Raw genomic sequence first — 60948 nt, forward strand, 5'->3', positions numbered from 1 at the left:
GTGGGTAAAAGCCACTCTGTGTTTCTGTCCCTAACTGTACGTTCACACTGAGAGCGGCGAGAACGTCTAGAGTCGCCCAAACCTCCCTGCCAACGACGCTGTTGAACACTGTGGACGCTCTGCCGTTGATGAAATAGGCGGGTACAAGTTCCTTCGGAAAGCTTGGTTATGCAAATGTTTTTAAAGGGGCTAGAAAGCAAACAAACAGGTCGAGCGGTATCTTTGTGCTGACTGACCACCAGTAGGCTATAAGTTAACCTTATGAGATATTTTAAATGTGAAGGTGCGAAATCGACCGATGACAGAAATAAATAAACAATGCTATTTACATATTTCGTAACAAAATTAACTAATGAAAAACACTACTTAAAAGCTTTTTGTTGTTGTGTGTCTTTTGTGTTAATGATAGGCTAGGTCAAATTCCAGCATGGAGTTTATAGGACACGTTTACTAGCCTTGGTCTTTAATTAACACTAACGTTTGTGCATAACCTACATTACAGTACAACATGGGGAAACCCACCACCGATATAATCAGTTTCTCCTCCATTTTGCTTAGGACCAAAAGTTTTGTGGGAACAATAGTTTATACTGTCGTGTTCTCTACAATTCTCTAGAGCGGAGCACTTCCAAGTTTCTATTGGGTGCCGCCAAACCGCGTCATATCTCATTACCATAAAGTTAACCGAACTTCAACTGTATTTTGACGCCCAAACCACCCTCCCCGCGACGCCCTTTGCCGCGACGCTCTTCGCCGCTTAAAGACGCTGGCTCTCATTGAAAATGAATGACTTCCGGTCACTTTGACGCTCTCGCCGCGCTCAGTGTGAACGTACAGTAACATGAAAGATTTGTTATTTACATCATAATCAGAGATCCTTTTCAGCAACGGCCAGACTTGGTAATCATTTACCTGTTACACGTCTTCCTACATCCCTGGCTCGCTGAGCATGTACCAATTACGTCTGGCTAGTAATCACTATCTTGCATACTCACTGACTTCAGTGTCACCCTAAGATCACCTATACATTAATATATATATAAACAACCAGAAGGCATCTCTAAAATACCCATCCCCTATTTTACTTTTCTAGGTAATTATAAGGATTTAACAAGCATTAGTAAAAATAATTAGAATGATTAACAATGAATAACTATGATTAGTCAATTAACATGTTTAACAATGATTACAGGGACCCGGCTCAAATGTCAATTAAACAGTTAACAAACAGATGTCATATGTGATGTTTTCAGTCCTCTTCAACCCAGATACTTTGCGTATCGTAGAGGGTCATCACTGTGGAGAGGTTACTAGCACTTACAATGCACAGTGATATGGATCTTCTCCCTCGATGACTCATTTCCCTCATTGTTATTGTTTTCTGAATGGGATAGGGGAACCTCATTCTGTCTGGGGCTTGACCGAATGAGATCACTTCAGCCAAGATATGGCACGACAATTACTTCATGCCTTCTGCTTTGATGGCTGTGGGTGTTGCCAATACCGCCTTACATGGTCCTCCGCATCTGGGTTCATTCCACTTTCTTTTGAACACCTTTATGTACACCCATTCACTAGGCTGAATTCTCTGCAGATCTTCTGGAATCTCTCTCCACCTTCCTTCTGTGGCACCTTTTACCTTTTGAAACATAACTTTGTGTATGGCAGTTAAATATCTTGCGTAGTTGGTCAATTCTCTTTCCAGTTGCTCAAGCGGCGGACCTTGATAGGGCCCTCTGAAGCACAAGCATGGGTTGTTAGATGCTTTGGTTAGTTTGCATTCTCATTGCTCATTAATGCCAAAGGTAGTGCTTCTACCCAATTAATTTTACCATCTGCACATATTTTAGCTATTTTTGTTTTCAAACTGCCATTTGCTTTTTCCACCATGCCCTGCGATTGCGGGTGGTAAACGCACCCAAATTTTTGCCATATGCCCCAAAGCCTTAGTAACCTTTGCCATCATTTCAGCCACAAAATGCGGCCCATTATCTGAACTAATCTTATCTGGAATCCCAAACCTTGGAAACACCTCTTTACACAAAAGTTTTGCCACTGAACTGGCGTCTGGACCTTTAGTGGGTGTTGCTTCGATCCATCTACTAAACCTATCTATCACCACTAACACATACCTTTTGCCCTGGATCCTCTCTATCATGTCTACATAATCAATCATGAGATGTCTAAATAGGCCATCTGGTGGCAGAATATGCCCTATTGGGGCTGAAAATGCTTTTCTGTTATTATACTGTGCACACACATCGCAATCATGTAAAACACAATCTACCATTTCTGTTAAATAAGGCGACCAACAAACCTTTTGAATGCGTCTAATAACTTCCCCCCTTGCGCAATGGTCCTGACCATGCCCATCATGAATTAATGTGTAGACAAGTGATGCAGGTGCCACAAAATGTCCTGCCGGACCACGCCATAGTCCTTGATTTGGGTCATCTTGTTTCCTTATTGCCCCACATCTCAACCACACACTTTTTCCATATACACTAGCTTGCTCTTGTGCCTGAATGAGGGATGCCACGTCCCCTGCTGGACCAACCTCTTCTGCTACTATTACCCCCTCTGCTTCCAAATATTACCGTAAATATGGCACACCCCATATGCGTATGCTGAATCAGTGTAAATGTTGACACGTTTACCTGCTGCGAATTCGCATGCAAATGTTAGCGCCTTAATTTCAGCCAACTGGGCAGAACACGGGTGATCAAGCTTCTGTACCTGTATCTGAGACAAAGAGCCATCAGCTTTTAGTTCAGCAATGCCATAACCAGCGTGATTTCTTTCGGAATTTCTAAAGCATGACCCATCAACAAATAAAGTAAAGTCAGCGTCTATGGGCTGATTAAACAAGTCTTCTCGGGCCTTAAGAAAGGCCTCCGTGATCTGTACACAATCATGTGGTGACCCTTCATCTGGTGACACCATTCTGGATGCTGGATTAATAGTAGTACAGCGCTGTATATTCAATTCAGGTGCTGACAAAATTACTTCATAGCCAGTTTTCCTTGCATGATTCAATACAAAATGTGGACTGGTTAATAAAGCATGCATTTGATGGGATGTATACAACGTTACAGGATGTCCCATCGTTATAATGGAGGCTTTCTGGTACGCAAACGCTGCAGCTGCCAATCCCTGATAATAGGGTGGCAAACCTTGCTCTACAGCATCTAACTTAATGCTATAGTAGGCTATTGGCTGTTTACCTGTGGGTGTGGTCTGCATTAATACAGCACTGGCATATCCCCCTTTCTCAGCCACATACAAATGAAATGGTTTGCTATAATTGGGTGAACCTAGGGCTGGAGCTGTTTGCAGCTCCCCCTTTAGGAATTGAAAGGCAGCTTCGGCCTCAGCTGTCCACTGTAATGGGGCAGCGCTATTTACTTGGCCAGCTGCTTTAATCAAGGCCCGTAATGGAGCCACTTTAAGGGCATAATTGCAAATCCACTGCCTGCTGTATCCAACCATGCCCAGAAAGGAGAGCATTTGCCCCACCGTCTGCAGTAGGGGTGCTTTGATGATGGGCTCTATTTGTGAGGGAGCAATACACCTCTTATCCCCACACAATTTTCTCCCCAAATATTTCACTTCTTGTTGACATAGTTGCAGCTTATCCTTACTTGCCTTATGACCCCCCTTAGCTAATGCCTGCAACACTGTTACTGTCTTTTTCACATTGCTCTTTTGTAAAGCTACAAATTAACAAGTCATCCACATATTGAATTAAAGTACTGTGAATACTTACATGCTGCAAATCTTCAGAAAGCACTCTGTTAAAAACAGTTGGACTATCACAAAAAACCTGTGGCATCCTAGTATATGTATGCTGCTGACCCTGATAAGTAAATGCAAAAAGATATTGTGACTCTGGATGCAGTGGTACGCTAAAAATGCTGAACACAAATCAATCACTGTGTACCACTGAGTACCTGGTGGAATATTTGACAACAATGTGTGAGGGTCTGGTACAATGGGGGTCTCTGCGTCCACAATGGCATTTATTGCCCTTAGATCATGTACTAATCTATAATCATTAGAGTGCGGTTTCTTAATGGGAAAAATTGGTGTGTTACATATACTGTTAGTTTTGACCAGGACTCCTGCCTGTACCAGGCCCTCAATGATAGGCCTAATGCCTTCTATAGCCTGTGATGTAAGTGGATATTGCCTTTTATATGGTAAATTTATCTCTGGTTTTAGCTTTATTTTTACTGGCTTTGCAGACTTAACCAGGCCTACGTCAGTTTTGTGCTTTGTCCATAGGCCATCTGGTACCTGCTGTAACAATGTCTCCTGTTCTACTGTGAGTGACATCTGTGTTATTACTCTCTTTTCTAGCAATACCCTTTCAGCTATACTCTGATCATGTGTCTTACTTGATATTCTAATGTACTGCCTGTCTGGTGAGATGTGAATTAGTGGATTATCAGTCAGAAGCCACTCCTGCACTTGTAATGCTTTTTTAATCATTGGTCCCATTTCATGTGATTCGTGTCCTTCGGCAATCATCAGTGTTACGTGGGGCACTGAATCCTGAACTTGGAACCATTGCTGGAACTGTGCTGGCAGTGTCACGGCTGCTGCTGCTCCTTGAGGTCCTACATAAATGTCTTCGCCTGTAATGTAAGGTCGTAGTCCACTGACATCCTCATTCCAGCACTATTCATATTCTCTATCTGTTTGTTCCCCATCAAACTTCATTGTACAATGAAGCGGTACTCTTGGATCATTTGCCTTTTCTAATTGGGCTTGCACCCAACGTCTCCACAGCCTCCATTGTTGATGTAATGCTGAATCTTGAGGTATTACTCGTAACCAATATGCTACTGGGTGATCCATCCGTTGTTCTTCTGTACTGGACATAGACATCATGGAGCTTACGATTTCCTCTGGAAAATCTACATGGACTCCATCTTGCGTGCATAATATTTTAGCCTTCAATGAGCACAAGATGTCCCTTCCCAGAAGGTTGGCGGGTGTGCTGGCTGAATAAAGCAATGGTGCAATTATTACTTTTCCATTAATCATCGTTGGAACAGGCTCAGTTAATAGTATGACTTGTGGTTTCCCAGAGAAGCCGACTGTTTTTACAGATGTCTTAGAGAGGGGGAGATATGAGCCTCCTTTTCCAATACATGAATGTGTTGCACCTGTATCCACCATAAATGTGTGCTCCTGTTGACCAATAGTTACAGATATGGTGGGTTGTTCCGTAGGATGCTTTGAGATGGCAGGTAGCATCGGCTCCCCCACAGGCTTCTCTGGGCCCCCCTAATATGACCACTCAGCAGCTGGGCCTGTCCATGGGTTGGTTGGACATTCCCTACGTCTGTGTCCTACTTGATTACACCCCCAGCAGACTTCGCTGGTTTGTTGGCCTGTGCCTGTTGGTTGCCATTGAGCTACTTGTGGTGGCCCTTGTTATGTCTGCCAGGTCTGAGCTTGCTGTTGCCCTTGTTGTGGATTTTGCTGATAATATCCATTATTTTGTGAGGCAACACCGCCTGGCGCCTGTGAGGGTCTGCCTCCTGCCGCTGCCGTCCTCTGTGGAGGTATTCGTCGTCTTCCCCGACCTGCATTAGGCCTTTGTCCATATCCTGACACAAATACCTGCACTGGAGCAGCAGGTATGGTTGTCAATGAGGCCGTCGTTTGATGGGTTTGTAGCAGTGGCGGCTGTTGTATTTGTGGTGGTGGTTGTATTTGTGGTGGTGGCACTGGCGGTTGCTGAGCGGGTGCCATCTGTGTCACCACTGGAGCTTGAATCTTTTCCTCTTTCTTTTTATTTTTTACATTCTTTACAAGCTCTCCTACCTGCAGCTGTGTCAGTCTGTTGGTCAGCTGCCTGGCTTCTTCTTGTTTCCTTTGCTCCTTCCTGTATTGTTCCACATGATGAATTATGTGTTCTGAAAAGACTGGCCATCTCATTTTCATCAACCCTACCACATCCTCCAGTTTCTGCTGGAGTTGAGGTGGCATACTTTTTTGGACCATCATTTTGAACAAACTCTCAGTAGTAGCATTTGCATTCCATGGGCTTCCTGTCTCTTCTTTCCATTTCCGCTGGAAGTTGTGTAAAAATCTTAATGGGTTCTCATCATCCTTTAACCTCTCTTCCTCCAGCTTCGAGGGGTCCATTTTTTTCAGTATATTGTTTTCTCATAGCTGCCCAAATAGCTGTTCTGTAGAAATTAAAGCTCAGGTGGTCTGAGCTATTACTTCTGGTGACCAATGGCACCTCTGCTTCTGCAAATATATCATTAGTTATCTGTTTTCCAGCTGTATACATCAACAGGGCTTTGATGTCACCTAAGGCCAACTTTGATCCTCCCGTGTTCTCTTCTAGGGCTGTTATCCATTTGCTTGCGCCTTCGGTTAGTGGGGGCAGTTTATTGGCCAGTGTCTGCATATCCATGAATGACCAGGGTACATACTGTTCTCCATCTCTTTTGACAATCAGTGGATACATGTCACCTGATCTTTGCTCTTCCACTCGCTCGTCACATCTTGGCCTCATGTCTCTTCCACTGACTACCCGTCCACTTCTTAATAATATTCTTTCCCCTAGACTCAGGCTACGGGTGTCCTGATCACGTGGATTGATCCGCTCCTCTGTCTGTTCAGTCATTCTATGCAGCTCCTCCTGCAGCGGTGGCTGTCTCCTGTTTCTTGCTTCCTCCGTCTTGTAGGCCTCTTCCAAGTTTTCTACATGCACTTTTCCAGTGATAATTCTCTCAGTAAATTTTGGCCTTCTTCCATGCGTTGATGTATTTCCCATCCTGTAATCGCCTCCATGCATGTGCCTTTTTGCTATTTCTTCTGCAATCTCTGCCTCAGGTACAGGAGTGAACTCAATATTCTCATTATCCAATATTGGTGACCTCACTTCAGGCCGAAGCTCCTCTGTGTCTGTCCTTTCTGGCGGCTCCTCCCCATATCCACCAGTGAGAGGCGGTGTATCTTCCCATTGACTGGCTTCCTCCTCTTCTCCACTGCTCCACTGGATGAGTTGATCTATGCCTGCAGGGGCCTGTGTGTATTTTGGTCTGCCCTGTGGACATATCTGAGGCTGTGTGTGTGTACCTGTGTGCGTGTGTGTGTGTGGGGTGTGTGTGTGTGTGTGTGTGTGTGTGTGCGTGCGTACCTTCCCAGGTGTGAGTATGTCAGCTGAATGCCCCTTAAATCTAACTGTTCCGGTTATGGGGCCTATCTCTATCTCTCCCTCAAGCTTTCCCTCTTCCTACATCTGCATGGGCAATATTGGATACATTCCCAAGTGAAAGGGTTTTTTCCCATCAGGATAAGGTGGGGGTGTTATGGGCCATATTGGTGCTGTGGGCCCTGACTGAATCTCTGCTGCTCTTTCTTTCTCCTCACTCACCTTTTTTTCCATATTTGGAGCCTCTTTGACTGTGCCAAGTGTCCCTTTAACCCCTTTACTACTTTCAGCACGCATCTTCATTCCTTCCCCCATAAACCACGCCAGCACCTCCCTCTCTTTGTGTCTTTTGCCAACCCTCTTATCACTAGTGTCTTGAGCCTTGTGATACTTTATGTTTACCTCTACTTCTAAACATTTTGACACATAAAATGTACCCTCAATCGGCCACTGCAGTTTACCACTCGTTCTTTTATTCCACTTTTTCATACAATTTAAAATCTGGTTTTTGTGATATGGATGTTTCTTAATTATAATTTCTCTTGGCAAAATTACTTCTTTTGCACCCAACATTTTTTTTTTCCCTCACAATACTCAGATACCCTTAATACCCACTCTACGAAACTCTATGTATTTCCAATCTTGATCTACGCAACAATCTTTCTCACAATTTTATGTTTTGTTTATGGATTAGCGCCAAAAGCAATGCTCTACCTCTTGGAGCTGCCTGGACCAGCTGCAGATCTAGTTATATTTGTCCTTTTAGTTGTTTCCCACCCGACTCTACGTGGATCACTTGCTATCTACAATCTAAGATCAATCAATTAAAACATTTTCTGGTACCCCCAAAAAATTAATTTGGTAGTAGGGCTACAATGCTTTCTGGGTTTTTTTAACAAAGCCTCTAGCATCAGCTACAAAGCGCTTGCCTCCTTCAGCCTCCACTACATCACAGCTCATTAAATGTCTGGGAACTCTGCCTGCTCCTGTCATAAATCTACCCACTTAGTAAGTTGCTGTAACTTCAAACTGATAAGCTGCTCATCCTGCCTGTGCACAACACCAGCTGAATCTTATATTACACACTCCAACCAAAAAAAATTCGTATCCCCAGCGTCTTTATATCATTTTCCTTTTATATTCAATTATCCAAATAAGTGCGGCAACCCACAGCAGCATGAAGGCAATCACAAACAAAGACAGAAATACTTTAGTGCCTTTATACGTTTGTTGCTTTATTTTTATTAATTCTTCATTATATACATTATACATATGTGGCAAGGGAAACAACAATGCTTAGAATTTTTCTTTATCCACTCATCCGTTTACTGTTTAATGCATGCACATGAGCACGTGTCAGCTCGAAAACGATTTCTAGAACATTTTTTACATTTTTGTGCCCTGGGATGCCAAAAACTCACTGCATGCTTTTTACGACAGATCATACATCTTACGCTCTTATCTGCCCTATGGATATTGTTATCTGGCACCTGACAAAATGGATCTAACACAAACCCCCTTGGATAATAATTATATAAGGCTGTCAATTCCCTTTCGGCTGCCGTTCCCAATGTACTCCAAATAAACAAATCTCCTACATATACTTTAACTATTTCTATCCACTCATTTCTCCATCTTAATCCTAAACCCACATGCTGTGATGCTGGTACAAAGCCTCTAACCGCTGCTTTCGTTAAAGTAAACGTTAGTTTTCCTACCCTGTAACTCTGCTCTTCAGCCACCAATACGCGCAAGTCTGAATCTACAATCAGCTCCAACCTGCCTCTCCCAACCTCCTCAGTCACCCTCTGTCTCCACTTTCTCATCACAAATGACTGACTTTCCTCCCACTTCGTCATGTAATCCAACAACTTTACCAATTACTCTCTACTATTCTCCCAGCAAATACACCATGCATATGTGTGATAATGTATATCCCTGCAACGTGGACACGCCGTCTCTTTAACCGGCCCCTTGTATTTAGACAGATAATAATGTGCGTGCTCTTTCCGACAGTTCAGACACCTAGCAATACTTAACCAAGCCTCACCCTCTCCCGGTTCCTGCACAGCTGTACCCTCTCTATCAGAAGACCGTATTTGTGGGTAATGTGCCTCTAACAATTAGACAGAGTGACAGAGTGTGACAGAGTTCATCCGTGGAGCCATATAGAAATCTTCCTGCAAATATTGCTGGTCTGACACTGGTCTCAGTGGTGGTTCTAATGCAGCAGTCAACTCTTTGTCCCCAACCTCCCCTTCCTAGAAGCTGCTTTCGATAAAAGTGCCTGCTAAATTTATAGATGTAAATCCAAATAATTATGAAGTACAGAAATACATTTGAACCATTGATTGGCCAAATGACGCATTTCCAGTTTCTTTTAAACAGTCCGTTCTTTCTAATACATGGTCTGCATTTCCTGAGAAATCAGATTTAAAGCAAACAGCCTTGCGAGTCACGTCAGAAATATCCGAATCTGTTCTGGTGCCAAAACTGCACAAAGCAACTGACAGCCAGACTTGCAACTTTGTGAGACAACACCCAGTCAAAGTGACTGGCTACTGGTAGCTATCTGAACAAACCATCACTGACATTGTAGAGATCTTTGGAAACATCCTCTCAACCTATCACCACCCCCATCTGTCTCTCTCTCTCTCTCTCTCTCTCTCTCTCTCTCTCTCTCTTTCTCTCTATCTCTCTCTCTCCCCCCATCTGTCTTTGTTCCGTTGTCTCTCTCAGTCTGTCTTCACTTCTGTAAACACAGCAGAGGAGCACAAGAAGGTGCTGCAAGTTTTCAGCTTGTCACCATCTAAACAGGAAAGTGGAATTTAACAGCAACAACTTTTCAGACACAATGATCATGAGTAAGTATTTAGATTGAATGTGTTGAGTGTGTTTTACGTGTGCTCTAAATTCACATGTTTGTAATCATCAGCATTACAACTTTCTGTAATCATCAGCATTACAAATTTTCTGTCTTTCTCTATATGAAGAAATGACAATTTATCAAAAGCTACCAGAGGAGCAGCTAAGCATTTAAAAAGGATGGCAAGACATTTTTTTTTAGCTAGTTTGGAAAAGAGTAGAAACTACTGTAATAAGTGGACTATGCTCTCTTCTCTTTATTATTTGTCTGAATATTCAATTTATTATTCAAAAATGTGCAAATGTGTTCCTATATTTGTCTGAATATGCAATTTATTATTCAAAAATGTGCAAATGTGTTCCTATATGACCACAACTGTCATACTTGTATAATATACATGTATAATATACCCGTGGAAGTGTGTGTGTTTAAGTGTGTATACACGTTTTTACACACAAACACACATGCACTGTAAGGGAAAATTTGAAATGTCCTTTGTGAAATTTGCTAAGTTTCTAAAAGTACATACTTCAGGCATGATCAATCTCTCCGATCTTAATCATTGCGCTTGGGTGAACAACTTACAGAGTACAGTAGAGTCACACACAGAGAAGAGTGACTCCCCTTTTTATATCTTAAGAAAGCAATTCTTGCCAGTCAGTTGCATCTCTGAGGGCAGGTTGCCCTGCCATATTTATCTAATGGCCTTGAGCAGCACGACTCTCTCTTCCTGGCCCGTACAGGGTAATCAAGGTAAACCTGTTTTGGGGGAGGGGCGTGTTAATCATTCTGATTGGCCACCAGGTTAATATTTCATAAGAGGAGGGTCCAGTAGTCTTAGATGGATGGCCTCTCATAAACATTATTGCAAGGGATAAAACTTCCACCCATGATAACAGAGTTTTTGTTACCAGTTTGAGGAGCTTTGTTTTCAAAGTCTGGTTTGTGCCCCCACTAGCCGAGTGGTAAGCACAATGTGTTCTTAAGTCAGTCATAAGGCTTTCTGACAGACTTTGGATTATGTTATTTACAAAGTGAGAAGCACTGTTGCTCATTAGCTTAGATGGGAGTCCCCATCTTGATATCGCTTCCCTTAGTAATGGTTTTACCACTGAGAGGGCAGAGTTATTTCTGCAGGGGAAACACTCAGTCCGTTTTGAGAACACCAATCAATAAATGACCAAACAATATTTGTAACTTTTGCATGCAGTAAGTTCAATAAAGTCCATCATTCAATGTTCAAAGGGACCTTCAGGCTTTAGGTGCACAGACAAGGGCATATCAGTGCCTCTGCCTACATTGTTAGTAGCACTTATTACACTTTTTTTTTTTTTTTTTTTTTACAAAAATCTTCAGCAAACGTTGAAAATGCTGACGCATATCACAGTTTATTTACAATGCTTAGCAACCCCCCTTTTGACACATGGTACTTTCAGGGCCATGGGTCAGTTTTGCCAGAAGTACGAACATGGAGTGTGGGACTATGGAGAGCCCATCTGGGCTCACCCATACACCAGAAGAGTTGAGAATGCAGTCCTTCTTGGCCCAGGAAGCGAGCTCTGCCTTGTCAGCACCTGACTGTACCAGTGAGCCATCATTAGACGAGAACACATTTTGCTGAGCAGATAGGTGCATTTGCAGGGCTGGGGAGGCAGGAGAGAGAGCAGCAGACTTGACTGCTGCATCAGCCATAGCATTACCTTTAGAAACAGAATCAGTGGACCCAGTGTGGGCTGCACATTTACACACAGCAACAGAGAGTGGTAATAAGAGAGTAGTAAGTTTTCAACGAGTGACTTGTGGATGTAACGACCTCCTCTCCTCCCCCACTGACTTCAGTCACTCAGAGGTCTGCGTTGCCGGTTTACAAATCACCAGTCTGCTCATTCCCCATCTCCCTCACTTGTTTGCACTCTCCTTCACTTACTCGCCTTTCTGTTTAAACTCCTCTGTATCATCACTTCTTTGTGAAGTCTAAACTTGCCACACGTGTATTCTTAGCAATATTTTGTAACATTACTTCATCCAAGTTTGTTCCAATCCAGTGCTTTATCCATTTGTGATGTGTCTGTTTGTTTCCTGATTCTTTTCGTTTGTTTTCTGCCTACTCCTGATTTGTGTGTTGTCCTGTCTATTTGCTTTGTCTCTGCACCTGCCAGCCCTGTCGGTGTGTTTATCATTAGTGTGCAATAAAGAACCCTGAATCTCCACACTTGTATCCAGCCAGTCGGTGACTTTGTGACAATGGATCATAGGTTTTCCTGTGGAAGTAAGAAACCCACGATTTTTCCACAGAGAATGGAAGTGACAAACATTAAGTGCATATTCAGAATCAGTGTACACAATGATGTTATGATCTTTTCCTAGAATAAATGCACGGGTTAGAGCAAACTTGCACAGTGACATGACCAGGAATTTTGGAGCACTCACCAATACCACGTGGGCTGCATACAGCATACACAGTACATGGCAAACCATCAGCATCATGTCTCAAGGCAGAACCATCGACTGAGAAAACAGATCCAGGGTTAGATAAGGCGCTTTCGCACCGGAGGAACTTTTCCATAGTTCTTAGAACTGTTGGAGAAAGTACCCCCTTTTTCTCGTGTTCGCACCGCAGGAACTTAGAATGATTATAGTTCTTAGAACGCTGTTTTGAGGGGCCTTTTTAGCTCCTACTTCAGGGTAGGTACTTTTGCAGCGCAAAAGGAACCTTGTGACGTAGGTGTACAGCCATTGGTCCAGAAGCAGGCATAGATGATTGCAACCGCCATTTTTAAAGATCCGTGCAAAATATAAAGTCTTAGAACGTATTACATTTAGTTTTTGATATTCACGTCTAAAATGTCTTAAACTGTCTGGAATTGTAGGAGGGGAAACATGGTTTTATGTTTTATTTTACCGGCATTTTATATCCCCCAACAATGACCATTTTTGCAACGTCCAATGTATATTTGTACATTGAAGAGGTAGCGTACACTCCGCTTCGGTAGGTGCTTGTGTGTCTGCTTGTGTGGCTGTGATCCGCATTTTAACCTAAAATGAGAATGTGTTTATCCAGCTTACGATTTGAGGGCTACGGCCGGGAAAAAGAAAAAAAAACATGATGCTGCGAGCAAGCGTCAGGCACAAGCGTTATGCTAGCATCCGAAAAATATTGCCCATCGAGTCACTCACTGCTACTGCGGTGGTAATGCATAAATGCAGGGGGACATTTTTTCCCCATTGGACTGGGTCTATCGCCATACAGTTTTATTTTCGTCAATGAGAAGGCAATTATATGTTATCTAATGTGCACTCAATATTTCTGTCATTCAAATTCCATAAAACTCATTAATTGTGTATACTGTAGTCTAGTTTGTCGATTTCTTTTGCCGCAGTAATGGTATTTTTTCCCTTTGGAGGTATTTAAAAGGTCTTAGAAGTCATTACATTTGTCCTTAAAAATGTGCATCTATCCTGGTTAGTCGTAAACAACATCTCTTAGCTGCTGTACCGTTGGCCACCTTACATCACTTCAGCGTTCCTAATGGCGGTGCGAATGCAAACAGAAAAAAGCCCTAGAACGTATGTAGTTCTAGGGGAAGTTCCCCAGGGGGTAGTTCCTATCAAATTAGACCCTAGAACTGTTCGGTCCGAAAGCGCCTATAGATGGGAGTCAAACAAATCTTCTTTGGGTTTTGTGTTATTGTTCACGATGACCTCACAGGAATGCAGCTCTCCATCCTCAGCTGTGGGCAAGACAGTGGAGGGGCAGTGCAACGTTTCAGAGTGACCTGAGACATGGTTAACAGAACATACTGCCAATGCAACATCTTTGCAGGAATCAGGTGTGCTGTCTTCACCTATAAAATAAGAAGGTTAACAGTATGGCTTACATGCACAGTTACAATATTCATTACAACAAGGACAGCAGTTGCTAACACAACTTCACGCAAACATGGTACCATAGCTCTTTTGGTCGTTGATAAGTATTTGGAATAATAGCCAATTGGGTGTTACTGATCACCATGGGTCTGGGTTAAAACTACAGACATGAAAGCGTCACATTCAGAGATGAACAAATTGAATGGTTTGTTATGATCACGTAGGCCTAAACAAGGAGAGCTAGATGAGGAAGTCTTTTGGGTTACAAAAGCCTTTTTCAGCATCAGGAGGCCAGAGCAATGAATCGGTCATGGCCAAATATTTGCCATTGTGTGAGCCAATACAGTGGCTGGGAGATCTTCACATGTCTAAGTCAACAATTTGGTAGCGCAGAGCCTGAAAAAAAGTACAATTACTGAAATGTTGTATCACATTTGTAATAGCCTATGTAAGGCCTTTACGGAGTGTAGGACATATACAATAGAAACCTAAACACAATACCTTGGATAGAGTACAGGAGTAGAGGAGCATGGCATTAAGGTGCAGGTGTGGTTTGGGTCGTGTGTGGGGATATATATATATATATATATATATATATATATATATATATATATATTCATGGTAATCTGTTCATCTGACCTGTTTCTAAACAGCTGTGTTTAGTTCATGCAGTTTTCTGCAGTTTTCAGATCCTCCACTGTTACTGATTCTTTCAAGTTTACTTTAACAGACCTTCTGTCTATTCTGGCTGCCCTTTGATCCTTCTTACAGTCTTCCTTTGAGTCTTTTCTTTTTTGCACTAGGCAACTTCTACCTTCAGAATCCAAAAGTAATTGAGTAACTTGTCTGTGGACCTTTCCTCACATTTCTGCATGATGGAATTCACTGTTACAGATTTTGTGACCTCTGGATTGTCTGCACAAATCTGATTTTTGTCCGCAGGTTCATTTGGCCATTCCTCCATCGATGCCCAGTGGAACTCTGGGGCCTCATGGACAAAACCTTGCGTAGAATTCATACTAAAACATAGCGTATGCTTGAAGCTACAAAGTTGAGTATGCACAAAAACATTTAGATGTATAAAACCATGCATACGCAAGATTCCATGCAGCTTTTCTTTGTACATCTCAATTAACGTGAAATTGAATGCACCAATTGTAATATGCTAATAAGCATGAGTAGGCCTAGGCTCCCCTCTCTTCAAATTCAGGAAGAATGGCGAAAGCAAGTGGCAAGTCAGCAAAAAAAAGAAATTTCAGTGAATACGAGGTGGAGGTGCTATTCTCAGAGGTAGAGACCAGAAAAAGCATTTTACTTGGCACTCTGTCCTCTGGAGTTTATAACAAAAGAAACAAATGGAGTGGGACAGTGTGGTGGAGGCTAGTAATGCAGTCGGGTCGGAGAACCGTGCGGTAAATGAAATTAAAAAGAAGTAGTCCGACATTAAGGTGGACATTAAGCGGAGGACTACTGCCCACCGTCAAAGCATGGGCAGAACGGGTGGAAGTGCAGGAGTCGAGGAACTCACACCGTTTGAGCAGAAGGTTTCCTCTGTTGTGGGCAACACTGCTCTTATGGTGGTAGTGCCAGCATGTGAGGGAGACTCTGAATGCGTACAAGATTGCAATGAAGGAAAAGAAAATTCCATGTATTTGGGTACCTTTCCTATAGACTACTAGATTTACCTTATGCAATAGCCTTCTCAGAGCCTACCAGACAAAAGTTTACATTTCAAGATTCAATGATGCTAAATATGCATCCCTATTTACAATTAATAGGCTGCAGCTTATGGTCTTTGGCTTTAGTGTGATCTCTTTATTTTCAGTCAGATGGTGCACTGGCAGGAGATTCCAGTGGCACGCACTCTGAGTCTGTCCCTCCTGAACAACCCAGCCTCTCAAGCGTCTCCAGCATTGCCGGTGCGCCCCATCCCTCGGGTGCTGAGGCATGCCTGACTGGCCATGTCCTGACGAACACCATACCAGAATCCCAAAGAGAGATCGTGAGGGCATTCAGGGACATGAGCAATCAACTGCAGAAATTAACAGATGTTCTCACAGACATGAGCTGGTCATTTAAAGTAATGAAGTTTTGTCTCCGTTTACCATTTATATTGTTGTAATTACATGTAGACGGGCTTGAATTGACTCTGCATTTGGTGGAGCATTAATGGGTCCAGGGTCTGGGTCCTCAGGTAGGTCGAGCACCTCTAGCAGTGGTATGCCGTGCTTGTGCGCCACACTGTGCAGGACATCACTTGCCAGCACAATGCAGCAAACCTTGTCAGGGCAGTACAAAAGCATGCCACTGGTCCTGTTAAGGCAGCGCTACTGACTCTTTAGCTGGCCTATTGCTCTCTCAACAATTGACTGAGTGCAGGAATGGAGGTCATTGTACCTCCGCTCTCGGTCAGTCTGGGGGATGGCCAGGGGGGGCTAGCAGCCACGTCTTTAGCAGGTAACCGCGGTCTCCTGATGGGCAGTTGAACAATATATAAAATAACTACATGCGTCATTAACTTTTAAGTTGATTGTAAATTAATTTAACTTTTAAATCAATTATTTACCGATGCTACAGCTCCCACTTTTTAAGGCCTTAGGCCCTTGGACTCCACACTCAGCCTCCCAACTATCCTCTGGGAGGGGATGATGTTCACCTGTGACCATGCACACTCACTCACTCAGACACTAATAACAGTAAAGAGAGAATGAAAATCAACTCAAAACCCATTTTGGCTCCTACACCTATCAAGCCTAAATTCTAACATTCACAATTTCCCTATCCTATTTCCAACACAGATCAGACTTCAAGCTGATCAACCAACGCTCTTCAGGAATAGATTGATAATGCCTTACTTATTTGTTCAAACTGGTTGAGCACTCTGGCCACTACCCTTTCCCGACATCAGGCCAGTCTCAGTCCTCCTGAGACTCCTAGGGCTCCTGCGCGCAGTTAGACCTTTAGCGCTGGTTCAGGAGATGGTCAGTGAGGTGTCCATCCCATCCTCGTAGCCAATAATGTAAGGCAAAATTTGAAATCTCCTTTGTGAGACGTGCTAAGTCTCTAAAAATATATACAGTTGGTCGTGCCCGGAACACCTCCACAGGGAGATGCCCAGGACGCATCCTGACTAGATGCCTGAACCACCTCAGCTGGCTCCTTTCAATGCGAAGGAGCAGCGGTTCTACTCCAAGCTCTTCCCGGATGTCTGAGCGGACTCATTTACGCCACTTGTATCCACGATCTCATTCTTTCAGTGACTACCCAGAGCTCATAGGTGAGGGTTGGAACAAAGATCAACTGGTAATTTGAGAGCTTTGCCTTCTGGCTCAAGTCCCTCTTCACCACTACAGTCTGGTACAATGACTGCATGACTGCCGCCACTGCGGCGATCCACCTGTCGATCTCCCACTCCATTTTACCCTCACTCGTGAACAAGACCCTGAGATACTTGAATTCCTTCACTAGAGGCAGTAACTCTTTTTCCAGCATAGAACCATGGCCTCGGAGGTGGTGATCCTCATCCCAACTGCTTCACACTCAGCTGCAAACCGCCCCGGTGCTTGCTGGAGGTCACAGCTTGATGTGGCCAAGAGGACCACATCCCCTGCAAAAAACAAAGATGCAATCCTGAGGTCACCATACTGGTCACCCTCCATGCCCCAACTATGCCTTGAAATCCTGTCCATGAAAATCAAAGAATTGGAGACAGCCCTGGTGGACTCCAACACCCACTGAGAACAAGCTTGAATTTGTGGCAAGTATGCAGACACAGCTCTCACTGCAGTTATACAGGGACCAAATGGCTCACAGCAGCGAACCTGGCACCTCATACTCCCTCAGCACCTCCCATAAGACACCTTGGGGAACACAGTCGAAAGTCCTTCTCCAGATCCACAAAACACATGTAGACTGGATTGGCAAACTGCTGCAATCGCTCCAGTATCCAAGCAAGGGTGAAGAGCTGGTCCGCTGTTCCATGGCCAGGGCGGAATCCACATTGCTCCTCCTGAACATGAGGTTCGACAATTTCAGCAACCTGGAGGAATCTTTCCCAGGGAGGCTGAGCAGTGTGATACCCTGATAATTGGAGCACACTCCCTGGTCCCCCTTTTTAAAAATGGGATCCACCAGCCCCATCTGCCACTCCACAGGCACTGTCCCCGACCTCCACGCAGCATTGAAGAAACATGTCAGACAAGACAGCCCAACAACATCCAGAGCCCTCAGTATTTCAGGGCGAACCTCATCCACTCCTGGCACCTCATCACTGCAGTTTTCTAACTGTTTCAGTGACCTCTGCCGGGGAGATGGGAGTCAATCCCCTCAAATCCTCCAGCTCCGCCTCCTCTGTGAAGGGCGTGTCAGTAATTTTTAGAAGCTTCTCAAAGTGTTACTTCCACCGTCAAACCACATCCTCAGTCGAGGTCAGAGCCTCCCCATCTCTGCTAAGAACAGCCTGGATGAAGCCCTGCCTGCCTCTCCTGAGTTGCCTGACAGTTTGCCAAAACCTCTTTGAGGCCGACCAAAAGTCCTCCCATACCTGAGCTTTTGCTCCCATGACAGCCATCGCTGCAGCCCTCTTGGCTTGCCAGTACTCTTCAGCCAGTTCCAGTCCCCCGAGCTAGCCAAGCATGGAAGGCCTCCTTTTTCAGCCTGACAGCCTCCCTCACCGATGGCATCCACCAACAGGTCCTTGGGTTGCCGCCACGACAGGCACCGATGACCGTCTGGCCACAGCTCAAAGCTGCACTTCAGCAATGGAGGCTCTGAACAGGGTCCATTTGGACTCCATGTCCCCAACCTCCCTCGGGATCAGGGAGAAGCTCCTCTGGAGGTGTGGGTTGAAGACCTTCCGAACAGAGTCCTCAGCCAGATGTTCCCAGTTCACCCTTACTATGCGCTTGGGTTTACCAGGTCCATCCGGCAGCCCCCCCCCCCCCCCCTCTGATTTAATTCACCACCAGACAGCTCTGCCCCTCTCTTCACCCGAGCGTCCAGAACAAAGATTTGAACTACAGCGTGTGTGTGTGTGTGGTAGGGGTTGCACAGAGTACTAAAGCATTTGAGTACTCGAGCAGTTACATCCATTCTCGCCTTTCTACATTATCGTTGAGTACCCCCTAATCGCGCGATGCTAGGTCGCACACACTTAGTTTCCAGTTAGAGCCCTTGGTAAACAAGATGAATGGTGGTGACAGCATAAAAGGGTGAATCGATTGTTTATTTGCTTTATTGTATTTCACTGTGCAAATTTCACATCGAGTCTGTCATATAATAGACTAGACTACTAAACAAATTAATGTTGTTAAAAGATGGAGGCAAGCAAATATGACTAATTTCATTTTTAAGTCAGTTAGGCTTACTAATGATGACCAGGCAAAGAACAGCCACTATATCTAAACACAAGAAGAACATTTAATAGAAAAATAATTATGCGTATTCAAATTTACCCAGGTTTAACCCACTATGGTGTGCACAACATGCTTTGTTGACTGAGCTTTACCTTGGGCTTTACTGTAGAATGTTGGTAACAATAACATTAAAATACTGTCTGTATCATCCATACTTGACCATTGCATAAAGTAAGACCAAGGGTTATCTTCATATCATATCGTTAAATTTATGCTTTGCCCTATGCGCTTGGACCAACTGCATCATAGCTGCATAGTCTTTTAACTGATGTTTATTTAGAGCCCATATCACTATTTATAGTCTCAAAGGGTTTTACATGTCCATAACAAAGTCAAATCAAAATTACATTATCCATAAGTTGGAGAAAATGGATAAGTCTTTAGTCTGGTTTTAAAAGTATTAAGAGAGTTTGCCCCCCTAATTTCTGTAGGTAAACCATTCCAGGGGAAGGGAGAGTGGTAGGAGAAGTCTCGGTTGCCAGTGGACTTCTTTTTAGCTCTTGGAACAATTAATCGTCCAGAATCTTGAAAGCGCAGGGTGCAAGTGGGGTTGTAGGGTGTAATTAAGTCAGACAGGTAGGCCGACGCAAGCCCATGTAAAATTTTACATGTTAATAAGAGGACCTTAAAATCTGCCTTTGCACGAATTGGAAGCCAATGAAGGGAAGCCAGGACAGGTGCAATGTGGTCAAACTTCCTTGTTCTGGCGACGATTCTGGCAGCAGCATTCTGGACCAGCTGACCAGCTTTTGGTAATAGAAGCAGGCAGGCCAGAGTGCAGAACATTGCAGCAATCGAGGTGAGACGTGACGAATGTGTGAACAATGGTTTCAGCATCAGCCATACTACAATAGTTGCACATCTATCAAATGGGTTACGTGTGTGTGTGTGTATCAGTCATCTTTTTAGCTATCTGCCCCATTTGAAGCCATACTTTTCTGATCATTATTAAAGACACTCATGGAACCTTTGTCTTGATGGTATTTTTAGATTATGAATAGGTGTTGGCAATCTGTCATCACAGTATTCATAAGCTTACTCATTGTCCATTTTGATAGAATTTACACAGTGTGATTAGGAAACAGGAGTAACAGTCTAAGTGCTAAATACTTTCCATTAATCCACTGCTGTTTTATGTTCCAGTAATATTTTCTATAGAGAACAAATATAAGACTTCTTCACAAATAACTGGAAAATTTGAAAACTTCAACTTAAAATGGACTTTCCAGTCATGAGAAGGTTTTAGATTTTAAGAAGTTTTTTTTTGTTCCGTACCCTCCACCCTTCCGTGCTAATTTAAGAAGTCCAATAACCTTTGACCTTGGAAGTCTCCCCCTCACAGCCGAACAACCTCACTGCAGCTGAATGAGACCAGTGCACCATCCAGAGACTCCAGCACACGAGCTTTCATACTTTTTTTTTTTTCAGACTACAAGAATTGTTATTCAGTTTATTTATAGGAGGGTGCTATTCTCATCATTGTTGTCTGTCTGTAATTATTTAACTGCATGATTGATGGTGACAATTTCTGCCTTAGAGGGATGAATGAAAAAAGAATGCATGACCGAAAAAAAGAACCTTGCTTTCATTGGTTTACGGTTGCATAAGTAAAAATCTGCTATTCAATTTCTACTTTTTTGGAAAATGTTCATATAAATAGATAAATAAATGGATATGTTTTTCATATCCTGGTAATTCTGGCTCCCAAAGTGCACAGCTAGCCTCTTTTTGTTTGTTTGTTTGTGGCTTGTTTTAGAAGGTGGTCTCTTGTCAGTGGTACACTAGTGATTAATTATTTCTAAAATAGCTAATCTTTCTCACTTTACAGATACCACAGCTGTCCCATCAAATTTCAGCACTGCAGGTTACAATTTGGACAACTACACCCAGATAATTCACCTTGTCATGTCCATCATGATGTTTATCCTTGGCACGTTCGGAAATGGGCTCGTCATCTACATGACAGGGTGCAAGATGGAAAAGACCATCAATTCCGTGTGGTTTCTGAACCTGGCGTTGGCTGACTTTTTTTTCACATTCATGGCAATGTTTGGCATCATCAGCGCCTCTCGTGAATTTATCTGGCCTTTCAGCGACTTCATGTGCAAGTTTTATGCTCTGATCGGCGTAGTCAACATGTACGCCAGCGTTTTCCTGCTGACAGCAATGAGCCTGGACCGTTGCCTCTCCACCTGGGCAGTGCTGTGGGCCCACAGCAATCGCACGCTGGCAAACTCCTGGGCCATCTGTGGGTTAATCTGGGTTGCATCTGTGCTTTGCAGCGTCCCTTTCATTACCATACGTAAACTAATCCCAGCCGGAAATAGCAGTCTTTATCATTGCGCGTATGACATAAACGGTAAACTTCCCTTTTACAAGTCCCTTGTTTTTTCCCGTTTTGTGCTTGGATTTCTGATCCCCTTCCTGGTCATTTCCTGCTCCTATATAGCCATTGGGGAGAAGGTCAAGCACCGCCACAGAAAGAAAAAGTACAAATCCTTGCGGGTAATCCTATCTGTGATATTGGCATTCTTCTTTTGCTGGTTACCCTTTCATATATTTCAGTTTATAGATGTGCAAAGGAGGGAGGATGAGGAGAAAAATATTAATTGGAATCAGGACACACTAAGAACATTAGTTATTTTGCATCCCCTGGTTCACAATCTGGCCTTCTTCAACAGCTGTCTCAATCCCATTCTGTATGTGTTCATGTGTGAAGAGTTTCAGAAGAAGCTGAAACAGTCCCTACTGGTGGTGTTGGAGAGTGCCTTTACCGAGGAGAATATGGCCTTTTTTTCGACTCAGCTCTCCACCAACTCCTGCCTTTCGTCTCGCAGAGAGAAAGGACACCCTCGTCCTTCTGTCGGAAAAAGTGACATTTATTGAGACCAGAAATTGACACAAAAGTCAAAGTAACATAGCTGCAACACCACATACCACTTTTCTCTGGAATTCCACTAATGCCTCTGAATGGCTATTCTACAAGAAACATTGACGTGTGGTGTCAATGGTCAGTGTGATGGATCAACCCTCCGTCACGTATGGACTGTTTGCAGGCACGAACTGTTCACATACATTCACCACACAAACATAAACATTCACCACAACACGGACTGAGTTCAAGCTAAATATTTATTGATTGTTGTTATTGTGATTTTGTTGTGTGCGTGTGATGTCCAGTGTCTTCGTTTATTGATCTGTAAATTATAGAGAAAAGAGACTAACGTTAGCATTCTATAGCATTCAATATCATTTCCGATTAAGTTGGCCAACGAACCCATTTGCATATTCCATTATCTTCCGATTACCGTTAAAAATGCTACGTTAGGTTATGTTGTCTATGTGTAAATGTTAATTATTGATTGTGAATTGGAAGAGCCATCGCTTACCTGTGCGATGGTTCCCGTAGGTGAGGTTTGCTGCAGTGATGTCAAAGAAACCAGTACGTCACAGCCTCAGGTATTTTAAAAGAAAAGTCCCGCGAACTCCACAGGAGGTCTGCGTGCATCACATCCTGTTTTTAACTATAAAAGCCCTCCATTTTGTTTTAGACGGGGTGGGATGTTGTTGGCTGGTTATTGTGGAAGTTTATAGGAGTGTGTTTTAAGAGAAAATAATTATTGGAAAGTCTTGCAGAATTTATGTCTTGTTTGTTTTCCGGTGTGAATAGTGTAAATACGTTCTTGTTTTGGTTTGTTTGTTTTTTTTTTGTTTTTTTTTTCTTTTTTCTCATTTTTTTCTATTTATTATTGGCACGAAAATAAATTCACCGGGTGTTTGGCCACAAATCACAATCTTGACTCCTGCTGCCTTCTTGCCTAAGACGGCTCCGTCACAGTCGGATATTGTGTCACCCTTTTAGAAATCAAATGGATAGGATTAAACAAATTCCCCTCTGCTATTTTGGGGCATGCGTAGTAGAGCTTTTTTTACATTTCTATAGTTCTATGTAAGTAATCTGCTGGGACCAGTTGTGGGAGGTAATGAAATTTAAATACTTTGAAAAAATTCAAATAAAATAAAATAAAGTAAGACAAACAAACAAGAAATGGCTGGATGAGGTAGTGGCATTGGTCAAATAGTGCCACTTATTAGGATAAAAAACACATAAATATAAAAACTCTTTATTCCTCCTCAACATTGTATAGTTTCAATGTTACTGTGACTAATTTGAGCTCTGGAGCTGGGAGGAAGGGACTGGAAATCAGAGACTTACTTTACAGGATGCTGATGTCTTGGCTCTCTTACTCTCACCTGCCTCTTTAATGGACTACATATAGAGAAAATGCAAAGAGGCCCAACAGTATTGAAAATCCCAAAGGAGCAAAGAACAGCCTAAAAATTCTGCTGAAACAAAATGTTAAATAAGACACTCTGTTGCATATACTGACTGGTAATGAGGACTATTCTCAATATGAATTTTTTAAAAAATAGTAAAATGGTACAAAATATGCTTAAAAACAATACGCAAAGTTGCAGTCTTCTTTTCTTAATGAAGGGCTTTTTGATAAAGGGTCAATAAATCCATCATTTGAACATTATACTTTTATTCTTGCTGTCCCTATGTCAGTGATAGCTAGATGTATCTAAATTTCTGATGCACTGAGATCAGAACAAAAAAAAAAAAAAGAGAACATTATCATACATTGTATTATTCATTGTTTATATTTGTGTGTAGAAGGCAAGACTTATTATTTATTCAAATTATTAATCTTGGTTATACAATCTGTGATAAAATTATTTTTTTTCCATAATTTAAATAATATAATGTACTGAATTGTAGGTACAATTGCAATCCTAACACAGGGACACCAAAAGATGTAGGTGTGATAGGATTAATAAATCAGTCTCATAAAATCAGTCTCATATAATTTATTAATCATTAATTTGGGTGTTCAATATTTTGTTGATTAAACAACTAAGATTAATGGGATAAGCTAGCTGTAACACTGTGCTACAGTCTTAGAGAGTATTGCAGTACTAATGTATTACAATTACACTACTAAATCCATAACACTCATGAACAACCAGGTTGATGAAGGTAATTGGGAGTGCTTTGATGGCTGAGGTTGGCATTCAGTGAATACTGCGGCAGAAACAGACAGGACAGCAGTTTAATTCAAAGATACTATTTATTAACATAATCAATACTACTTGGCAAACTAATACTGATATGGTACAATCAATAATCAGCAGCAAATAGAATGATCAAGGCATAAATGGTAATATAATGGTGATGAGTCTATGTACAAGTATTCAGTGTAGGACTGAATGAGTGTTAGAGTAGAGATGCTTGGGTGTGTGAGAGAGAGAGAGAGAGAGAGAGAGTGCATGCGTGTATGTGGGCGTGTGCGCAGCTGCGCACTGAAGAGAGAGGGAGGAGCAAGGGAGAGAGGCTATGCGCAGGCGCACAGAAAAGAGAAGGAGCGAGGGAGAGAGGCAAGAGGTATGCGTGGTATGAGGATGTAGTGCGCAAGCGTGCGTGCTAGGCACCAACTAGAGTGGGGATGGGCAACGAGAAGCGCATGTGTGTGAGAGACCAAAGAATCTGTAACTTGAGAGTTTTAGTCTCAAGCAAGTAGGCCCTAAACTCAACAACTCTACCCAACCCTTAAGTCACACTGCAATCCCAATGTTGGAGGTGTGCAATCAGAAAAAGGGAGTTAGAGAGAGAAAGAATGCAGGCCAGATCTATCCTTCATAAGTTGTAACCAAAAGAAAATAACGAACATGTACATGAAATACAGTGTATACATTTAAATCATAAAAGAATTCAAATAACAACACTTCCTTCACGTTAACTGCATATAATCTTTATACTTAAGTGTGCCCAGATGCCAGCCTTACTTTGAATAGCTCATTGTGTGCCGACCGAAGATGCACCTTTGGTGGCCTGATGAGCAGTGCGATTCGCAGGTCCAGGGAGAAGTTCTTTCCCTTGTTGCTTTAAGATCTGTTGCGTCCGATGATCTTGAAGGTTTCTTGATTTAGTTCGTCGATGTTTAAAGAAATAAAAAAGGATCCGGTCGCCTTTTCTTCCGTCGAATACTGTGTGCGTTACAGTGTAATTAGCCGGTTGAAGTTAAAGTCACAACTGCGCGAGAGAAAGTACATTAAACTTTGGCAGAACAAATATCTCGCTTCGTCGTTTCCTTGTCCTTTTCTTCGGCAGAGAAACAGTGTCTCTTTCTCCATGTAAGATCACTCACCCGAGAGATCAAATACCAGGGAGTAACGGAGTCTCTGTATGCAGGCAAGAACACCTGCAAGAGACACCCGCTGCTAGCGAGTTGGAGAACTGAAGAGCTGGAGAGAGAAAAAGTTTGGAATTTTCCGCGGTTTTATGGCGAAAATTGCGTCATCACTGTGTCTTGTATCTGGCTCCATTGCTGTATCCAATATCGTTACAGTGAAAGCTGAGAAGATGGGTTCAGATTACCCATGCGGTCAAGCAGGGAATTGTGGGTAGAATGGTCTACGGGCCTGGCAACCCCTACAGAATGTATTAAAATGACTTTTTATATAAGGTGAAGAAGAGAACTATGTAAGAAGATATAAACAAACAAACAAACAAAGGATCTATAACTGAATATTAATCTTCTACATGATGTGCTACATGTTGTAAGTATATTTACATGGTACAGGACTAATGTGTTAGTATTATGTGTGACAGGTTTGAGTCTCTTGGCTTTGATACTGTTCCCAAAGATTTGTGGCAGAATGCTAAAGCAGGTGTGAATTCATCAGTTCTTTTTGCAAATGCAGCTTTAGTAGAGTTTTTTAGGACTATATTTTGTCATTTTGTTTGTTATATTTTGCAAAGTTGTCCAAGTCACTTGGGAACAAAAGTGAAAGCATTGTTCTGTAGATGTATTTCACTAGAAAATGTTTTAGCTCCTCTGTTGAAATCAAAGAATAAATATTGGGTATATACATACTCTTATTTACGTATATAGTACGTACATTGTTTAATTTACCATGTTTTTTTCTTTGTTCTCTTATGTACAAGTTATACCATTATGTCATGTCTTGTGTCTCTTCTTACAGTACTCTCTGTACTACTTACTGTTTTACAAGAGTACCTGCAAATTGAAGTACTTTTCCATTTAAACAGTAAGTTATCAGTTAGTTATTGTAAAATGGGATACTGTAATTCACATTAAGTCCAATGGTAATTTACTGCTAAAAGGTAAGTCTGTCATCAAAGATATGGCCAGAATGTCTGATACTACTTCACAGTTAAAGGTGGCTTAGTCTCACTTGTTGTAGTTTACAAGTAATATTGTTTCTCTCGAAAATGATTTGCATGGGGCAGCTGCAGTTCATTTGCATGTGCTTCTTGGTGTTACGTGTGTGTGTGTTACAAGTCATGTGTCGAATACCAAGAAATAATGGTGAGCTAGGAACTGCAGTGTTTGGGTTTTTCCCCCTTTTTTTCATTGTCAATTAGCAAGTGAGGTCTCTCTTTTCTTGCTTTTACTCCTCTCTTCTGGTTGTTATATTTACTGAGACAAAGAGAGACAGATAACATTGGATAGACAACGGCAACTAAATTTTATCTTATGGGCATATGGACTTATCTTACGTGATACAAAATACAATAACTGTGGAAATATGCTCATGTCAATGTGTTAGCCCCCAGCAAAACTGTGGCCATGTGGTTAGGTTTTTACACAAATGCACCAACTGTTGACTATATATATTAAAAAATCTCTCCCACCTCCTCCCTTGTTTCCTTCCATAGCACCTTTTATTATTAATATATTAAATCTGCCCATACCTGACAGATATAAGAATCAAAGGAAACAGTGGTAGCAATGTCTTCTGCTGTAAATGAAATGTACCAGACAAAGTTAATTTTGTAAATAGTTACAACCTTAAACAAACTGTCCAAACAAATAATCAAGGTGAATAATAACTATAATGTTTATGTCTGAATCACCATGGTTGAGCAACAGATGGCTGATTCAGCAACCTGGACACTGTAGAGAAAATATTTAGGATAAATATCTAGGATAGTTTCCCAGTAATCCCAAACATATAAACAAATACAGATACAAGTGCCAATACAAGTCTGCACTAAAAATTGTTCTAGATTACTTTATTGGCTAGCGAAAACCTCGACAAGAGGAAGAAGACCATGAATAAGGAAGTAGTTTCAAAAATGAATTTGTTAAAGTTTATTAACAGTAGGTGTGCAAATACATGATTGAAAACAGTTTGTGTCTCGGCATGTAGTGGCTGATATGACCAAAATATTGCATCAGAAAAATGTAGTGCAAGTTTATATACAGAAACACTCTTACAGCACTAACATAAGCATACAATGAAAACAGACATTAAAAATTGGAAAAGAAAAGTCAAACATATCCAGTGTATAACCAACTACAATAATTAAGATATATATATCAGACTCAGTAGTCACCAGTGAAACTGAAAGACCAACCAGCTCCTGAAATGACAGAAAAAGTTGAAGGTGGTACACTTTGACATGACAGATTTTAAAATCACTTGAGTCACACCATCCCATTAAGATTAATGGGCTGATAATGTGTATGGGTCTGCCTGCCACTCATTACACAAATTAAAGGTAAATTTGAATTTAATAAGAATTTAAATACAGCCCAAGATAAATAAATCATTTCATCATTTTAATATTTGACATGTGCTGTTCCATTTCTTTAGATGAGTTTTCACTTTTCAGTCAATATTAGACATCATTTCCTAACCTGATAAAACATAAAGACTTGTAACTACTATGTCCTTAATGAGAGTTCTTATCCTCAAATGGAACCATCTAAAAATGTTTTTGAAATAAATATCTGAAAGTATATTTGAGAAAAAAATTGTTTTGATCTATATCCTGGTTTGACAGCCAACCAGTCAAAACAATTGTTATTAACATCTTGCAGAGAAACACTACAATCGAATGAAACATCACATTGTTGGCGTGATGTCATAATGAGAGGTGTGGCAAGAGAGAGTTTGGAATGCATGGCAAAGTCAGCAACATGGGGTACTGCTTCAGATGATGTATAAGTCATAAATTACACATTCTTTTTATTTATGGCGTGACTGTGCATATAATATACTGATTCTTTTTTTCTATGTGATAAAAGCTTTGTTTTGATTTTGTCCGTTTTAATATTTCCCATCATATCATACAGTGTTTGAAATAGAGGGACAAGACATTTCAGTGGGAGAACAAACCATTTTTCATTTTCAGGAAACCCAATACCAGCATACATAAAAGTAACAATTAAAATATTAATAATATAATTTGGTTACAACTATAATTTTCTAGTAAAACTGTAATTTCCTTGTAAAAAATGTATTTCAGAGCTCTTTGCACCATAAAAAACCACTCACAGGACAAGGAACACACAAAAGGGAACAGGCAAAGAGTGAAACCAGTGAAGTGAGGAAAGAACAAAGAGAGCTTAAGTATCTTATATTACAGGGGGGCAAGTGGAGACAGGTCAGGATTTATTACAGACATGGAACATGCCAAAGTAAGTTTTGCACCGAAGAGGACAGCTAAAGGGTGTAAAAAAAGACATAAACGTGCCAAAAGTGTAATTCCTCTTTCAAAGCGAGGCAAAGTTAGCTCAACTAATTCAGAGTCTTTGAAAGAGGTGGAAGCCTGAACTACAAGGTCTTGCTTTTCAGTTTGCCCAGGCAAATCATTTCAAAGGCTTTGGAATTCAAATCACGTGAATATTGCTGATAAAGGTTTTCAAAACATGAGTCACACAGAGAAAGCCAAGGGCTCTTTTAGTGCCAAGAGCAGCTTACTTCAAGCAGTACTGTTCTATGGATGCAGTTTGAAACCTAAGGCCACATACTGTAGCCACATACTTGGATACAAAATGACATCTTTTCATATACATAGAACTGTGATAAAACTAGGTTCAAGGACCACTACCTCTCCTTAAAAGTGAAATTAGAAGTACAGGGCTCCTTGTTATCAGATTACAGCAAGAGAGGAGAGACAACGCTGTTTTTGATCAGCTGCCAGGGTGTAGTAAATCACTAGGAAACAGTACAGGGGGGATTAGCCTCTGCACTAGCATCATGCAGGGGAACGATTAACTTTGATCTTTTTCTGGAATGGTGGAGATGATCTCTGAAATTCCAAAAGGCACACTTAGGCCACATTTGCTATGGTCACAATTTGAATGTGGTGTGCTCTCCTGGGCATGCTAGGCTGTCTTCAAAAAGTAAAATCTCCTTTTGGAACTGGTGAAAATCAAACTATGACCAGAAAGACAGATGGGAAGAAAACTCCCAAAGGTAAGAGCTTTTTTCTCTGTGTTCACAAGAACATAAGAAAAAAATAGCAACTTGGCCAAAATGGTCAGCATTAGTGGCAGTGGTATCCATCTTGTACATGTAAAAGTCATTCAGCTCCAGCATTGCGAGGGAAACAAGATCACATGTGCCATGCCAAAATATCACAAGGCTATTCCATATGATGTTCCTCAACATTTTCAACAGAGCTGTTCTCCACGTCTTCCACCATGGTCCCCCAACCATTTACTGAGTAAAGATGGAGACATTTGATACCAGTTTCATGGTGCTAATCACTCCTCGTAACTGCAAAATCCCAAACAGAAGCAAGAGAAGGAAACCATCATCTTTTCATCAGGAGCAGAAGGCTACACTATCAGAGAACAAGTCTCAGTGGATGTACAATGGTATGTGCATTGTTCAAGTGCTCAGCTTTAACATGACAGGGGCTTTGGTGCCAGAAAGTTCTGGTAAACACATCTGAAAGACTGAAGAAATATAACACAGATCAAACCATGAGAGATGTTTTGGTTTGGGTTCGGTTAAAGAAAAGGGGAGAGGAAGTTTAAAGCCATCTAAAGGTCTAAGGAGTGTGTACACATGGGTCTTGGCGCATCAAGTGGCCTGAACCAGGACAGAGAAAATGAAGTAATATCAAGAAAATATTCCTGTTACATAACGTGTTTTCGTTAGAATGAGAACTAAATTTTGTCAAATTGCCATGGAAACTGTTTCATGGCTTTTTCAGGGAAAATGTCACCCATCAGTACTGACAGGGCTATATACCAACCTTTATTATAGCAACCACCTAGTCCTTTACAACACTGTAAGCAAAGCAGAATTTCCTGCTGTTTCTCTTTGACATAAAATCTCCCAAAAAATGCACCCAAAACACTTTCACTGTAACATTCCAAAAACAACATTTAAACAGTCTAAATACTGGCCATATAGGCTAAAAAATGTGGACAGGCAAGATTCAGCACAGAGACTGTATTTCTGATGTTTTATCAAGGAATACAAACTAATTCCCATGCAACAGTTTACTGAAAGCAGTTCACTATACAGTTTACCATATAGCAGAGCAAGAATACTGTGTCCTGACATGCCAGATAAATGCAGTACTGAACAAAGAATCTGACTTTCCACGGTTGTTGCCGCTCCAAAGCATCAGGCATTGGAACAACCACTGTCTCTGCCAGGGGCCTGGTCTGGAGCCACACGCACTGTCCTGGGTGTACAGCTCTTGGAACTGTCACTGTGGGAACTTTGGATGGGCTGCTGTCCCAGCTGCATGTGTCCTGCTGAAGACAAGCTCTTTTTGGATGTCATCCTTCATGGGTGTGGGGATGGGTGGGTGATAATGGAGGCGGAAGGAAGAGACATTGATTATTATCATTATTGAGCACATTTTTTTGCTTTGATTTAGGTTCATTACCTTATTGATGACAAAGTAATTCATAACAAAAGCACATCTGTTTTAAAGTGAATGGGACAAAAGCAGTGGATGCTTAAAAAAAGATAAAAGTGTTGGCTACTAAAACGATTGCTCTAATGTAGATGATGGTAATGGAAAGGGTGAGACCCTCTTTTCACTATGTGTAATGGGTCCCCCGATGATTCTTGAAATAACATGAGATCATGTACTTATTTGATGTGCGTTATTTATGCATCATACTAAATATCTTACAGACATTTTAGGTCGACATTATTCAGATGCTGTGTAAAAGGTACAGTTTGGTGTCCATCTGACTGTAATCATAAAGTGGAGAACTATGCATAACTTCATAATTAACAATGCCTACATTTATCAAAGTTTTTAAGCATCATCTGCTTCTCTCATTCCCTCTATTACACTCACAACAAACTGGTTGAAACATGTAACGTAATTGACAGGAGTGTTTGGCAAGGAAAAGCTATGTTTCTAAGGAAGTCTGAAAGCTGTACTATAAATACCAGGCCTGTGTCACATCTAGGAGAAGTCTAAGACTGACTCAATGCAAAACAGTGAAGGTGAAAAAACACAATGAGATGATGACTCAACTGTGAAACTTAATACATAATGACCTTGCAGTTTCCTTGCGAATGACTTTGAAATGGTAGACAGGCCTGAAATTCTTTACCAAAGCCAGCGCTACCTGAAAAGGTGCAAGCCTGCAGCCAGTAACATAATTCCATTGTTTCTGCTGCAGGGTATGAGAGTAGAGTTTATTGACATAATGTCTCAGTCAAACCAGGTTTAGGTGTTTCAGACAACACAGAAACCTGACTTCTGTTTCAACTAATCATATTTTGTATAAACTGAGAGATGGAAAGTCAGCTGAATACTTCTTTATTAATGTTTTAATTCAGTGTGGACAAAGAGCATTATGGCATAAATGAATGAAAAATCATCTAGTGTTGTGGTCCCCAAAACACCGGCCTGCGGGCCACAGCACATTTGCTACTGGGCCGCACGGGAACAATAAATAATTTGTTTTTATTTTTTTAAGTCATAGCCTAACAATGCTGACCTCCTGACCTTCTGGATTAAAATCAAGGCTGACCATCCTGAGATAGCCACAAAAGCACTGAAGATGTTGCTTCCATTTCCTACATCCTATCTCTGTGCAGCCTGGTTTTCCGCAATGAGGGCAACAAAAACAATATTACGGAGTAGGCTGGACATAAGGAACACACTTCAGGTGTCACTGTCTCCCATCACCCCTTGATGGATCGTCCTGTTGCCAGGAACATGGTGAGTTGCAATGTTTTTGTTAGAAGGTCATTTGAGAAAAACATGCACTTTATATTTTTATAATATCATCACGTTTGGGGACTGCTGATCTAGTGTATCCGTGCTGAGAAAAAATGGAACACAACATGGATAATTTAATAAGAATGAAAAAACTTCATATGACATTCACACGTGGGTGTTCAGTGTTCAACAGTCAACAGTCAACACTCAACACTCTTTGTGATAAGCCAGGCTTACCTGCCCTCTGATTGGCTGCTGATCTTGCTAGAGCTGCCACCTGCTTTACTCCATCTCTCATTCAGATCCCGGGATCCCCGGCTAGATCCCACCCGCTCAAGCTGCTCCCTTCTAGACACTTCGGAGGAGCTGTGTGCTTGACTCTGGGCGTAGTGATTAGCAGACAGGTTGTCATGGTTACTTGGAGTAGAGGCGGCCGCTCCAGTGCTGGTGCCCATCGACTTGGAGACAACTTTGAGCTTGTGGGAGCCTGGCTTGTAGTGCTTTTTCTTGCTCTGAATGTTGCTGTTGTGCTTGAGGAAGAACTCGCACGATTCCTGGAGCACTCGGCGACTCTCACTGATGGGGCTAGTCACAAAACAAAGAGAACCAGAATCAATTCACTTCCAAGACCTTCCATTACATTCCATTAACTGTCATTTTCACGTCTGTTTGATGATAGAAAAACATTTTATAAATTGTGATGACAACCAAGTTAACAGACAAAATGCTATAACATAGGACAATCATTTTGTGTAAAACCACTGTATTTTTTATGATTAGTGGACCCATTTCAATATTTGAAATCAAGTGTCTAAAAGTAATCCCAATAGATGAAAGTGAATATCGAAGCAGAAATGTCTCCTTACTCTTTTTGTCGAGTTCTGTCAAAGAAAAATGCCCACTCTGAACATGTTTTCTTGCTGCTGACCCAGAAAACGGCAGATAAACCAGCTATCAGCGTCATCAAGTATTTTATTAGGAACAGTGAGAGATCAGGCCGATCAAAATCTGTTCTCTGGAAAGAAGACAACACAGAAAAATCGTTTCAGAGTCAGCTTTCAACTGGAAGATAATCAGACAACACAATACCTTACAAAATACATTTCTTGTCAACATGGCTGGAGGCATTTGCTCTGCATTGTATACCAATCACTAGCTAAAAAGCTACTTTTAAAATGCACCAAGAGTCATAAAGCCCTTTTAATCCATTTTCTGCTGGATTTCAGGACCATAACACTGAAGGAAATTGTTGTTTTATTTTAAATAACATAAAAAATGGATAAATAAAAAAAAACTATTCAATTTAAGAGATCTAGCACTACTGGTCTTAACAAGCCAATGGTGGACACTTCTTACAGTGGACATTACCGTAAAGCTTACAGTGGACATTGCCATAAAGCAGCTTTACAGATGCCTGGGTATGTGAGAGGACTCCAAGTTAGAATGACTGACTCTGAGGCAAGAGAATCAAAGAACATCTTTCAATTTTTGTATCTAAAAATAAGAAAAATCTTCAGAAGTAACGAGGAATCAAGAAAGGTATACCCGCCCTATCACTTGCTAGCACCTGGCTAGTGAGTATTATAGCCCTCTTTTAGAGAACACATAGGCGTAAAAGCTAAGAGAGTCTGAGACCTGCCTTGCATCATGGGATTTTAATTGTGCATGTATGAAGTAAGTGAGGGTTAAGACAAAATTCACCCAGTGGGAATACGGAAGACTGAATCAAGGTAAGACTGAGTAGGACAGCATCATCATTGTTTTGGTAAATGCCTTGATTAGCATGTCCTTCATCACTGAAACATTTGTGAAGTTGTGGGCAGGTGTCCCAGACGTGCAAGACAGGATGAGAGAAAAAAAATTAGATTAGCATAGCAGAAGGAGAAAGCAGAAAAATCACCAGTGACAGGTGGGAAAAATTGGCTTAAATACAGTGACACTGTGACACTGTTTCATGAATGAGGCTAGCCATACGAGAAGGTCTTGGCCAGGCCATGTGTCGTGACCCTCTGAGGAAGTCACTCCAGTGGAGGTGACAATTCGACCAATATCTACTAAGTTTTGGTTTCTGCACCACTGGTTAAAACAAAGAAGATAATTATTTTTCACACAGTAACATTGCAAAAGCCAAAAAAGCATTTAAAATAGAAAAAGTTCAAATGTAAATACAAACAATAACTACAAATAACTAAAAGCATCAGAAATTGAGACGATCCACCCACACAGTACCAAAATGTTCAGATATTATTGCCAAAAATAAGTAAAATGCTAAAATGCATTTGCATGGTTAAAGAGCTGTAAGGAAACAGCAAAAGCCAAGAAAATGTTGTGTATGGACACAAAGGAAGAATGTCACATCTTCCATCAGGAAGGACTACACATATTCTCTACTAAATTTAAACTTATCAATACTATGCACATGATTCCCATTTATTTTACCTTGTACAAACAGGGGATACTATATTCCTCACATCGGTCATTAATCCAGGTGTTCTCCCAGGTTACTCGATGGCTTTGCTCGTAAAGGTGACACCCCAGCAGCGTGAGCAGTGGCAGCAAATACAGGCCACTGAAGATCCCAATGCGGATCATGAATTTCTTCAGCTTCTCTTGGTTGCGTTCATCGTGCTGTATAACCTGTCTCACGTGGTTGAGTGACACAATACCAGCCAATAACAGTGAGAGTCCGACAACCACGCCCACGCCTAGAGGAGCCAGGATGAACCAACGTAAGGCAGCCAGATCATAGAGTCCCACAAAACACACACCGCTGATGCTGTCTCCCTCCACTTTGTTGAGGGCAAGAAGTACGACAGTAAGTGCACCAGGAAGTCCCCAGGCAGCAGCATGGAACCACACGGCTTTTTTCTCAATGGCCTCACAGCTCCACTTTGGTCCAGCAGCCAAGAACCATGTGATGGTGAGGATAACCCACCACACCATGCCAGCCATGGAGAAGAAATAAAGGAGCATGAAGAGCACTGTGCAGCCTTTACTCCGGGCACCCAAGACAACAGTAGCCTCTCCACCAGACCGGGAGGCCGCCTGGCAGGCTACCTCGTTACCGAGTAGGAAGCCAATGAAGTAGATCAGCGAGACGAAGCTGTAACAGACGGCATAGAAGATGATTGGACGTTCAGGGTAGCGGAAACGTTTGACGTCAATGAGGAAGGTGAGGAAGGTGAACAGCGTTGCGCAGAGACAGATGATGGAACACACACCAATGAAGGTCTTTGTGTATTCGATCTCATGGGGTTTGAAGTACATGTTGAGGCATGGGGGAGCGCAGTCTTGAGCCCCAAGGAAGGTTGATCCTTGGCCAGGTGGAGTCTTAAGTTGCATGGGACACCAGAAACCCAAATCCCTCTCAACTGATGGAGAACTTTTAGGCGTGGTCAGCACCTTCTCGAGTGGAGCAGCAGAACCATCTGGAGTGTAGCCACATGGTTCCAACCTAGTGTAAAAAAAAAAGTTACTGGTCACAATGAAATTACTGATTAATAACATGTACATATGATTTTCAAAACTCAGTCTGTTGACAAAATGAACTCATCAAGGATTAGGAGAAGTTGTACAAATGTTTCTAGGGGGAGATACACAAGAAAAAAAACACTGAGCAAGCTAAATTAATCCAGCATGAAATTTAAAAATTTAAATAAATAAACTGATAAACAAATAAACAGGCACCAGAAGATCCCATAATAACACAACTGGGGCTCTATCTTGTATTTCTAAGAACGAAAACACAAAGAAGAGACTTTCACAAGAGAGCATGAAATTGAGGAATAATCACGTAATCATCACGGAGTAGTCAAGTGTAGTGAAAACTCATGAAAGGAAATGATAATTATAATTTACAGTGTCTTTGAGGTGCATGAAATAAATGTTTCATGCACCTCAATGTCAATGTATGTGCCAGCTCAGTGAATTCATATAACGTTCCCCAAAACACTAAAATAGCGAGTGAAATAGAAAAATATCTTTTTATTTGTTACTGGGGTTTTAGCTTAAAAAAAGAAAAAAGAAAACAGCCAGCTTTAATTTATTCATTATGACTACTGAAGCTCAGTGGGCACTGCACAGCTCTATAGTGATATATGTTTTTATTATTTTACAGAGTTCAGGCCATATTAAATACAGTAACTACAATATGCCTGTGACAAAATAAAGTTAAACAAATATGTTTCAATTAAATTATGAATGGTCAACATACAAAAATGTCAGAGCTAGGTTGTTTTCAAAGTTCAAGAGTACATCATTTAAATCTATTTTTAATTCATTTTAAATCAATTCATGCTGAACAAACCAAGTGTTGACTCTTAATGATCACTGATTCTGTAACCTGTCACACTGCAGCTCCTGTGGCCAGGTGATTCCAAAGGTGCGTATGTCTTTACTGCAGTCCGACAGCACTCTTTCACACAGCCCCCGACAAGGCCGGACAACCCTGTTCTGCTCAGTGCACTGTGGGACAAAGGCCTGGCAAAGGAAAAGGAGAACATCCGGGGAACACTTCAGGTTCGCCAGGGGCATGAATGGCTAGAAAGAAAAAGAAACAAGATCTGCTAGGTGAATGGGAAAAAAGTAAATAATATGGAGTAGAAAAACTATATGGATTCAGATATGTCAATAAAAATGGATATTAGAGGTGTAATGGTTTGCCCTGTTCGCTCAGTTTTTGGGCCGTGGTTTGCTTGTGTCACGGTTTAGGTTGGAATTAACTGCAGAGAACTGAACCAACTCAGAGCAGAAGTTTTCCTTTCTTTTTAAATGTGTACAAATTGAAAACACAAAAATAACAAATTTTATACAGACAGCAACACAACCTTCCAAAAAAATGAAAAATGAGAATGTAAGAAAACAACTACAACACTTATTTTAAGGCTCTTCTACATGACAATGAGTGAAAGAAATCTAAACATCATTTCTTTTTTTAAAGTTCTTCATTGCGAAAATGGCTGCAAGATTTCTGTTGCCATATCAAAACCGAAATAGCACCACATCGTTGATTTGAGCAAGACAGGAGGGTCCTCAATTCTGGGACTGTCATTTCAGCAGAAGAAAAATGAAGTGAGAAATTATAAGAAAAAGAAATGGCACACTGGCTAGGGTTGGGCGATGTCTACAGTGAAACATCACGATGGACAATGACACGCTGGGCTCAACATTGTGATGACTGTCAGCCACTGGCAATGGGCGATGGACAATGGCATCATCTATCGGCCCAACCCAAGTACTGGCCTCACATTATGATCGCTGTAATTCTTAATGATCAAAAGCAAAAATGGTGTGGAATGCTCCCCTACTCTAGGACTACCGGTATGCATGGCTGTGGCATCACATTCAGAAAATAAAAACTTCACTGATGAGCCGAGGTGAAAAAAAAAAATCCATGGCTCACTACGCACATACTGTAAACCATACCTAGTACTACAGACCTGTGGTTTTCAGTTTGGGCACAAATCTCTTATAGCCCCAATGGACATTACTAAATATTAACAATTGTTAAACTGTGATCAAAAATATAGGAAAGGCAGAAATGCAACTGACTTTCTTTGTAGGACTGCAATACCTGGATCATTCCTCCTGCATGTATTTTTATAACCAAACATTACAGTATAATATTTTATCCTAAAATGTGCTCACTGGCTTTGGACTTTTAACATGAAATGTGACTACTTTGATCATTTGCACAGTTAGCACTGTCATTTTCATACAAATTGCATTCAGTATTCACTATGTACTCATAGGCTGTGTCCGAAATGGCATACTACATACTACTCGTATACTGATCTTGATGTAAAAGTAGTAAGTAATATACAGTACACGAAAAATAAAATTTTGCAATACACGACGGTTACCTGGAAGATGTACTACTCTCGCGAAAATCTGCAATATACAACCAGAGCTCACTTTGTCGGGTACTGCATCCCATGATGCAACTCGGTGATTTCCAACTGCCAAAAATTTCAAAAAACATGGCGGACAGTGACAGAAGTGGCTCCAACCTCAACTCCAGCTGCAGTTCCAAGTATAAATGTATCAGTTGCATATTTTGGTGTAATTAATCTTCATATATGTTCTTATAGGGCTACTTTTGATACATGTTTGTGTTGTTTGTTTTTAACTAGCCCAAACAATAGCAAACATGTAGTACACTACACGATTGTTCTTATACTTGCATACCATACGGTAAACTAGAGTGGGGAGTAGTGTGCAGTACATAGTGTATACTGGGCCAGTATGCAGTATGCAGTACACTAGTATGCCAATTCGGACACAGCCACAGTATAAGATGTCATGCCAACCAAAGAATTTCTTCAAATCAGAGCTTAAGCTCAGGCAGCTTTCCAGACATTTAGCTAGGCAGTGGTGATGTATTACTGGATTTGCTAAGACAGATTCTACCAAGCTCAGAGGTGTAACCTATAACTGTAGATAATGTAACTTCAGTAATAAAATGTCCAAAGTAAATGTCCAACAGACCCATGTGGCGAGAAGCTTTAGTCCTGTGAGAATTTTCTCCAGTGAGAATTTTCTACTGTGAGAATTTTCTCCTGTGAGCATTTCCAGAGAAAACATTCCAAAAGGATTTCTATGACAGACTAAAAGGGTTGTAACCAAACCAACTGAAAAAGTGTTACAACACATTACATTCTCCCATGGTGCAGAGTGGACGTGTTCTACGTGAAAAAGGTTTATATCTATAAATATTAGCACAGTTCCCGATTGTGGTCAACACAATAAAAAAACAGTCCTCTCGAACGTGGACTTTTTTGGAGATGACTTTGCAGTTCTTAAACACTCAACTTGTTTCAGACATCAGACGCCAGCTACGGTGCTTCTTATGAAATCTTTTACACAGAGACCAACAGCTTACAAAATAAACATCTCAATCCAGAATAAGATGAGTATTGATGCCAATGTTAAATGAAGTACAGAGAATAAGAATTAGAGAATAAGAAGCTGCATATCTGACAGATTCTACAGTGAAATCACATCAAAGTACAACAAAAGGAGGGATATGTCTTGAAGTTTTGCAGTTGACATGAATCATACGAACATTCTATTTAGATAAAAAATTACGGTGATACATTTTAGCTAGGTCACATGTTTTATCTATTTTGAAAAAAGAAAAGAAGGTGATTTTCATATCTTAGCGATTTTAGAATGTATCTCACGGCAATTCCTCGAACCACAGCCCAAATATTGTAATGAAGTGCAATTCAGTTGCAAGCTTATATTTAAATGACATTTACGAACACAAGAAGAATGAAAGACTATCAACATTTGTTGCTCTTACGTCTCTACCCTCAGGTCATCCACATCCATATAATTATATAATACTTGGCAAAATCCGTTGGGAGCTGTCTGGACAGGTGTTAATCATCTTTGCACACCTAAATGTGTTAATACTGAACTGTTCCACCCGACAAAACTGCTCAAGCACCTGAGGGGTGCTGAGAAACAGAAAACCATGCTTGAACTTTTGAGTGGACTTTGATCAGTGTTCTCACGGATACACCAAAGCACGTTGAACTGATGAACTGATTCCAGGTCTTGTTTTATGTGCTTTTAATGTCCTACAACATTTTTAAACTATTTGTTCTCTACTTTTCAAAACTTATGCGATACGGAAAAATGGAGAAATAACATGTGTGTTGATTCCCGAAGCCATTAGACATCCAAACTTACCCTCATCTCTTCAGCAGCTATGTCCTGGTCATAGTGGTCAAGCATGTTGGGGAAAAATGTCTTGTTGTACGGCATGCTATGGCACCACTGGACCATAATGGGCTCACAGGTGAAGAGACTGTGAGCTTGGCCTGAACCTAGCACCGTCAGGCAGAACCAGAGCAGGCTTGGAGCCAGCACTGATAGAGGTACTGGGTTCACCATTTCACTTATTAGGCACATGGCGGATTCATGTGCACAGTTATTGGTCTTTCTGTTTTGGTAGGGCCTGGGAAGAGAAGAAAGATAGTTTGTAAGAATGTGAAGCAACTGACAAAAATAGCATTTAATACTGTCTTGAGGCCTGGAGTGCACATTATGGTATGAGTGTTTGTTTGTTTTTTCCAAAATATAAAAATAGTCATGACTGCAATGGCAGTGAGCAATAGCTAATTCCAACCAATATAAAGACTAATCAAAATGACTTTTATTCATGGTCTTCATAGTTCATCAATTCTAACTTTATGTCCTAAAAACATTCAGTGGAGACTTTATTTAGAGCAATGATAGCAAAAGGGAGCATTACTTCCAATAGATAAACAACCACATCTGTTTTCCGGCAGATGCAGTGGCATAGAAACACAAACACTTGACCATTACAATAACAATCTTTGCAATATGTTTCTTCCAAGCAACACAACATGGTGAGCAGCTTGATCTACTTGCATCATGCTTATTTGTTTTAAGAAGAGACAATGTAACCTTAATAAGGAGGATCTGTTGCCTTGAAGACGCATAATCTAATCTGACTTGTACAAGAATTGAGGTACAGTTGTTGCAGTGCTGGTTCTAAAGAATTTCCTCTCCACATCATAATTCAGCAGTAATGAAGCTGTTTATCTGGATACATGTAAAGCCTGAATATGCAATCCTACTAAAAATCATGTCACACTCCCACTCCACCCTACAAAATGGGGATACACACACACACACACACACATAGATAGATAGATAGACCTTCGAATATATAAAACATTGCTGCTGGAGACTTTTAAAGAAGCACTTCATTCCTCTGACTTTTAAGTTACATTATCAAACATGACGTCTTACCATTCCCTTAGTGGGGATGTGGTTAGTATGCAGTTAAAAAAGAGATTCTGCAAGATTCTTTAATGAGCAGAGAGCGATTTTTCAAGAAACATTATCACATAGGCTATCATCAATGTTACTGTCACTGTCTTAAAACAAAGGTTACATCGATTTTTAAGAGGCCCAAGATTTGCCGAACACCTCGTAAGACAATGCGATAGCGCCCTTCGTTTTTTTCCACCCAGGACCTAAAAGTCATATCAAAATCGACTTACCATTCACAGCAGTGCAGTTTTGAAATAGTCTACTTCCAATGTAAACTATACAACAATGACAAGTTTCCCTAAACGAAATACTTAACATTGTCCTTCACGTTGTGAAACTTCATTACGGTGTAAGCGTAGAGAGAAAACGGATCCGCTGACCGCAAAAAAATGGAATATGCACCGACTGAGTCACGTCTTTTCAAACGATCTCCTAAACTCACTAAAGGGAAAAGGCATATGCTACAGTATTTTCCGGTTTATAGTGGTGACATTACGCTACGATATGAACAGCGTTTACGGAGGAAACCACTGAAGAGACGTAAGTTTTTCAGGAATCCAGGAAAGATCAGTAGCAGCATAGTCTAACTCACTGTACAGTGAAAACATGGGAGTTTTAATTTACCTCTGCTGTTTGTCCAAAGTTTCGTAGCGCACGGGTTATTTCATCCCGTAACTAGTTGTTTGTTCTTTGGCTTAGGTTTTAGTCCTTGTCTTCTATCTCGATTACTATTCACCTCGATTCCAATAGCTTGTTTTTTTTTTTTTTAAGTTTAATGAGGCGTACAGTAGAAGTACACAGGGATTGTAAATATGGCGGAGCATTAGCGTGTTTCCACAGATTGTTATCAACACTCACTCTCCACTCATTGTTGTTTGGTAGTCAGCCACTTCCTGAAATTCGAGTGCTCTCGCTGCAAAGACAGTGGCTCGACTCGAAATCTCAGCGGCAGCCAGAGGGGGAAACAGAGGGCATAAAAACAAAGTTTCTGTTTACTCAAAAGATTATTAATATGAATTTTGAAATGGTTTCAGTAGACACTGTAGACTACCAGAACCTCCTTATCGCCTCTTAGTTTTTTTGGAACGAATGCCAGATGATGTAAGAGAGAAAGAAAGAAAGAAAAAAAGTGCCTGCTAAAACGGAGAGGAGGTGCGAGTACAAGAAGTGATCCAGTCAGTGGTGGTCGGTAACTAAGAAAACTGAGAGGGACAGGTGCCAGTACAACCCCCCTTCCCCTTTCAAAAATAAATAAATAAATTGACAAAACAATTTGTAAGGCCATCTCTGTCTGAATTATTACGTCTTATTGAACACTGAGCAAAAGCATGTCTTGCACTTGAAGGTGAGAAGGAACTCAGGAAAAGCTTTGTAGTCTCCTGTTAATGAGGTGCTGTTACAGTGTTTCTGAGAGTGTAATGCAGTCAGTCTCTCCCTGTTATAAATTTAAAGCAGAGAAGGCAAACACATCCCTGCATCTTATGTTTGGGTTCTACCAGCGCTGCACAGACCATTTAAATATAAAAACCTGATCACTTGACTTGGTAGAGCTGGGCTTTGAATGCCCCCTTAAACATCAACATTCAGGTCACACGTCTTGGCTAGTGAACTGCTCCTACCTCGCCTTGAGGGGAAAATTGACACTTTAGGTTGTATGTGGACACCGTTACACTGGATCCGCATTGTCTTGTTATTCCCGGATCTGTATTTTGGGCTGAATGTGTATGTGGATAGGGCAACCAACCATGAAAGGGCAAGTTAAAGGTAAATGTAAAGGTAAAGTATACTTTATTGTCCTGTAGGGAAACTTGTCTTGGGCTCCAAGCCACTGCATCACACAACACACTTGTTGACAATGTCACAGTGCACATGCACACAAGTACATATAGGAACTGATGGTGTTATTAGGGCTTGTAGTCTGAAGTCATCTTCCTTCTCCTCATCCTCTTGTTCTTCTTGGTCCTTTTCCAGTGTTGGGCCAGTTTTACTTACTTCTTGTGCGAGAAAACCCACCAATTTTGCCAGACCTGTCGTTTAGGGCCTTACTACCTAATAGAGTCCATTACTTCCACTGTATCGACTTTTTTTTTTTGGTCACTTCAGATTTTATGAAAAGTTTTTCAAACTACTTCTACACAATTTGTTCAGATATGATATGTGGAGAGTTTATTAACATAATTGTGAAAGTGGAACTCATTCGTCAAACAGTAAGTCTACCATGCATCAGACAGTCACTGTTACACACAGAGCTTGACATTTAAACCAACAACAATAACGATCAGTTAACGTACAACAAATGCTACACAAACAGGATGTGCTGTGTACAACCTTCATGCTCTCTCCAAATTTGACAAAACTTTATATACATGTCAACTGACTTGTCTGTTTGGTATTGGTATAGTAAATGATTAATAAACAAAGCATTACCAAGGAACAACAATGAGCCTAATTAGCAAATAGCATAGCTGCTTTAGACAGAACTTGAGATTTTTGTTCCAACCTGCAGCTGTTCCAAATGTTCCTTGGTAAACATTACTGGAGTTGTGGAAAAAAATGTCCTTTTTAAGGACAAGAGAATGTTTTCTGGTCTTTATTTTATTATTGCAGTTTATTAGCATTAGAATAGATGTATTAAAAGGCAGACAGATATGAATTGGTTCCCATTACTCTATGTTATACTGAATACTGAAATGACTACAAAAGGAATTACAATTAAACTAATGCGTTAAAAGTTATGAATACTTTTCCCATACATTTAATCCTCAAAAAATATTTTCCCACACTGTGACCCGTTAAATTTAGATTCAAAGGGCGTATATTCATGAAACTTCAGGTTTATCTTCGCGTGAAACTATCACTAGCTGAAAACTTAATGCAACATTCACAAATACATTATATAACCGATTCACGTGCCCGTGTTCATAAATCCCAATCTGTCCTGAAAGCGGTTTACATTTCGTTGAATTTGAAATGCACAATTCTTTCTCCTGAAGAGCCCACGACGTAACGAGTGGTGCCGTAGGATAGGAGCGGAGACGGGCGAGCTGCGGATAACTTTTAGAACAAAAGCCTGTCCTATCATTCCATAATGATCACTGCTGTGTGAAAAGCCGAGTCCAAACCACTGCCTGCAAGGCAGCTGGAGGAGGCGTGCTTGAGTGGCTGAGTGAAGTCGAGCAAAACTTTTCACAAGAAAACCCATTTACTTTAAAGACCAGTTATTGCTCTGGACATGGTTAAATACCCGATCTGAGTGCGATAATGCCCCCATTTTAGCGCATTTGAAATTAAGCTTTTTTTTTGGCAAATGTTTATGTGGAAATTTCTGTCCAGTCCTATTTGTTTTTTATATTTACAATAATGATGAAGCCTGCAGTACTTTATGATTATGAGATCATGCAACACGAAGTCTTTCCTCTGATTATCAGTTGTCAACTTCAGTTCTTGTTTGCAGTTGACCCTGAATTTACAGCCTAATCAGGGTGCCCTCTAGTGGCTATATTGAAAACAACACATTTTCTCCCACTCAACGAATGTATTTCTGATTGTGAGAAGGACACAGTTTAGGGAACATTTGTGACAACTTAACAACCCATTAAGCAATTAAGAATAGTTGGTATTCCCAACTATTTTAACATTTATCTTGTTTTTCACAGGGTTAACACCTGCTGCAGATTGTCCTTTTACTTAATTATTTGGAATATAATAATGATTACATCATTTTAAATTTGTTCTATAATAAGTATTACTGTATGAATGCAGTAGGCAGTGTGTTATCAAACTCATACAAAAGCTTAACTATAGCTCAATCTTAGGTGTATTCCCATTGGTTTGCTGCGTACTTTTCAAGGTTACGATGAATTCTCACGTCTCCACCAGTCTCTGGGGTCACATCATGCATTGCTTCTCATTAATCTAAGTACGTCCCCACTCGTCATGTCATGGTGTCTGAGCTAAATCCGATCTCAAAAACAGTAACCTAAGCCGAAAAACATGTTCTGGTTCCGCCACTATTTCCTCAGAAAATATCATGCTGTCGTGCCCTGTCTCTTTCTGTCCCTCTTTGTTTCTTTAGTTCCTCTTGTCCCCCCCCCCACCCACCCCCCTCTAGATGTGAGCTGTGGTTTAAGTCTTTATTTATGCCCTTGTTTCTTGGCTTAGTCCTGTTTTGGTTAAGTCCTGTTTCTTCCTTTTTGGTTTGGCCCTATGAGTTCTCATGGTTCTCACCTTAGTTCATTAAGCCTCATTTAGTTTTGTATAAATACTCCTTGGTTTTCCCTGTTTCTTGTCTAGCCTTGTTTGGCGTGAGCCCCATGTCATGTTGGTTTTCTTTTGCCCTGTTTCTGAGGACGGCTCTCTGTAAGTTTTAATACTCTTTGTTATGCCTATTGGAAATAAAGCAACCACTGACCTGCATTTGCATCCAGACTCTATCACAACATGACACATGCAAAGGTTAAAAACCTGAAGAGATGTCATTCTGAGTGTTTTGAACATCATAAGAGTGAGTAATTGTGGTAAGAGACTCCGAAAATGCTACAATGCTACAAAACCTTGTCCAGTAGAATATAGTTCTGTTTTTTCATTTTCTTCTCTTTCCTTTTTTTTCTTTCTTTTTTTTTTTTTTGTTTGTTTTTGTGCTTCAAGTCTCTGTAGGATATAGCCTAACCTGCTACTCACAGCTTCTGTATGTTTACGTCTGCCAAAATTTTTAAACTAATGATTAATTAGTTAAAAACTGTCATTGTGTTAATGTTTAAACGTCAAAGTTACACGCATAGTTCAGGTCAAAACAGATAATACAGTAAACCTTATTGAATAGGGCAGTCTATGATTATAATACTGAATGCACTTTATTTTTTTATTTTTATTTTTTTTTTTTACAAGGCTTTCTTTCTCTTTGCCTTTCATTTCTTCAGTTCAAGGTAGAATTCACATACTTGTTTTCCGCTGACTCATAAAAGAGAATCTCTCGGTCCCTTGACAGGCATTTTTCAATACTGCTTCATACGAAGAGATGTAAGGTTTGAAAAAGCTTTTGCATTCCTTTTTGGGTTGGAGGAGCCAACAGAGTATCACAAAACAAAGAAACAAACAGACAGACAGACAAACAAGCACACAAACAAAATGTTTTGGTAAGGTCCCCTATGAAAGAAACCTCTACGTTCTTCTTGTTTTTCTGCTTTTTCTGCTTTCTGCACTTTAAAAAAAAACAACCACAACAGAAAAACAAAACTCTCTCAGGGCTACTCACTATTCCAAGGTGCCGGGTGCCAGATATCCCTTAATATATCAGTGGTAAGTCTGTGATGGACAGTCGACTTGGATGGACAGAGTTCAAATGAATGTATACGATAATGGTGGCTTTCACTAAATTTATAGACTAAAGTGTTACATAAGCATGTGTGCGAGTCTTGTAATAGGTTCTTGTTTTAGTATTAAATGAAATCTCACTGAAATGTGTGAGAAGTTAAAAACTTACTACTTCCTTACCTCAACCCCAAACTCTAACCATAACTATTTCTTCCTTTGTTTCCTTTTTTCGCTGTTATCCATTTATTCATCTTTTTTTTTTCAAATCCAAAGAAATGGCATCCAACAGATCGTGTTGAAACTGACATGAGAAATGGAAGAGCGTAAGTTACGACCCTCAGTGGAGAAAGTCTAGGACTGTAGTTACAAGAAGTGCCACAGAGATGGACTTCTTGTTGTTACCTGCGCAGACACGACAACATGTCATACTGGTTCTAATGGGATTGTTAGAATGACTCACCAGTTTTATTTCTGTTAGACGTCACACCCTCTAGGGATTTATTGGGGTTAAGAGGACGAAATGGGTGGGAGTGATCAGACTCTGACTGGAAAGATGCAACACTTTGGTTTCTGAGAGTTTTGTTTTGTTTTGTTTTGTTTACCATCATGGCACTGACATACCCATCAAGGCATCACATTACTTTTCTAATAATACTATGCCATTACAAACCAGTTTAAAATTATATTGAATGTTTTTTTTGTTCCTAATCTAAAACAACATATTACTCTCCTACAAACTCACACTGCCTACCCTGCTGCTGAGCAAGCTATTTGTCTTTCTAATTATCTGATGGATTTTCATTAAGCAATGCCTGAGACAGTAAAGTGGAAGGGAGACAGAGGAGAAGAGAGAGAGAGAGACAGAGAGTGAATGTGTGTGTGTGTGTTCTGCAGTGATATTAATTGATTCTCCTCTTAATTTAGCATTGCTACATCCATCTTTTACATAGTTTGAGATAAGGACCAATAATAAGAACTTGATAATATAATGTGAGAGGACTTACCCAACCCCTTTAGAGCAGAACTACAATCTGACAGAGCCATGGGTTATATGTCAGGTGTTAGATTCTAATAATAATAATAATAATAAGAGAAATTACAAGACAACCTACAATTCAGTCTTGGATTTGTCAGGCCAGGCTGTGGAGTGGTCCATCCACCTTAGTTACGCACAAATTGTTATCTGGCCTCTACTGTGTGATAGTCAATATCTTATTCTCTCAGAAAATTACTTTTGGATCTTTCTGATAGAGAAAATCAGTGACAAATGAACAAAACATTTTTTAATCGAAATGAACATTTCAAAGTGCATTATCTGATAGAAAAGTTTAAGACAATAATTTTTGATGTTATTTCATTACCCACCACTAGGAGGAGCCAGAGACAAAAGCACCTACAGGCAAAACAGGTTAAGCCATGTGATTAAATCTGAACATTATAAGTGTAGACAGCAGTATCGCCATAAACATACTAGCAAAACATTCAGACAGAATCAGTTAAAGAAAACACACATATACAGACACTCTCTCCCTCTCTCTTTCTCTTCTCTCGCTCTCTCTCACTCACGCACACACACAAACACACACACACACACAAACATTTTACTTACATTCACGTATACTAAGAAAGTTCCAACAATGTTCTTTTTAAATGAGAAGACAAAATGAGTAAACATTATAAGAGTAAAATTGTGTATGTAGGCCTATGTATAAAATGATATTTGATGTAGCCATAGAATCAAATTCCTCAGACAAGTGTCAGTTATCTTCAGACCAGAAAATTTAAAAGATTAATAATATTAATCTTACAAACTGCAGCTTGTTAAAATCAGCTCTCAACAATGCTACTTTGTGAAACATACACCACTATTATTAAAAAACAAAACAAAACAAAACAACAACCAAAAAAAAAAAACAGTTTACCACATCAATGGCATTGCTACAATGTTGAACAAAGAAAAAGTATTTAATATACCATATATATATATATATATAAAACCCCATTATACCATACATTTTTTTATAAACACCTAATTAAAAGGTTTTTCTTGGATACCCATAAATGCACATTGGAAAAATGCTAGATAAGAGGTGAGTTCCACGGGGGTCAATTTGACAGATGCTTTTGAAACAGAGAAATAAAAGGAGGAGAATGAAAAGATAATGAAGGAGAATGAAAAAAAAAAAACAGTTCATGCAGAATCCATTTGGCCAGGGCGTGTCATTGTTTAACCAGGAAATGAGATGACAAATTTCAAAAGGAACACCGTGTCTTGCCATAAAATGGAGAGAGCATTAGTTTGGTTCATTCCTTGTAAGAGTAAAGATAGCCTTTAAAAAAAAATAATAATAATAATAACTGTCATTAAAATTAGCGCAGGATTCATCTGAAATGCTTTCTGATCTTTTGTGTTCTTTAAGTAATTTGAAATGTCACAGCGTCAAAAACAAAAACAAAAAAAAAAAGAAAAGAAAAAAAGAAAGAAAGAAACTTTACTGACTCATATTAGACAGCAGAATTGTTTTTTGTTTTCTAAATGGAGAATGGAGGTTAGCTTGGCACTTCTGTTACACTGTTAAGTTTCTGGAAGCTTCTGGGAGCAGGAAAGAGCGGATGGTCAGGACTGGCGATCACTGGGACTGTGTATGAACCTGCTAGACTGACGTGGTATCAGATGAAAAAGTTGGCACATGATAGTATTGTTCTAATGGAAAGGGCCTGTCCCATGAAACAGTCTGTGACACACTACCAACACCTTGCCTAGGAGAGTTTCCAGGAGAACTGAGTCAGTTGCACCTCCTGGAAGCCAGTGCAACTGAGTCAACAGCTCTCCCCTCCTAGTATATTATGTTTCTTGACAACAGTGTCTGGCTTATTGGACAAAAAGTACATTGTGAATTTCTAAAACGTTTGTGACAGGCTCAACAGCGATTGGCGGGCTTGTCTTCATCCTCCCTGGTTGCTGTGTTTGTTTTGGGATAATTAGGGGTGGGGGAGGGAGAAACTGAGTGACATTACTCACTGTGAATAAAAACTTGAACTGCAAGTCTATTCCATTCGTTTTCCTCGCCTCCCTTCCTCTTGATTTAACATTTGTCACTGATTTGATTTGTCATTTCTATCCCCTGAAGTCAGGCCCCTGTTGAGGACACAGATATAAAGCCTACACCTGCCATCTGCCAGTTAAACACAACCTGTGATGTCATACTATGGTTGCGCAAATAAGGGGAGGGAAAAAAAGCAATAGAGATATGTGCCAAAAGATCCTGTTGTCATTGCACTGACATGTGAATCTGAAAAGAAACTGCTTTAGACAAACAGCACCAGTCAAAACGAACAGGATTCTGCACAGAAACAGGAATAGAGCCCCAGCTGAAGCTAAATCATTCGCAGAAATTGTTTTCAAAGCTTTGAGTGATGTAGTTAGATGACCCTGCTCATCCAAAAGCTACTTCACACACATTTTTGTAGGTTGAATCCAGAAAGAAGTCATTCTTCTAACGTCAATTCTAACGTTTAACAGAGGACCATTATGTAAGAACACACTTTCTAAACTCATCTGAGTATAATGACAGAGTAGTGAAAGACTATAACACTTTAAGTGGAAAGGTAGTACGTTAATGAAGTAATTAAGTTAGTAAAGGTCATTTGATGGGAGGAGTAATAATATGGATGGAGTTGAGGCCGAGTCTAGAATTTACCATCCCTGTTTCAGAGGTGACTGTGCCCCGTTTGTCGTTGTTTTTCCTGACTGACTGTCACCGGTCAGACTAAGCTTGCTCTGCCTTAGCAAGACTGCTCTGTCCCTGTTCAGTGGGCACAGTGTACACCCTGGAGAGAGAGAGAGACAGACAGACAGACAGACAGACAGACAAATTATTATCATTGTTATTATTATTATTATTATTGTTATTTTCATCTGGTCTTTTATGGGTCAGTTGTTGTTCTTCTGGATCTCAGAGTTCCTACTAGTCCTCTGGGTAATCCAGTGAAAGATGTTTATTAGTAGTAGTAGTATTATAGTGTTGTTGTTGATGATTTCTATCCAGTTCTGTTTGATGCAAACCTCTTTGTGATGCTACACAGACAGACTGGGAAATAGCTGATCTTACATTTTCATGGCTGTCACTCTACACTGTGATTTATTTTGTCAAAATGTTGACATGAAAAAGTTGGATGTAAACAAACTGACGAATGAGTAATGATTAGAGCTCGGTTGAGTCTATTTAAACACCCTCAGTTGGTTCATTCTGTTCTACAATGCTAGAATAAACACACACGCATTTTCTTTTGTGAAGAATTTTTACAACAGTATACAATTAAAGGTGGAGTTTGTATGAGGGATTTACATGTGGCATGGTTCTTTAGTCTTGAACTTGTTCACTAAGTTAAGGTATGTCTACTTAGGCTGTGAGGTATACCTGTGCCTTTTACATTACATATTTCATCTGTTCTTTCCAGAGCATGGTTTTGGAGTCTGCCTGAGAAATTTACTGCTAAATTCAAGATCACAAGACGCTTGCTATACTAGCTGCATGATCATGCAGAAAACAAAATGCAACTATCACATGAATTAACACTCAAAACAACTTTCTGTGAAGCCTGTAATTGTGCTGCAGAGACCAACAGAGACCAACAGAGAGAGAGAGAGAGAAGGACACAGTGTGAGAGTAAGCTGGGGGCAGGAGAAGGGGAAGAGTTTCTAACCCGTATGGTTACTATCTGAGAAATGCTGTCATGCAGTGCCTGCTACACCTGTGGAAAGTGATTAGTCTGCAAAACCAAAAAAAAACAGTGAGCACAGGAGCTGGTTCACTTACACAACTACAAACCAGAGAAAAGGTTGTGGGTCCCTGGAGGCTGGGGTGTGTGCGTGCGCATGTGTGTGTGCAAGAGAGAGAGAGAGAGAGAGAGCGAGAGAGCGAGAGAGAGAGAGAGAGACGGACATACAGACAGACAGTACTTTGCGACGGGGTCTTACTATCTCTGTCTCTTGGAATACCCTCACACATCCCCAGCATACTTAAGATGAAAGATTTTGTTGACTGTTTAGCAACATTTTCCTTGTTATCAGGTTAGGACAATCATAGGAGGTTGTATTTTGCATATTACAGAGCCACAACCACCCCCCCGTATTTAGGTCACAAAACAAGACCATAGTTTAGTATTCTGAGTTCTCACCGTCAGGGTTCATCTCCTCACATTGTAACCACTCTGAGGTTACTGTTACGCACAAGACTGGTAAAGGACGTGTGATGAGGTTGTTATTAAACACATAAACATAGGAGATGCATATGAAGGGGAAGACTGTGAAAATCCACTAAATACATGCTTGAGTAATTGGGCTTTAATGCCCATTTTCATTTCAGTGTGAAAACCCCCCCAAATATTTTTTCCACTGAAAAAGGGGCTGCATGATCATGCACGAAGGACGTCTAAAGCCATGTGTCATGTGAAGGATGAGTTTGGTGCAGCATAGATGTTTGGTTTTGCTTTGCATTTTGTGCTTCTGACATTCATTTCTTTCGAACTGGGTCAGTAAAACATCACCCTACGAAAGATGAGTCGTCAGACGTTTTTGTCTCTCTCTTAGAGTGTGCATTAGGATGACTGCAAAGATACTGCATACACCCGTGGACAACAGATCACACACATACGCATGCACGTTCAAACAAACAACACACACAGACACACACACACACACATATAAATCTGCTGTGGGCTGTTCCAGCTGTTGACTGTTTCTGTTAGATTCCATTGTTGGCCGTAACCAACTACAGGTTTGGGCGTGTACTGTCGGCTCTTAGGCCTCGCTCAGCCAGTTCTGCACTCCCTTTTTACGGCTTGTTGTTGACAGCCAAAGACAATAGAGAACAGTTAGCTATAGAGGACAGGTAGCACTGAGGTCAACGTGAAACTCTGAGGTGTGTTCACCAACAGGGCAAATGCATGAATGACCTCCACACAAAACTGTTGCAACTTCTGTTTTCTTGCCCTGGTCTGAAGATTTGTGCACTTAAGTCCTTTTTTATTTGGCACCGCTCCCTCTTTCACTGCTCTTTGCTAGTCAAATGAGTCTGTTACCTATCTGACTGGTTGTGCAACATTGGGTCACCAGTGTTATATTAAAAGTTAAAGTGACACATTCTCTCCAGGCAAGAGACCCACCGTATTTTTAAGTTCTTGAATACATATGCATTAGGGTCATTATAAGCCAATAGCCATTAGCTATAAGGTCTGCTAGTGTTAGGTGGTAAATCAGCTTACTGCAACTCTACAGGCCTTCTATTACTATGGTAACAACATATGATTTTAATACACATAAAGTAGGTCTGTTTCCACAGGTATGATTTTATGAGGCACTGGGCGTGTGATATCACTGTTTTTATGGCATTCGATCTGTAAAACATTTGTGGTTCACTTTCATAGCCTCTACACCTGGATTGTTATTTTATTACCAGTTAGAGAACTTGTACCTACTTCTAATAATCCACAGATCTAAATGCTGACAATAACCTTGACTCTGGCCATTCTGAGAAAAAAAAAAAGACAAAAAAAATGAATTCTATATTTACAAGTATGTTTTTCAAATTTTGTCAACTACAGCTTTGCGCATCAGTATTTCAATTCAATTGTAACTATTTAATTTTTAAAATGTATTTTACTTTTTAAAGAGACACCTGTAATTATTGGATCAAATGTGGGCTTTTGAGCACTATCCAGTGATCAAAGCACGTTTTAAAAAGAACAATTTGAGGAGAAATGTCAATTCCAGGCTTAAGCAATAGTTTTGCATGACTTAGCCAAAATGTTTGACTCATGCAAGTTACACAGTATTAGTAGATGAGAGGTCAAAAAACAATATTTTGATGTTTTCAGGCATCCTGGAGCTAAAGATAATTTCAAACAGCAAGAAGATGTTTTATTTTTAAAAGCTCAAAGCTTATTCCATGTGAGTTTTGGGACCGCAAATTAGCTAAAACAGAGAAAACTGGGCTTGAGAAATGAGCGGTTGAGCTAACTTGTATCGTTTACTTAAAACAAATTTTCCATTGTACGTCTGAACGACAGAACATGAATGAACATGATAAAAGCACGCCCAATGCCCATGTGTGCTAATACTCAATAGATGCTGTGGCCATCATTATGTACCATGGAAACAAGTTTGTCGAAGTCACACCAGATTACTCATTGTCATTCATGACTGAACTCTGCGGTTTGCTGCTGCTGCTGTCATAAATTTGGCAAGATCATTGGTATTTATATAAATGCTGTTTTACCAAGAAAACAAAAACTTATGAGGCGAACCCTCGATATGACTCATTTCAACGGCTGAAACGATTGCCAAAGTGACTTATTAAAATTACAGCTGTGCTCCGCTGTAGTTAAAATACCAAAATATTACCTAAAATATTTTGTACTATATTCTAATGTCCAGCGGTGTGAACATTGATATATTTAGATGTTTTACAATTAATTTACAGTACAACACATTTGCTGTATGTTATCCTTTCTTTAGGTAGCCTGCTTCCAGTGTAACTACAGGTTTAGTATAGCCAGTGTCACCTAAGCCTTCGTTTCTATCATTTAATTACAACTTAATCTCATATGTTGCTTACCACACCACTGGCAGACTGAACAAAGATTTCTGCTTGTAACCTCTTCTCAGATGCTCAATACAAAACATATTTTAAGACAATAGGCATGCATGCTCTAGACCTGGGTTTGATCACCTTAGTCAAACCTGGTTTTGATCGCCACTTTGTATACAGTGGGAATGAATAACTTTGCTCTACAGGAATCCCTGAAAGAATTAATTTACTGTTCATATGTAGTTTTACTCCATTCACAAAATATACCTCCGACTTGTTCCTGGTCGTCAAAAGGCCATATGTGAGAGTGTGGCAATCTATAGTGGATATTACTTTGCACTTATTTTTTTTAAATCTTTATGTCGGAAGGTACATACTACAGCTTTGTTGTTATGCTGGAAGTATATGGGTTGTGCTGATCATTGTTCATAGCATCCTAACTATTAGAACTGTTTCCTCTCTCGCACTTTTGTAGTCCCAGTCCATTAATACTGTTTTGATTTATATCTGAATGTAGTTCACTCTTTCACTTCCTTCAACTTCTCTTCAACTTGTGTCTGGTCTAATACTGAATTCAGCTGATTGAAGCACTTATATCACAGACAGCTCCCTGCTGGCTACAGGCTTGGTTTGTGTTTTGCCTCACTTGGAACTCCTGTTGGATAAAAGCGTCTGCTAAATGAATTAATGTAAATGTAACCATACTGTAGCCTATTTGGAACATGCAGCGTAAACATAACTTTTTTGGTTAACTGCTAATACTCCCTCATGTTAGGCTGCTAACTTGTAAGGGTTTGTTGTGTGTGGTAAACAACTTCGTGTTTGAAGTTACATTAGCTTTATTCTTAGTTTAACACCTACGCAGTGGTTTTGCTAAAAATATTTTCTTTCCCTTGACATAAACATCATTTAGAAAATCATTCTAATTTGAAAATGTAAAATGACTTCCTCATTCAGGACCCTATCTTTGTCTGTATAAAGGGTGTCTTGTTTTTGGTTTCACACTTGCTCAGTAAACATCTACAGTGTTCTGGTCTAGCAGGACTGGATGCAACTGGCTAGTTACATTCAGAGAGACCAGTTATATTTTAGTCTCTGTGCAGATGTGCTAGATTTAAATAGAGTTCATTTGAATGACCCACTATATTTGGTTATCCCAGAAAGTTGAATCAGTTCATCTGGACACAAAGTTTTAGTGGGAGAAAAGTTTTGTCACCCTTCCAAATGACTTCGTCAGTCTTCTTTACCTGGATTACTGAGCATGCATCGTGATATATTTGATTATGTTTTCTTTCAATGATATTCTTTTTTGCGTGCTGAAAAATAAATAAATTTAGTTTACCCATGATCCCGCTTGTTTGCATGACGTCTGAAGAGAACGACTGCTGTAAAACAAGAATGAAAGTGATGTTAGAAATACAGTTCAGTTGCACTGTTTTTCTAGATGAGGAACATGTTTTCTGTTGCTTTTGCAAGAACAACCTGTTTATCTAGGCTGAACAAAGTTTTGTTGTTTGGACAATACTTATTTGCACCTGACGGTTCTAAATGTGCTATTCCAGTTGTATGAGTCAGAGAAATCAGGTTGAGAACAAACAACGCAATCAAATTACAGTGATGAAGCACTACGTCATAGCTGAGGTTAATACTTTTTAACTAGGAAGCGTTTAGACAATACACATATCCTTATTGAAGATGCATTAAAATGATTTTATAAATTACATAACACTTGTAGCGTATTGCTCCTCGTCCAATTGTTCAACTTTCATAATGATTCAATAGAATGAACGAAACCAGGAATACGCTCGAATTATTCTAGTGATGTGTTAAGTGAGTTTCTAATCCCATTTTAGCACAGAAGACCCTGCGCCCCAAGACCCTCGAAAATCAGGCGTGACATAGACCCTCGTTATGTGAACGACAATTTCCTCTGAGGGAAGCTGATACTGAACCATGTTAACATAGTTCCCTGGTGTTGAGATGGTCATTATGAATCATGCTTATGTTGGTGTGTTTGCAACATTGCACACCAACATAAGCATGATTCATGATTCCCAGGAATATGCGCCGCCCACACCCAAACTATACCCGTTTTTACCTGTTCGGTTTGTCAGTATAAATCCTTGGTTTTGCTCTGATGGACCTTGTTCCTTTTACAGCTCGGGAAGATAATTAAAGACAACAACAATACTCATTTTCTCTCTCCCTCTCGTCTTTGATTGTTTTAACCATGGTAACGGATAGATACAAGCTAGAGATTTTCATAATTATTCATCCAAGTGTCTGCGGATGAATGTCGATCTTGGTCAGCAGTTTCGGTCTGGGTCTCTCAATTGGACTTAATTAGACATTAAATATAATCATAATTAAAATTACATCACATGTTTTTTTCAGCAAGTCCCTTGGTTATCTTCAAAGCAACTGTTTTAAATGTTTTAAACTCCTTTAAACGTCCTAACCGCTGTGTAGGAGATAGCTGTTGCACGACAATACGTTACGGTCGGGATAAGGTAAAGAGAACTCTTTATAGAGTGTTTCATTTTGTTCACACTGAATACCTTGTAATGTGATATATCTTAGTGAGACATCGGTGAGGTTAATTTGTCTAAGTGGGACAATAAGATATGGATCTTTTACAATATACTGTACGTTATATATACACACGTATACTTAATTTAAATTGCTGGTGTAACTCAGGAAACGCTCTTTATTTCACTTCCAAGTTTAGGACAAATACGAATTACAGAAGCCTGACGCAAACATGCTGATGTAAGATGGCGTTACTCCTACCTCCAATAACTGCAGCAACCAGTGCAACCACTGCTACTCCAGCAATTATGATAATCAAGACAGAACCATCTGCGGACATGGAGACAGAAGTGATTGTTATTGCATTAGAAGAAGCCGAGACGTTCACATGAGATACAGCTCGAACTCTTGTGCAATGATCTCTTGTTACACGCTAGTGTCTTACTGTACACGTTATAAATTCCCAGCTCGCACTTCATACAACTTTCAAACGCTGTATAGTAATACGTTTCAGAATTTATTTATGAAATATGTTATTTGCCTTTTTCTGTCCGGTCAGTGCTTGATTAAGATATCATAGGTAGACTGGGCACTCTAAGAAGCCAGCCTTACGCGTCTCCACGCGTTTTCCCTAATTTGTCCAAGTATGTCATAGCATTCCATGATGCATCTGTTTTTACATTCAGTTTATACACAAGATACCCATTTAGTGCATTTATACTACTACTAAGACTACAACTACTACTACTTGTGCCATTATAGCTAAAACTATGATGTCCTCTATTAATGCTACTATCGCTATGACTACTACTATAACGAATTACTGCTACAACTTGTACTGTTATTGCTACCACTATTACTATTACAACTAATAAAGCTATCAAAAACAGCACGGAGCTCGGCCCTTTATGTAAAATCCCAACCAGGAACAAAGAATGCCAAGAAATTCTAGTCTCGGGTTAAAGCAACAGTAAAAGAACCAAAAGCGTGCATGCATACCAGGATTGCACTGACAAAAGTCAGAAACAAAAATTGTGGTGAGCATTCTATGTATTTTGAGATAAGCTCCAGTTCCTGGTTCATTCAGTGTGAGTGTGAAAGATCATTTGAGTCCACAGTAACTTGCTGATTGGTAGACATTGTTCACACAGTGGTATAACATTACATGGGCTGAAGAAATTAGTGTTTGGTTGGAGGAACAAGAACATCTGTGATGAAAAACACATTCTAGCTCTAATGGTTGAGCATGCAGATATGAATTACCTTCTTTTTGGTCATCCTGTTGTCCTTTGGAATTACCCACGTTTACGAATATTTCATTTCTAGTCTCTGGTGCGAACTGCCTGGGCAATGCTGTAAAAGCGTAAAAGCGTTAAATACACACACACACACACACACACACACACACACACACACACACATACAAACACATGTGCGTGCACACACACATGTACACACACAAATACACACTTTGTCCTGACCCATAGTCACTTGGACTTGAATTAGGTTTATCCTAATTTTGTCAAAAGGCATACAGCATACAGCAGTGTTTCACTAGTTTTATATGCAGGCGCACATTCCATTTATGAAAACTTAACAGTTGAAAATAAATGGATTACGGTACCAGTGTCTGTAATTGTGAAAGGTGGCGGATATCTACAAAGTGTAAAAACAGGCCACATCCTCCACTAATGTACAAGAAAACTGCTGATTGCTTTTGGGGGCTTCAAACACATAGAACCATCTGTGCTTTCAATACCTACCCTCATCCTCATCATCACCTGAGTGAGAGAGACAGAGAGAGAGAGAAAGAGACTGCATAGTTAGTCTTTTATATCATAAATCATTAAAACAATTAATAAAATGAAATACAATGCATAATTCAAATATATCCATTGAAAAGACAATTATCAATTTTCTTGTGATAATCTACATTAAAAGACTAGCTCATCAAATTGATGTTAAGCAGTTCAGTGTGTACAGGCCCCAAGAAAGAACTAAGTCAATCAGAATTTGAATGTTCTTTGCAAAGCTTTCAAATTCTCAGAGAAAAGTTTATTCTTGTAATCAGCTACTCTCGTAGAGGTTGACTGTACTTGTCTGTGCATTGGTGTATTTGTATTTAGACTGAACTGGGGTCAAGACTCTGAAGACTGGTCACTTCTCACCCTAGTGCAGAACTGGATGTGTTGCTAAGAATACTGTTGTCCTGACTCATTGTCTTGACTCAACTGCCTTGCAGGGGTCAGGTGTCTTTCCCGAAAGAACCTTTTGGAACTCACTCCCTTTGTTTTTTCCCCTTCTTTTCAGACAAATAACATCTCTCATAGTTTACCATCATGGGGAACTCGCTGCATATGGCAAACAAAATATTAGTGAGTGTGTTCTTGATTGACAGCTGAAGCTGTGTGGTGAGCTGTCTAAACAAGCAGAGCAGGTTTTGAATAGGGATGGAAGATGGATTAGAGAGAATACAGGGTAAGGTACTGAACCCTTTTTTTATGTTTTCCTGAGACAGAACATTCTACTGGGAGGAATCCAAGCCATTTAACCTCAGATTATTCGGTCTTCTAATAAAGAGTTCATTGACAAATTACGATCAAAGTGCAATGCAAAGGAATATATGTTTATGTCTTGGGATATGCTTAATGAAAGGGATTTGGTTCTACTGCCATATATTTGAGAGTATGATGCTGATAACATACCATAGTCGGCTGAACCTTCACTGTCACCGTCTGTGGCACCTGCCCCAAGAAGAACAAAGAGATCAGAACAAGGTCAGAAGAAGGTCAGAAGAAACAGAGATTAACATCATGACTCATGCTCAGATCTCTAAAAGGATATGGTGCAATTTCAGAGTGACTGCTTTATTCTAGTATTGGTTTTATTTATTTATTTATTTATTTATTTATTTATAGTGAATTTATAGTTTATATTTATTGGCTATATACAATGTCTTTGTCTTTGTTGTTTATACCTCATGCTGAGTATGAACTAAACACCTGAAAATCTTGGAGGTCAAAAGTTATGTCTGAAACAGAAATGGTGTGTGTATTTCGGTTCGGAGTGCTGAGTAGGCTGAAACTGTATTTGTCTTAGAACCAAGACTTTTTCTGTATGATACCTAAGGGGATACCTGGTATCAGCCAAAATTGTCACATTATTGTCATAATTATCATAATATTTTGAGCTGATGGAGCAAGTAGTGCAAAAAGGGTACATAATCACACTCCTAGTCAGTTTTCTTGAAGCATACAGACATAGAGAAGTCTTACCCACAGCTTTGAGCATCAAAAAGAAGAGAAGTAACCAAGACATCTTCAGAGACTGTAAGGGGGAAAAATGATTGTATCAATTAACACACACGTGATTGACTCTTTTTTTAGTAACAGATTTATGTCTGCCAAGTATCTCACATTTAGCCTGTTCATGTGAAGCCTAAAGGTCATTGAACATGGATGGATTAACCATCACAGAAACCTCACGCTCTGACAGTTGAATTGCCTACATCACAGTCCGTGCCAGATTCCATGCAGGCCGGACCAGAATTCCCACAGTGGTCAGCAGAAATTCCCAGCCCTTTTCAGGTATAATGTGCTATATCATCATTTGTCCTTCTCCTGTGTCACTGGACACTCTGTCCCTTACGCTACCTCCACACACCAGAGTCTTGCATGACCAAGATCTCTCAATTGGACAAAAAAGCGAATGTTATGAAACTGTATATTCCTTGATAAAAAAAAAAAATGAACAAAAAATATTGTGTCACATGAAAAATGTCAATACTGAATTATGTGGAAGTTTTTTCTTTTGTCTTTAACACGTTGAATGTGTTTTGATTCAATGGGATCAGCAAAAAATACACATTTCTTGGTTTTTCTATTTATATAACCTGTACTTTGATGCCATTTGACCAAATGTTATAAGGCGTTTCAGGAATTTTACTGATAACCCTGACATCACACTGTTAGGTCATTTGTCATTCAGCAACATTAGCTGACATAAGGGCTAACTGTCAACGGCTTACCTTTTCGTTTGGCAGTGACTGTCAAAGGAGTTCATGTAACAAAATACTATTATTCTCGCTCTGGTTTCATTTGTTTATTTTATTAATGTAAAATGTCTCTCTTGCTCTATGATGTATTATTTTCATCCTCTTTGATGTATTGTTCTTATATAAATGGTTGCTGAATATATCTTTTATGCTTTTGAAATACCTATGACTTTGTTCACAATGTTTGTGGACTTTTGAAACCTTAAAGAAGGCCCTGTCAAGAGAACCATGCATGATCTTTCTGTTAAAGGTTTGTAAGAGACAAAAAAAAAACACTTAGCAGAGAATTGAGGGCCCATAC

General features: G+C 40.2%; 2 protein-coding genes across 2 annotated transcripts; one reads left to right on the plus strand and one right to left on the minus strand.

The window, feature by feature from the left end:
- Positions 1-11514: 11514 nt before the first annotated feature.
- LOC115821481 (C3a anaphylatoxin chemotactic receptor-like) lies at positions 11515-22213 on the plus strand. The gene is made up of 3 exons (XM_030785303.1): positions 11515-11632; positions 13163-13191; positions 21227-22213. Exons 1-3 carry the CDS (start codon positions 11515-11517, stop codon positions 22211-22213), a joined length of 1134 nt encoding a protein of 377 aa, XP_030641163.1.
- An 8571-nt stretch (positions 22214-30784) lies between these two features.
- Positions 30785-40307, minus strand: fzd6 (frizzled class receptor 6). Its single transcript, XM_030785304.1, has 6 exons — positions 40047-40307; positions 36694-36890; positions 34791-35805; positions 33218-33366; positions 32589-32936; positions 30785-30947 (listed from the first exon to the last, which is right to left on the minus strand). Exons 1-6 carry the CDS (start codon positions 40266-40268, stop codon positions 30785-30787), a joined length of 2094 nt encoding a protein of 697 aa, XP_030641164.1. The 5' UTR covers positions 40269-40307.
- Positions 40308-60948: the final 20641 nt, after the last annotated feature.

Source organism: Chanos chanos, chromosome 9 (genome assembly GCF_902362185.1).
Source record: "Chanos chanos chromosome 9, fChaCha1.1, whole genome shotgun sequence".
NCBI lineage: Eukaryota > Metazoa > Chordata > Actinopteri > Gonorynchiformes > Chanidae > Chanos > Chanos chanos.

What these genes read in the sequence shown, in the direction of transcription:
- fzd6 (XM_030785304.1), bottom strand. Translation starts at nt 40,268, where the DNA reads ATGTGCCTAATAAGTGAAATGGTGAACCCAGTACCTCTATCAGTGCTG. An exon ending in TAGCTGCTGAAGAGATGAGG is followed by an intron (nt 36,891 to 40,046) that starts GTAAGTTTGGAT and finishes TTTTCTTTCTAG; the next exon opens with CCATTCATGCCCCTGGCGAA. An exon ending in AGCAGCCAATCAGAGGGCAG is followed by an intron (nt 30,948 to 32,588) that starts GTAAGCCTGGCT and finishes ACACCCATGAAG; the next exon opens with GATGACATCCAAAAAGAGCT.
- LOC115821481 (XM_030785303.1), top strand. Translation starts at nt 11,515, where the DNA reads ATGGAGTGTGGGACTATGGAGAGCCCATCTGGGCTCACCCATACACCA. An exon ending in GTCAGCACCTGACTGTACCA is followed by an intron (nt 11,633 to 13,162) that starts GTGAGCCATCAT and finishes TGATGCTGCGAG; the next exon opens with CAAGCGTCAGGCACAAGCGT. An exon ending in GGCACAAGCGTTATGCTAGC is followed by an intron (nt 13,192 to 21,226) that starts ATCCGAAAAATA and finishes CAGATAATTCAC; the next exon opens with CTTGTCATGTCCATCATGAT.